The 71324-nt window shown below is 33.4% G+C and overlaps 7 protein-coding genes across 7 annotated transcripts in view; 4 read left to right on the forward strand and 3 right to left on the reverse strand.

Annotated features, from left to right (window-relative positions):
* The first annotated feature begins 3771 nt into the window (after positions 1-3771).
* On the forward strand, positions 3772-5737 carry LOC135127123 (BTB/POZ domain-containing protein 17). The gene is made up of 5 exons (XM_064053464.1): positions 3772-3913; positions 3965-4085; positions 4134-4274; positions 4326-4508; positions 4558-5737. The coding sequence occupies exons 2-5, from the start codon at positions 3996-3998 to the stop codon at positions 5626-5628; spliced, it is 1485 nt and encodes a 494-aa protein (XP_063909534.1). The 5' UTR covers positions 3772-3913; positions 3965-3995; the 3' UTR covers positions 5629-5737.
* Positions 5738-12358: 6621 nt separating this feature from the next.
* LOC135127114 (uncharacterized) lies at positions 12359-18907 on the reverse strand. Its single transcript, XM_064053445.1, has 5 exons — positions 18614-18907; positions 18379-18552; positions 18058-18326; positions 13041-13283; positions 12359-12988 (listed from the first exon to the last, which is right to left on the reverse strand). Exons 1-5 carry the CDS (start codon positions 18642-18644, stop codon positions 12608-12610), a joined length of 1098 nt encoding a protein of 365 aa, XP_063909515.1. The 5' UTR covers positions 18645-18907; the 3' UTR covers positions 12359-12607.
* A 1096-nt stretch (positions 18908-20003) lies between these two features.
* On the forward strand, positions 20004-28221 carry LOC135127113 (proteoglycan 4-like). The gene is made up of 5 exons (XM_064053444.1): positions 20004-20131; positions 20188-20253; positions 20337-21690; positions 21745-21969; positions 27821-28221. Exons 1-5 carry the CDS (start codon positions 20063-20065, stop codon positions 28156-28158), a joined length of 2052 nt encoding a protein of 683 aa, XP_063909514.1. The 5' UTR covers positions 20004-20062; the 3' UTR covers positions 28159-28221.
* On the reverse strand, positions 28191-29892 carry LOC135127115 (U11/U12 small nuclear ribonucleoprotein 48 kDa protein-like). The gene is made up of 5 exons (XM_064053446.1): positions 29767-29892; positions 29547-29709; positions 29438-29500; positions 28918-29053; positions 28191-28863 (listed from the first exon to the last, which is right to left on the reverse strand). The coding sequence occupies exons 1-5, from the start codon at positions 29890-29892 to the stop codon at positions 28281-28283; spliced, it is 1071 nt and encodes a 356-aa protein (XP_063909516.1). The 3' UTR covers positions 28191-28280.
* A 349-nt stretch (positions 29893-30241) lies between these two features.
* LOC135127116 (large ribosomal subunit protein uL2m) lies at positions 30242-31240 on the forward strand. Its single transcript, XM_064053448.1, has 2 exons — positions 30242-30704; positions 30751-31240. Exons 1-2 carry the CDS (start codon positions 30242-30244, stop codon positions 31203-31205), a joined length of 918 nt encoding a protein of 305 aa, XP_063909518.1. The 3' UTR covers positions 31206-31240.
* Positions 31241-44063: 12823 nt separating this feature from the next.
* On the forward strand, positions 44064-45259 carry LOC135127117 (uncharacterized). The gene is made up of 3 exons (XM_064053449.1): positions 44064-44523; positions 44585-44603; positions 45058-45259. The coding sequence occupies exons 1-3, from the start codon at positions 44356-44358 to the stop codon at positions 45186-45188; spliced, it is 318 nt and encodes a 105-aa protein (XP_063909519.1). The 5' UTR covers positions 44064-44355; the 3' UTR covers positions 45189-45259.
* Positions 45260-50145: 4886 nt separating this feature from the next.
* Positions 50146-71324, reverse strand: part of LOC135127124 (ETS translocation variant 1) — a 45016-nt gene continuing 23837 nt past the window's right edge. The window contains exons 4-10 of the mRNA XM_064053465.1: positions 70379-70450; positions 69492-69648; positions 69323-69444; positions 55916-56005; positions 50706-50896; positions 50541-50649; positions 50146-50483 (exon numbers count right to left, since the gene is read on the reverse strand). Of these exons, the coding sequence (XP_063909535.1) occupies positions 50239-50483; positions 50541-50649; positions 50706-50896; positions 55916-56005; positions 69323-69444; positions 69492-69648; positions 70379-70450 (986 nt within the window). The 3' untranslated portion in view covers positions 50146-50238. The remainder of the gene's footprint in view (positions 50484-50540; positions 50650-50705; positions 50897-55915; positions 56006-69322; positions 69445-69491; positions 69649-70378; positions 70451-71324) is intronic.

Raw genomic sequence — 71324 nt, forward strand, 5'->3', positions numbered from 1 at the left:
TCCTATCTAAAATGTACAAAATATGGTGAGTCTCTTCTTGTGATTTATCATTCCATTCAAATTTTTTCGATTTGCATATACAGGGTGACTCAAAAAAATTAATGAATGCGTAAATTTATTTTATTGATTTAATCAGGAACTACAAAACCGAATGCTTTGAAATCTTGCAGATGTTTTAAGGTTATAAAGAGCATAATAAATTTTTAGTCAAAATGTATTTGGTTATCTTCTACAAAAAACTGATGACGTCAGCTCAAAAGTTTGCCGAATAAATCCTATCTAAAATGCAAAAAATATGATGAGTTTGTACTTGTGATTTATCATTCCATTCATATTTTTTAGATTTTCTTAAGAGGTGGTTCAAAAAAAATTAATGAAGTCAATTTATTTTATTGATTAAATTAAAGGCAACACTTATTATTAGTATTACACCCCAACCAACCCAATTTGGTAGACACAAAATTTGTTAAAGGAAAAACTCGGTTGAAACATAAGGGTAGCACGCTTATTTACATCGACTTTAACATTACAGACCTGCATTTGTTCACTTGGTTCCGCGAATGTGAAATAGACATGTTTATAATCAACCAATTTTGAATTTCACCGTCAAGAATTAAAATAAAACCCAATGTTTTATATAATAAGCGGAAGTCGAAGCAATAAAACCGATGGTCGTTTTGTTTACAGTTTCTCTGTTTGGCTCTCACGTATGCTGTTACGCTTGTCATCTTAAATTAAGAATGTTTATACATAAACGATTTTCAGTTGCCGTATACGTGAGTAAATTGTTTCGTTATTTTATTGATTATAAAAAATCAATATTCAAAACGACCCAATTCATTTTCCCGAAAATTTGCGAATACAATAATTTTATTCTTAGTATTACACTACATCTATCCCAACTGATGTCCGTGTCCTTGCAAAAATGTTGATGACGTCATCGCAATTTTAAATCCCCACTACAAAAATGTAATGAGAAAAAAACACAATAGCCATGCAGTCGTCAAGTTTCCGACAGCGAGGGAAGTACTGTCTAAACTCTTTAGACCAATTTTTCCTCTTATTGACAATGTTAAAAATTTCTGTGGCAGTTTTTACAACTTCGTAGTATTCTCAAAATTTAAAATTCTTGGAGACACTTTTCATCCATCCAAGAAACGGCTGCTGTCATGTTTTTTCGACGTTTCATGACCCCTAGAGTATGAAAAAAAGTCTTCCGTTTCCGTTTGTCTGTCATCTGTCTGTCGCTTGTGTCGATTTTTATTAGACAGTTAATCTTCGAAACTACTGGACCGATTGTTGTTAAACTTTGTAGTTATTTTAGAAATATCGTATAGGTGATAAACTGCTAACCAAAATTTATGTACCTAATTATCCCTACCAACTATTTGATGACGTCACCTCAAAATTTTGCATTATCAATGACATTTAAATTTTATACATTAACACAAAAAAAAAATTCAAATTATGTTAATATTTTTTAACGTATAGGGGTTATCATTAAAAAAATCAAATTTCACAGTTTTTCGAAACAGCTGATTTTGTTGAACTGCACTTCAGGAGCGAGAGAAGTTCTGTCTAAATAACACCTACTACACCATTTTTTCCCTTTAAAGTTAAATATTTTAAGTGAAGTGACGTCTACAGAATAATGAATTCTTGAACTTTGACGAATATCTTAACTATTTTTATTTGATGTATGTATATGTGTGTTTATAAAAGATTTAAATTGTTGATTTAAAAAAAGTTTGGTTATGATTTACGTTTGTGACAAGTGACGAGTTAGCCATCACAACAAGGTGGCAAAATTTGTGACATATCAAAACTGACTTAGTGTACGATTTTTGTAATCGCCTTGTATATCTCTTATTTTATTTTCGACGTTGTTCAACCAATAAAGATTATTATCGTCGCCTGCGTTGATAGTTGGGTTGATAAATCCCGCCGAAAAGCCACTTTTGACAGCTAACCCAGTAGTTACTTTCGAGGCCATTTTCCTTATGAGGGCGCTAGTTATCATTGGATGACAGTTCAAATTTGAATTTGATCCAATTGTTGTATACCATCCTGTTTAAACAGTCATACAAATTTGACCTACCACTGTGTGTATGTATTTTGCAATTACGCTCCGCCCCTCGGTCTAACGACGAATGAAAATTTCATCATGATTGAGATCGGGACGGATGGGTCGTGCTTAATCTTTGTTTTTTTTTCTCTTCTCAATATAGATGTATGTATGGTTTTTTGTGAACGACGCAATAGTTAAGCATGTTTTCAGTTTCTTGTTAGGAAAAGAAAACGCATATTAAGAAAAAATATACAAAATATAAGCCCCATCCACCCACCCCCTCTCAATTGTGATGATTTTTTTATTCATATTGAGCCGAGGGCGGAGCTTAGTTGCAAAAACCTCATTTCTGTACAAGCAATTACCATGTGAAATATGTTCTTGAAAGAGGAAAATTTTCCAAAGAAATATGGATTTTGCACTTCAACTCCTCCGCTGGGTCTGCCAACGAATAAAAAAAATTATTACAACTGAGATCGGGTGGGTGGGTGGGGCTAATATTTTGCCCTTTCTTCTTAATATACGTCGTCTTCTTTTCACAACAAGAAACTTAAACATGTTCAAAATTTTTGTAGGAAATATGTACTTTTACAATTATGCTCCGCCCCTCCGTCTGAAAATGAATAAAAAAATCATCACAATTGAGATCGGGACTTTTTTTAGTTATATAGAGTTTTATTTGAACAACACGGTAGTTAAATGAATTTTCAGTTTCTTATTAGGAAAAGATTTCGTATATTAAAAAAACGTACAAAATATAAGCCCCGTCCACCCCCCCCCTCTCAATTGTGATGATTTTTTTATTCATCGTGAGCCAAGCTGCAAAAACCTCATTTCTCTACAAGAAATTACCATGTGAAATATGTTCTTGAGAGAGGAAAATTTTGCAGGAAAATATGCATTTTGCAATTAAACTCTTTTCACGACAAGAAACTTAAAACATGTTCAAAATTATATGTGCCTGAAACGAGTGGATTAAATTAGTTCGTGCACCCGGCGCCTTCACCAAATATGTTGAAAAATCGTAATTTCTGTAGAGATGTTTTTGGTATTGTTCTTTTAATTGTTTATATTTATTGTTTGTATTACTTTTACAGTTTCGATAAATATTTATAAATAACGTAAATAATTATTTGTGCAAAATAATATTCATTTTGGGACTTGGTAATGAAGTTTTTTGTACGAGGTTTAATCAAGTTAAAAAAATATTTGAGACCCGCTACAACATTTCATGGTCAATCTACGCACAAAATTTTTTCTATTAGCTATTTATTTAAAAATTTTAACAAACCATTTTTCAGCTGTTAAAAATTAAATTAACCTCTTCAATCATTTAGGACATTTTTGACATGCATGTGACGTGCACGTGACGAGTGTTTTAATGCATACCAACGTGGATCAATAAGGGTTGTTAATTTTTCGAATGTTGACATAATCCTTATAAAACAATGTCCCTTTTCAGTGTTGCCAATTCTCAAAGTAAAACTATTTTCACCACACCAAAAAAAATCTAATTTCTAATATAAATCTAATAACAAGTTAATAGCGTCCACGATTTAAATTAATCCAAAAATAACACTTAAAAAAAATCACTAATAAGTTGGCAATTCAGCGTGTTCCACTTCACAATTTCTATCAGTTCTATCTACTATCCACGAGATGCCAGCACCAGACACACGTCAAGGTTTTCTGTAAGTGACATTTGACATTTATCAATAATTTATTTTGACAAAAACCTAACCAAGATATTTTTTACACATAACATGTAAATACTACGATGCTTACATTACGTTTCGTTTTAAGAAGACACATTACCTACAAATAGACGCAGAATTGTTTAATAATGTAAATTCTACCTGGGTCCTAAATTATTAATTTAAAAAAAATCCTTTACAGTGTATAGAATGAATCATTGATAATAGCCCTGATGGAGCGACACGCCGAACTTGGAGAACCATCGATGAAAAACAGACGGAAATGCTCTCCTCAACTCAACGACAACTCCTGTCAGATTATGGTAGAAATTAATTTTTTTGTATGTGTGACTACAGAATTAACATTTTAGGTGGACAACTCAGAGAATGTGTTAAATATTTTAAGAAATCTCTATGTTGAGAGACAGATGTGTGATGTCTCTTTGTTGGTGGGGAACAGGGAACATCACGCCCATCGGCTTATACTATGTGCTTTTAGTGATGTGTTCCAGGTATTACACAATTGACATTTTTTAATATTACTGAAATGTGTCACGTTTCAGGCGATGTTAATGAAGCCTGAATGGTGTGAGTGGCATGAAAGTAAAGTAGAGCTGCAAGAACTGCTACCTGAATGTGAAAAAGTGTTCCATTTATTCTTAGAATATTTTTACACTGGAAAAATTCTAATCACTCATACTAATGTGATGCCAATATTAGCTTTAGCTGATAAATATATTGTTAAGGTAGACTGGAATGTAGGATCATGAAGGCCAACTTTATTTTATATTTTAGGGGTTATCAAGACTGTGTGTACAATACATGTGTAAACATGTTCCTCATGCTGCTTCACATAACCAGTTGTTTCTCTGGCTGCAATATTCCATTCCTTGTGGGCATGTAGAAGTAGCGGAAAAATGCCAAAACTACATTAAATGGAACCTAGAATCAATAGCCAACACTCCAGATTTTAGTAACATAGATGCAGAAATGCTGGTACGCCTTCTCCAAGAGAACGACGTCATAGTTTATAACGAAATGGTTTTATACAACTGTGTGGTCCGGTGGTTAGACTTGCAAAAAATCAGGTTGAGAAATTGTGATACCCCTTTCGGAGAACTCGAAGAACAAGTAAGATACTTAGTAAAAAATGTGATGGTTTATATTAGGTTTCCAATGATGACGCCGCGTGAGCTTGCTGATTTACTATTGTCGCCTTTAATACAGCAACACAAAGAGTTTTTCGTCGACCGGATGACAATTGGCATGACATACCACTCAGGCCAAAGAGACCAAATTGAAAAAATCAGTAGCACACAAGAGGGAAAATTATTGTTCACTCCTCGTTTGTACACATCTGACATTTACAGCGCCGTTTTAGTCATTGAGAATTTCAATAGTCTACCGAGTTACCACACAAGTACCTTTGTATTCTCGTCACATATGTCAGCTGCAGATTGCGAATCGGATAAAATAAACGATTGGGTCGTTGACCTATATCCTAAAGGGGTTTGGTTTAAAAAGTGCTACTTAATTGTGTGGCAAGGGACTCTCGAAGTCCCTGAAGAAATTATTTCAACAGTTAGGTTATCCTTGACTTGTCGCAAGCTTTTCGAAGCGAAGATCAAAGTCAAGGTTGCTGTGTTAATCTACGGGATACAAGGAGGAGTCGAACACGTCATGGAGGTTAAGGAGAAAATTCATCATTTTACGAACGAAGATAAAGTTATGAATATCGATAATTTGATCCCGTTTGCTGAACTCAATCCTAGTGCTTCAAATCATGCTCACGAGAGTCCGTATCTGATTGGGCCTAACAGGAACCAACTCAAGCTTAACGTTGTTATAACGTCTTTGCATTCTTGACAGCCAAACTTATTTTTATAGATTTGTATCTATCGACTGTTACTCAAAAAACAATAATTTTATTATTATTATAATTATTATTACAATTTGAATATAATATTTTGTTGTATACGGTGATTTATTTTGGCCCTTGAGGTGTTTGTTGATGGTGGGGAAAAATGTGACATTTGTAGTTTTTACGGAACAGAGTGACCAAAGTTCGGCGCATGCGCAAAATGTAATCCAAAGCCTGGAATTAGCCAATAACACGTGACGTCATGTTGTGGCGGGAACTCAGCGTTTGACAAGCGCCGTGAAACTCCATAAGCGACAATGTTAACATTTTCGCATTTTATTTAAAAGTGTGGATATTTATTTAGAAAATAAACACGTGAATAGCTTCTTTCATATCTTTTCTGTGTATCAGGGTGCTTTTTTTGGCGATTTGAGTTTAGAAATACATAATAAAAATAAAAATACAGAACACTGTTTTGGTCTGAATTCCTCGTCATCCAAAATACATCCGTGTGTTTTAAGCGGAAAATTGGAAATTAATATTTTCGTTTGAGGTTACTGTGACGGGTTTAAGTGAAGGTGTGTGATTTGTTTTTAAAGTATGGATAATTTAAGTGATTATGTACCATGTCTTTCCGTCGAAGACAAAAACAGATCTGTACAAAAATTAAACAATTTAAACGGCGTAGATCCTTATACAATGAGTGCAAGTGATTTTAGTTTGTGTTTAGACGATGTCCCTACCATAACAATGAATACCATTCTAAACTTTTTTATTTTTAGAGTAAGTAAAATAACCCACAATAAAACTCGTGGCTTGAAAAGTCTAGAGACATTTATTCAATTTTCTTTTTTTAAACAACAACTGTGTCTTTCAACATTACAAGTATTATGAGTGGATTTATTTTGATATCCTAAATTTTGTGATGGAACATAATCAGGATGGTCCACATCCGACAAATCTGCAGGTTTACCTAAAAGAGCACCAATGTAGTAATTTGTTAGAAACTGTAAATCTAATAGGTAGGTACTGTACCTAAAATAAAATGATCCGAACAAACATAGGAATACTTTACTTTGGCTTCGTTAAATCCACTCGTTTCAAGGCTTTTAACCAAAGCTTCCGCCTTTTTCCCCATTCTGTATATATTTACCATTATTGTTGTTAATTGCTGCGAAAGGAATATAAAATTTGTCCGCATTTCTGGTGCTTCGATTTGCGCAACCCACAACAGCACAAAATTTAGGCATTTTCTCCTAAAATACAAAATATTATACTATTAAGATGCTAGTGTATTTAAAAAACACTGATGTACATTAACAAAGAATTAATTTGCAAAACAAATAATATAAGATGCAGCGAAGTTAACCTATACATCACATTGGAAAACACACTCTAGAAACTGTAACAAACTTACCAAACTATAAAAACACAGTTGACACACTCTCAAATTTAAATGAATTCCGAAAATATTAGCATTGACTCTTATGAGAAAACCGGCTAGTTGTCAAACGCTGCCATCTTGATGACCTCGGATGACGTCAGTGTATTTGGCTAATTATATGCAGAAAAAAAAAAACACGTAAATATGCGCATATATGCAGAGAAATTTTTAATAAAACTAAGTATATATTAAATATATATTTATATTATAATTAGTGGATCAACTTATTTCCAACCACGCCTACAAAGAGAAAATAAAAACTGTCAATGATTTTGATTTAAAAAGTCTGGATATCTTGTGAAATGAGCAATTCGAAGTGAAATTCGAATTTTTTGAAAAATGGTAGGAGTTGTCGAAAAAATGAAGCCGAAAGTAACTTCTGGATATCGAAATCTACAAGAAAATGTCTTTGGTTAATTTTCAAAATTATCGAAAATTGGCCAAAATTTTCCTAGAGAAAGGTACTGAAAAATTTTGCTTTTGAAAAAGTTGGCAAAAAATTTAGGATATAGATTTCAACGTGCCTATTCTAAAAATAGAAAGTGCTTATGGTTTTCCATACAGATTTCAGAAATATATCTGTCGAAATCGAATTTTTTGAAAAAATTCAGAAATTGTCATCATTTAATCGATGGTTTGGAAAAATAGGAGTTATCGGAGCTACAAGTAACTTCTGGAGGTCGAAATCTACAAGAAAATGTCTTTGGTTAACTTTCGAGAATGGTCGAAAATAGGCCGAGTTTTTCCTTGGGTTGGTTTTGAAAATTTTGCTTTCGAAATGGTTTCCAAAAAATTACTAATACATTCTAGGATATCGACTTCGACGTGCTGATTCTAAAAATATGGCGTGTCTATGATTTCGGATAAAGGGTTTAGAAATATTTCGAATGAAATCGAATTTTTTGAAAAAAATCCAAAAATTGCCATATTTCAATCGGCGAGTCTGAAAAAATGGTAGAGGAGGCTAGGAGTTGTCGAAGAAATGAAGCCGAAAGTAACTTCTGAAAATCGAAATCTACAAGAAAATGTCTTTAATTGATGTTCAAAATGATGACCAAAATTTTCCTAGAGGAAGGTACTGAAAAATTTTACTTTTGAAAGAGTTGCCAAAAAAATTAGGATATAGATTTCAACGTGCTTATTTTAAAAATATGTAGAGCGTGCTTATGGTTTCCAGTAAAGATTTTAGAAATATTTCTGTCGTAATCAAATTTTTTGAAAATAAAATTGTCATATTTCAATCGATGATTTGGAAAAATGGTAGGAGTTACCGGAGAAATGTAGGCAAAAGTAACTTCTGGAGGCCGAAATCTGCAAGAAAATGTCTTAGTTAATTTTCGAGAATGGTCGAGAATTAGCCAAAATTTTTCCTTGCGTTGGTATTGAAAATTTTGCTTTTGAAAATGTTTCAAAAAAATGTAGGATATAAATTTCGACGTGCTTATTCTAAAAAGAGAGCTTTTATGGCTTCCCATAAAGATTTTAGAAATATAGTTTTTAATATACATAGTATTTTTTGAACAATACGATACTCCTTGTAGATTCCTTGTAGAGAAATAAATTGCAATTAAGCTCCGCCCTCTTGACTCACGACGAATAAAAAAAATAATCACAATTGAGACATGGCGGGTGGGTGGGGCTTACATCTTTCCTTTTTTTCTTAATATACATAGACGTCTTTTCACAACAAAAATTTAAAACAGAAATTGCAAACATTGTGGAAAATTTAATTTTTTAAAAAGACGTCTAAAAATTCTCAAAAAATTCAGGAATACAGATCCCGAGGTGTTAATTCTGAAAATATAGCGTGTTTATCCTAACGAAGCAATACATATTTTCCGAAAATTCGGTGTGAAATTCGGATTTTTTGAAATTTTTAAAAATTGCGATATTTCAAAAGGCGATTCTGGGAAAACCGTTGGTGTTATCGAAGCAATGAGGCCGGGAGTTACTTCTGCGGCTCAAAATATACAAGAAAATGTATTTAATTAAATTTCGAAAATCGTCGAAAATAGGTCGAAATTTGCATAAGAGGCATTATCTAGTGATCTTTTCACATCAAAAATTTAAAACAGATGACTACGTTTATTAAGAAAAAAATGCATAATCAAGTATTTGTTGTGCATTGTTATTAATAAAACAAGTTATAATTTTTCATTAATAAATAGACCAAAAAAAAACAAAAAAAAACATTAATTATATTAAGACATTTTTATTTATTCTTCCACTGACAAAGAAAAAAAATGACTTGGAATGAAATCAAATTAAACGTTCTTAAATATTTGAATATCACAAAATTAATAAAAACAAAGCAAAATCTGAAGTAAAGTAACTGGATGCAAATACACAAGTTATTACAAACGTATGGCTGCAAATTTAAAATTATGGCAGTCAACAAGAGAACAAAATTTTAATAAACAAACTATGCAGCGGTAGCGATACCAGAGCACTATAAGAGTGTGACGATCGAACTATGTCAATTTCATTCCAGAGCACAGCAAATATACCCATAATGGTCGTTGTAACGCGAGCGGAGTTTGAGGCTCCCGGTCGTGGCTGTTCCCCTACCCACGACGATAATTCTATCTATCGCAAGCACTGTCGCCCAACACCCCAAGAGTGCCTAGACGTACAGGCCGTTACAGTCGCAAACTCGCAAGCCGACAGCGTTACGTCATCTCGACCGCCCCAAAATTTTATTCTAGCCTGCATCTTTTGTGCAGATGGCGCGATAAATCTCGCCAGCTCGACTAGGAACCGCGCACTCGGCTTCTGCCACGTATTTCGGTGTTATTTAACCTCAATTCCATTTAAATGTTCAATTTAAATAATACAACAAAGAAAATTACTGAAGTTAAAATTGCGAGATAGAGAAAAATTGTATGCAAAGCTAACAAATTTACATAGAATTAATATTTGCCACACTTTATCAACGATTCAAACAAAGAATTTATATGATGTTACATTATGCCATGATCCAAGTGATCGGTTACTTAAAACAATTTGTTTTGAGGGCTTATATATCGTGCAGTTTGCCCAAAATAAAACACACAATAAATAAACACAAAATGCGTCCTGCGTTGCGAAGGAAATGCGTCTCGGTGATGATGATAACGATGATAACTGTCTAAAGAGAGAAATCTTTAATCCCCCCGTCAGTTCACGATATTATGAAATTTGCTGCACTTTTCTACGGTCTTTTTCCAACGTCAGGTTAATGCCGTAACTGAATTATTAGCAATCTTGTGTGAAAAATTAAAAAGTGTTAGAATGTAACACTTAAGTATTAGCATCCAGAAACGTTATTCGTAACTTTGTGAACAAAGGTGAATTTCATGACATCTCCTAGCCAGTGATTTATCTAAATAAATTTAATGCCTGTTAAATTGTGTTAAAACCAGTTAACGATTAAACTCATAACATGAACTGTGAATTTACAAACAATGCAGCAGATTTACAACGTCTGTCGAAAATTCGCATTTTTCGGTTAGAAAGCCGCAAGGATTAGCTGCTCGTGTTGGGGAAACTGTGGCGTCGCCATTGTTACGATTAATTGTCGTTAAACAAAGGTTTCCTCCCTTTTTATCAACAACCAAACCAAGAGTGACGCCTTTCACCTTCCTCTACTAAGCGACCATCTTTTCTACCAACCATCGCTCAAACTAAAATTCCCTAGCAGAACGGTCAGCTACCCAAAAAGCGTTAACGTGCACATGGTTGCCAAAATCATTTTTATCTTTGCAGCAACTAGCTAGGATAAGACTGATTTTGGCAAATGACCTTCTAAGAAAAGAGAGGGTGGGTGGGCGGGTTTAGTAACTGCTAAGATAAGACTGATTTTGGCAGATGAGATGCTCTCAAGGAAAAGAGAGGGCGGGTGGGCGGGGCTAGTACCTGCTAAGAAAAAACTGATTTTGGCAGACGCCATATCCTCTAAGAAAAGAGAGGGTGGGTGGGCGGGGCTAGTAGCTGTTAAGATAAGAACGACTTTGGTATAACTTTTATTTACACTTATTTTCCGGAGAGTGCTCTCGTCTGGAATGGTCCTTTTACAGTATTTTTCCAAAAATGAATTAAATATAGGATTAGTTAACTTATTTAATGGAATATTCGAGGCAAGCATGGCCTGGTATAAATCGAACTTGAATGTTTCCTCTTCATTTTTAGCTGTATTAGCAGATAAAGCTTCTAGTATTGATGTTTGAGTTTCTTTTTTCACAATTTCTTTTGTGAAGAGGCGTTCTGCAGTGTTGTGCTCGAAATCTATAAAAAAAATTAAAAACAAATATAGTGAACCAAGAGTTATAAGGTTATATGGCCATCATAAAATCATCCCATTGTGTTGAAGTTAAGTTGTTTACAATAGAAAAGGTTTTAGGGTCGTAAATAACGTGTCCACTGCAGCTCGACCGGCTCTTGTGGTTTTGTTCAGGGGCGGCTTTCACTAAATATGAAAATCCACCACTCCACTATTTCTGTACTACCTACAGCCGCTGAGGGTTCCGAAATAACCACTCGCTTTGAAAGCCGGACCTGTTAAATATGAGCAAGAAATGTTTAGAAGATGATTTATTGCCAACCGGTAAGCTTAGTGCGAACCACACAAAGGGGGTATTTATTTGCGGTCAACTACTTTTATGATGGCCATATAACCTTATAGCTCTTGGTTCACTATATTTATGTTGGATATACCTATTATTTACATTGGATAACATGCAAAACATATTTTTTTATTTGGTTCTCTTAGACTTTTGTCTAAGGACTGAAAATATATTTTAAAAAACTTAACTGTTTGCCGTAAGGTTTGCAAAAAAACACCATCTCCATCTAGAACCAACTGAGTAGGTCCGAATCCACGATGATACTTTGGAAGACATTTTTTCAATAATTCGTAATATCACTGCTCTGTCGCCAAGTTTGTAGACGAATGATGAATGAATTTGGAAATCAAAGAATGAAATACTTACAAATCCATTCTAGGTTTTCTATCTCTTCCAACCCCTCGTTAAATACATTTGCAGAACTATCTATATTTACAACATCCGGTTTAGAGGCCGTTAAGTAAAGAATTCCAGTAATAGGCCTAGGGTGTCCATAAATGAAGTCTTGGAAACACCCGTCCGCATTATTAGAAAAGGTCGGTACTTATTTACCTACATACTGCCAATAAGCAATGTTCACCAATTACCACAAAAAAATGCAGCAAAAAATAGTTAAATATGCAGAATATGCAAAAATATGCATATTACCCGAGCAGAATCCAGGACACGAGAAATAATAAACCGTCAAAATAAGCAAATGCAATTTTTATAAATTTCACAACAAGTTTTACATTTTTACCAACAATACCACAATATTTCCTAATTTCAAATATATAAATAAATTGAGCAATTTTAATTGACAAATTTTCAGTCCTGACTCATTTCAACTAGATTATAAAAATCACATACATCAAAGGAATGCAAGTCAAACTTACAGCCAAAACATAAGCAATATAACGCATATAAAATTAAGTACTTATATTCCAATTAAGTTGATAATCATGGAGCTAAAGAAAAAGGAAACACTTTCATCTTAACATAATCATCAATAATCTCCTTAACGTTGTCGATGGTGGGAGAAGGAACACTCACTGAGAATCCCAAATCCTTCAACTTCACGCCATCGAGCCTCAAGTGTTTGTGCAAGAGCAGCTCTGGGTCCATGTGTGGTGTCAGCGGCGTGTTTTGAATATTATCTTTTCTGCAAACTTCCGCCCAAGGCACTAAGTGTTTGTCATTGGCGTCGTCGGCGACAGTTTCGAGATCTACGACTGCCGAGACGACGTTGCCACAAAATTCGGTTTTGATGCTAAAAAGGTCAGAGAGGATGGTGCAAAGGGAGCCTTGGCTTGAATCGCCGTCATCAACAACGTTGTATATCTGGAATGATTAGGTACTTAATAAGGGAAATATACAACGTTTGGAAAAAAACCTGTCCCAAAGTGTCATCCCGGGTGCATGTAAACCAGATCGCTCTGCAAACATCTACAACATGTATGGTATTGATTTTCAAATCGGAATTCCAAAGCAGTTTCATTGTTTCTCCTAAATGTTTGTAGATTGAAGCTACGATGATTCGGGGTGTAAGACCCATGCGATCTCCTAAGCCGTATACCGTAGCAAGTCTTAAAACGGTGTACTTAAGGTCCGGAATATCACGTATTTGTTGTTCGACCTGTGAAAGTATACAAACATTCCTGATCAAGTATTTGATAATGTTGGTGTGCCAACTTCATTATTTAAATATAAATTTCATGGCCTACTAGAGGACTTTTTTTCAGTCATTTGGTACACAAGAAATCCACTCGGAAAAGTGTTTTTGAAAATGATTGGTATTCTTAAATCTGAAAATTGTACTCTACGCAAAAAATAATATAAATAATAGAGCTCGAGTGAATTTCGGAATATTTATTTTACGTTGAATAGGTACTGCAATTAGGTTATCGTATTTTGATAAATTTCTTAAGTAACCTTTTTTTATCTATTCAATAGTAGGAATAAATTGTGCTAAAAATATAGTGCCGCCGAAATTGGCGTCAGGCTACTGACAAAGATAAAACAACTTCAAAACAAATTTATTGACACACAGGTATAAGAAGGTCAGACTGTGTAAGACATTATTAAGCATACACACCTTTATAGTAAGAAAACTTTCCTCAAATTTAGATTTATTTTTATCAGTTGGGTAAAGATAATTTACTCCATAAAAAGAATTATAAATTAATTTGCCTTGTCAATCCTGTCAAGTTTGTGAATTTTGCAATATACAGGATGTTTCACCTCGGATTGAAGGTGAATTTTTTTAAAAATCGTAAAAATTGTTATTTCAATTGGCAATTCTGGAAAAAGAATGGGCATTTTCTAAAAAAGAAGCCGAAAATGACTTTTGGATGTCGAAATCTACGAGAAAATGTGTTTGGCCGAATAGTCGAACATTGGTCGAAAATATCAAAAAAGTATTGATAAATTGAGCTTAGAAAAGTTCCTCAAAAATTCTCAAACAATTCTGGAATGTAGATCTTGACGTTATAATTCGAAAAATACACTTCAGAGTGCCGGATTAAAAATTTAGGGAAAATTCGGATTGAAAATGAAATTTCTTAAAAAGCGAAAAAATTGTCATCTTTCAATTGGCGATTCTGGATTTCGAATAAATGAAGCTCAAAATAACTTCTCTGAATGTCGAGAGCTACAGGGAAATGTCTTTTAATAATTTTCGAAAATTGGTCGAAAATATCAAAAGTATCGAAAAATTGGATGTTTGGAAAAGTTCCCCAAAAATTCTTAAATAATTCTAGAATCTAGATATTGATGTGCTGATTCGAAAAATATAGCCTATTCACTATGTCGGAGTAAAAATTTTCGAAAAACAGGGATTAAAAATGAAATTTTTCCAAATTCGTAAGAATTGCCGCATTTCAATTAGTGATTCTGGAAAAACAGTAGGAATTTCCTAAGAAACAAATCCGAAAATCGATTTCTGGATGTCGAAATCTACGAGAAAATGTCTCCAGCTATTGTTCAAAAATGATGTGAAAATGCTCGCAAATGGTAAAATATCAACTGAAAAATCGAGCGTTTGGAAAAGTTGAAAATTTTTCAAAACATTCTGGAATGTAGCTCTTAATGTGCTGCTTGGAAATATACAATACAAACCTGGACTAAAAATTTACGAAAAATTCGGATTGAAAATGAAATTTTTTGAAAATCGTAAAAATTTCCATTATTTCAATTAGCGATTCTGGAAAAACCGTAGGAATTTTTTGAAGAAATGAAGCCGAAAATGACTTTTGGGTGTCGAAATCTACAAGAAAATATCTTTAGTGAATTTTCGAAAATGATCGAAAATGTCAAGAATCAAAAAATGTCAAGAATCAAAAAATTGAGCCTTTGGAAAAGTCCCCCAAAAATACTTGAAAAATTCTCAGTTAGCGATTTTAGAAAAACGGTAGGCATTTTTTGAAGAAATAAAGCCAAAAATGACTTCTGGATGTCGAAATCTTCAAAAAAATATCTTTGGAGAATTTTCGAAAATGGTCGAAAATGTCAAAAAAATTTAAAAAAATGAGCTTTTGGAAAAGTTGGCCAACAATTCTGAAAAATTGTGGAATGTAGATGTTGACGTGCTGATTCGAAAAATATAGCGTCTTCATGGTCCCGGATTATTAACAATTTACGAAAAATTCGGATTAAAAATGAATTTTTTTAAAATTCGTAAAAATTACCATATTTCAGTTGGGTGTGCTAGAAAAACGGTAGGAATTTCCGAAGAAACGGAGCCGAAAATTACTTCTGCATGTCGAAATTTATAAGAACATTTGTTTGGTCAATTTTCAAAAATGACCAAAAAGTGGTCGAAAATGTCAAAATGAGGGGAATATTGAAAAACTGAGTTTTGGAACAGTTGTGCAAAAAATTTTAAAAAACGTGCTGATTCGAAAAATATAGTGTGTTCATAGTTTCGGATTAAAATTTGCGAAAAATTTGGACTGAAATTGATTTTTTAGGATCGTAAAAATTGCCATATTTCAATTCGCGATTCAGGAAAGAGGAATTTTTTAAGAAAACATGCCTTCTGAATGTCGAAATCTACAGGAAAATATTTTCAACTAATTTTCGAAAATGGTCAAAAATTGGTCGAAAATCTCAAGTATGGGAGTTCTCCAAAAATTGTCAAAGAATTCTGGAATCCAGATCTTGATGTACTGATTCGAAAAATATTGTGTGTTCACAGTGCCGGATTAAAAATTTTCGAAAAATTGAGATTGAAAATGAAATTTTTTCAATTTGGTAAAAATTGCCACATTACAATTAGTGATACTGGAAAAATAGTAGGAATTTCCTACGAAACAAATCCGAAAATGACTTTTCGATATCGAAACGTCCAAGTTATTTTTCGAAAATGGTCTAAAATTGCTAGAAAATGTCAAAATATCAATTCAAAAATTGAGCATTTGGAAAGTTGTCCAGAATTTCTCAAAAAATTCTGGAATGTAGCTCCTGACGTGCTGATTCGAAAAGAATATTGCGTGTTCATAGTCGTGGATTAAAAATTTACGAAAAATTCGGATTGAAAATACAATTTTTTTAAAATCCTAAAAATTGCCACTATTTCATTTGGCGATTCCGGAAAAACGGTAGGAATTTCCTAAGAAACGAAGCCGATAACTTCTGGATGTCGAAATCTACAAGAAAATGTCTTTGGCGAATTTTCAAAAATCGTCAAAAAGTGGTCGAAAATGCGGTAGTATTGAAAAATTAAGCTTTTGGAAAAGTTGTCCAAAAATTCTGAAAAATTGTGGAATGTAGATCTTGACGTGCTGATTCAAAAAATAAAGCGTGTTCATAGTCCCCGATTAAAAATTTACGAAAAATTCGGATTGAATTTTTTAAAAATTGCCGTATTTCAATTAGCCATTCTGGAAAACGGTAGGAGTTTTTTTGAGGAAATGAAGCCGAAAGTGACTTCTTGATGTCGAAATCTACAAGAAAATATTTTTGGTGAATTTTCGAAAATGGTCGAAATTGTCAAAATGGGATGAGTATTGAAAAACTGAGCTTTGGAAAAATTGTCCAAAAATTCTTTAAAAATTCTGGGATGTAGATCTTGGCGTGCCGATCCGAAAAATATAGCGTGATCATAGTCTCGGATTAAAAATTAACGAAAAATTAGGATTGAAAGTGAAATTTTTGACAAATCGTAAACATTGCCATATTTCAATTGACGATTCTGGAAAAGGTTGGAATTTTCTAAGAAAATAAGCCGAAGATGACTACTGGATGTCAAAATCTACAAGAAAATGTCTTTCGCTAATTTTGGAAAATGGTCGAAAATTGGGCTTTTGGAAAAGTTCCCCAAAAGTTTTTCTAAAGTCCAATATAAAATATAAAAACAAATTAATAAACCACAAGTTCATATTATTTTATAAAATTTAAGCACAATTTATTTGGTTTTTTGGAGAAAAATTTTGAGAACTAATTTTTGGAAGGGAAAGCACATAAATTTTGGTTCTCGATTTACCACTATTTCGATAACTTTAAAACGTTTGCAAGATTTGAAAGTAGCCATTAAAAAAAAATATTTTGATTTTTTTTTTCATAAATTGAGAGATATAAGTTAAAAATTATAAAAATCAAAATTTTTTTTTTTCATAAATTGAGAGATAAGTTAAAAATTATAAAAACGAACTAATAAACCGCAAGTACACAAGCATATTATTTTGTAAAATTTAAACATCACTTACTTAGTAAAATTTTGAGATAACGTCTTCTAATTATTGTAAGGGACGAAATACAATTTTACATTTAATAGAAACGCTTCCGGTTTCGCCAAAATTAAACACATTTTTTCTAAATCCAATCCATTCCAATTTATATCAGTTTACATAACAAAATTTTTGCATAATATATTTCGAGCAATTATTTTTAATTGTTTTAAAAAATTCCAACCATATTTTTACAGTTAATTTGAGTTTACTGGAAAATTTTATTGTGTAACTCGTTGCAAATTTCGTGGAAGTGAAACTGAATCAATTTTATGTAATAAATTAATAATGTAAAGTACCATATGATCGAAAGAAACTCTTTTAGTAGGCCGTACAATATACTTTTTAAATAATTATGGTGGCATTGCAGCTATTTGACACTTTTTTGACAGTTATTTGAACTGTCAAACTAAACAAGGACCGCGTTGATGTTGCCAACATTTTAAAAATAAACTACACAGCCTACTAGAGGAGTTTTTGCGATCATATGGTTCTTCACTGAGTTTTAAATAGGCGGATATTGCATTAAAACCATGAATAATCATCCACAGTAAATCACAGCCACACGCGTTAAAAATAATTATCTCCCAAAGACAAACAAAGCTCTTATCACAATTCTTACATCCCGTTTACAAACACGTTATCATGTAAATTACTCCAGTGTAAAATTAAAAATGAACTAACCCGATACTTCCATTTTCCTATGAAAGACCAAGGCTCGATGGACCCATCTTCCTTATGAGGCACTTTTTCCGAAGAACTCATTTTGCCCGAAGACAACTCGATGTAATGCTTAACATTATCCAAAGCGGCCTGCTTTGCACAATTAACACTCAATTTCAAAATACCTTCTTCATATACGGGATCAGTTTGACCCAGCTTAGTTTCACCAGCACAATTAATTACATAATCCCATTGAAATTCTGAGCAACTGAAGGCGTTTTTGCATGATTCTATAATAAAAAAATTGCTAGCGATTTGCTACTAGAATTGCGTTAAAGTTACCTGGGTTTATAAGGTTAGCACTTTTGAATTCTACAATGGGGTTTTGGAAGTACTTTTGGCATTGTTCGTTTAGCCAAGCCACTTGTGGAGGAACTTTATCTACTACTCTTATTGCACTAGCGAGATCGTTGGATACTAAAAAAGAGACTAAATTTCGGCCTATAAAGCCACAACCTGTGGAAAATAGCACGTGTTTTAGGTTAGGCGGTTTGGGTTTAATTAAATCTAGATTTACCTCCAAGTACTAAGATTCTTGGTTTGTCCATGCTTCTTTGTGCTTGCACGATGTACTTTTATTAGAAAATCTTATCTTCCGATTATAATTCATCCGGTATACGTCATCGAACTGGTAAACAAGGAGGAAGCACAATATGCACATAAAAGCCGGTGCTTTGCAGTTATTTACAGTCTATTTATTTCGTTTCTTTAGGGGTGATGGGAGTCATATGGTTGGAATTTATGAATAAATTTAACCCATTATGGTTCGTTTTCGCATTCGTGTCCATTATGGTCCAAAAACATTTAATACAGCACGAGGGGTGCATTTTAATGGTTTAATTAACAGGTGGAATAATGAAACTGGAATTATTATAGGATAGGCAACACAATATACACCGATAACCGCAAAATTTGAACTTTAATTTGATTCATAGTATTCGGGTCAGAAAAATCAAAGGCGCCGACACGAGTTATCCCTATTGAATAATATCTATACTGTGAGTGACATATCTAGACGCGATCTGAAAAAAAACATGCTTTTATCCTTTGAACGTTGATATAAGTTTTATTAAATTCTGTCGGTGTTTCTTTCATTTTATTTGATTTATAAACTTTTTAAAATCTGTTAGAATGTACGCCCATGTCTAGACGATAACGCCTTTTCTAGTGATACCGCAGCCAGCGGAAATGTATGTGCGGGAATTTACGAGACAACGCTCAGCGGAAAATACAACAAAAATATTTTAAAGATTTTGTAAATTATTTTGACTGTATTCATTTGGTGTAATAAAAAATGAGTGATAACGTATCTGTTCTGAAATTATCGCTAAAATCTGTTATCATCGAGGATATTTTCTTTAAATTTATTGTTTATTTACAAGATCAGTCGGCCAACAATATTTTGCATTCCGTCTATTTCCAATAAACACTGTTTAAGATATTTACTCATCCATCTATTTGATCTAGATTTGTTTACACATTTTGTGCTTTCTTTACACCTAGGTGAAAGCAAAATTTTCCGAAATTCAATATTTTTTATCTGACGTCATCATTTTTCCGTGGGGGTGAATATACAAATTAGGGTTAGCACCGCCTCCACAATAACGTTCATTTAAAAATTCAAGGTTATTGCTTTGATTAAGATTAGGATCTGTCTATAAAAATTCCCTTTTCATAATGTACCAAATTGTAAAATGCAACGAAAGCATGACATTAGATATTGATTCAAGAGTTCTAGTACAATTTTCGCTCAGCAAAAAAAAATCAAAAAGCAGTCAATCATAATTCAATTTTCGACACACAAAAACGCCTAGTTTAAACAAACAAATTCGCACGTAATATCGCTACTATTGGAGTTATACATAAAGTTGAATCACTATTTGTTACATTTTGATAAGATAAATGACATCCGTTTGGAAGTAGGTACAGCAAAACTTGTCATTTGCTGCTTTTCCACTACGACACCATGGCGGAAAAACTCCTGCGAAATATCCAACTCTTTTCAGAAAATGATCTCTCCGAATTTCTGCAACAAGTAAGATCAAACTGATTTTATCTCGATTTACTAATGCAGGAAATCACCGATTTCAGAACGGACACAGCGACTTCAAGCAAATTTTAAGCAACGCGGAAATCAACGATGGCGAAAAATTTTTGGTGAGTCACAGCTAAACACCACTGGCTTTTCGCATAATCGGCTTGTTGACAATGTAAGCTTAAGCAAATATGCTTTATTTTAGAATCTCACCGAATTGCAAATACGCAGTTGGAACGTGCCTTTAGGCACAAGGCGAAGACTCATGGCGTTTTTGACGGACGTAAAGGCAAACCCGCAGAATTTTCTCTCGAAAGAGCAGACTGCGAAATGTACGCCTTTGAATCGACGTCAAAGTTTGCGCACTAAAAGTGATTTCAAAGAAAAACTAGAGCAGGTTATTACGGTGCCTAAGCAAATGACGGAACCCAAACCGTTCAAAAAACCTACAATAAAACCACCGTTGGAGGATCCACCTTTACCTTCACCGTCGCCAACTGAAGAATATTTACCCATGGATATGGGAAAAGGAGAAGATCTTGAAGGTCATTACGACGACGGTGGGTATTTGGTTCCTATTGAACCATCGAAACAGATTGAAGAGGATACATACGAACCTCCACCCTCTGAGAAACTTGTAACGAATTTTGCTCCAAGTAACCACAAACCAAAAACCGTAACGAGTCCATCTTCTAGTCTTTACCCACGAAAAGTAGATATATCTTTAAGAGCACCTCTGGCTTTACCCAGAAATAGTACCGATGAAAGAGGGTACATACGAGGACCTGAAGATCTCGTACCTCCTAACGACAGAAACACAGAAAACGCACCTCCTCTGTTTCCCAGAGTTGCCCCGAAAAACCAGAGAAATGTACCTTTCAAGTCTCTAGCTAGTACACCCAGTCCTACCACTGCCAAACAGTTTCCAAAAGCATCAGCAGAAAGCGAAAGCGATGAAGACGTAGCTTATGAACCTATCGATGAACAACCCGATATACCTTCCAGACTCAGTCCAGGGGAACCAAATCCGGATAACCCGACTGGGTCCATTACCCGGCTCTTCTCGAATTTTCTGAAATTAAACAAGAAAGCAAACGTACCCAGATCCGAACCTATTGAAATCCAGACGAATAGCTTGGATCGAAAAGAGTTACCAAAAAAGGATTCAGGTACGGTTCGTTCACCTTCTGTTCGGTCACAGTCGCCTAACTATACTGCGCGACCGTTGCCTCCACTACCGACATCAAAAGGGCATTTTAAACCTCCCGATAGAAAAGAACGAGACGAGGAACCACTCGAAGAATATGAAAATATTGAAAAACGCACGCAATTTAGAGCTCCAAAAGTAGAAGAAAGCGAAGAGCCGCTGGAAGAATACGAGAACATTGAAAAACACATAAGACCCAGAACCCCTGAAACAGAAGACGATGAACCCTTGGAACCTTACGAAAATATTCAAAGGCATCCATCGAACGGAAGCATCAAAAGTACAAAATCTCGTGCTGTTGCTCCAGACGATAGTTTTAAAAGAGATAAGCCTAAAGTTGAACCTAGTCCAAGTAGGATAATTGATTATTGAACGAGTTATTTTGTACTAATTGGAGTTGTTTTAGCCGTTGAGCAGGAAGCTGCCACAAGACATAAAAATACTGACGATAATAAGAAACCCAAATATCCAGAAAGTTACGAACAGTTTCATATGGGGAAGTCCAAGTTTGGTAAAAACCCACTTCCACTACCACCTACTTCTTTACCTCAAATTAAACTGGATCCGGGATTTTTAACAATGCAGAACAATGACTATGACTGCGAACCTGAGGATTATGGCGACTATTTAAGTAAGTAGCCTCAATTTGATCACAATCAAAACGACCACTATACATACAAATTAGTGAAAAATATATAAAGAGAATTTATACAAATGTCTCGTTTATCAAATACACACTAAAATTACATTTTTTGAACACATTTTGGTGGTTAAATACATCGTTATAAGGAAAAAATTGGTTTATTATACCATAAAACTTTCTACAGTAGCGGTCATTTCTACGGAACCACTCGATAAAAAGTCAAGTTGGTAGCCCTGTCATCTAGTACTTTACGCCGAACGCGGTTGGTAGCGGTAGTTGATATGGTAATCGAAACTAGCACAACACGAATGTTTCGGTTGCCCTCAGCTATGCCGCACTGTATCCCGTGCAGACTGTATGTTCTGTTCATCTATTTATTAAAATAAAATATCCACATTGACAATGGGGCCATCTAACCTGTCAAATTTTTGACACATATGTTTTCCCCCAGAAACCCGTCAAGGTCACTTACACCAAACAAATTTTGAAAATTTACACTAGGGAGTGGTTCTATAGAAAAGATCGCGACTTTACATTAATTTTTTAAGGTAGCTTGTATCAACAATTATAAAAAATAACATTGTATGTACAAATGGAACGTTTTTATAATATTTCAGGCGCTAGAGAAGTTCTGTCAACATCACCTTAGACCATTTTTTAGTTATGTTGAAACTATAAAAATTTTAAAACTTCGCTTTCCATATTCTAAATATATGGAATAAAATTCTAGAGTTTACAGGGTCAAGACGAAAGCGAAACTTGGAGTCCACGGAACAAGGACTTTCCATATATTCGATTATTTTATATTTTTGCATAAGCTACAACCACTTTCAGCGTGGAAAAAAACATAATTTATTTGTAGACAATTATGATTAATTTTGAAAAGGCCAAATATTTGTCAAAATTTAAAAGGTATAAGTACTCTGAACAACACTTGATAGAAACTTCCTTGATTCAGGTATTAGTACTTGCCAAAATAAAACTGATTTTGGCAAATGACCTACTCTATAAGAAAATAAAGGGCGGGTGGGCGGGGTCAGTACTTGCCAAGATGCGACTGATTTTGCCAAATGGCATACGCTCTAAGAAAATAAAGGGCGGGTGGGGGAGGGGCTAACACTTGCCAAAATAAGCAAATGACATGCCAAACATCCCGCTTTAAATTGACATGTAAAAAAAAAATTGAAAGCCCGCGAAAAATTCAAAATTTGGCCTTGGCTGTCATCATCCAACAAATGGAACCCTACGTTGCGTTTTTGAAAAATGGCGGGATGTGTTCAGATGCAAATAGTGGACCCCAAGGTTGGAAAAGAACCGCTAAATAACACAGAAAATATATGGAAGAGACAAAATTATTTATTCCTCCACTGACAAAAAAAAAGCTGCGATCAAGTTGTCCGGTTGAAGACACCTCTTAATGCTCAGCTACAAAAAAAAACTTTCCAAGCTTTGAATGAAATCAAATTAAACGTGCTGAATCAATGCAAATATTTTAATATCACAAATTTAATAAAAACAAAGCAAAATCCGAAGTAAAGTAACCGGATGCAAATACCCAAGTCATTACAGACGTGTGGCAGCAAATTTAAAATTATGGCAGTCAGCAAGAGAACAAAATTTTAATAAATAACTATACAGCGGCAGCGGCACTGGAGCGCTATAAGAGTGTGTCAATTTCATTCTAGAGCACAACAAAAATACCCATGGCGCGTTGATTCTATTTATCGCAAGCACTGCCGCAAAGCACTTCTCTATTACGGACATGGCGTACGTATTGGGCCAAGTCGATAGCGTTACGTCATCTCGACCGCCCCTGACTTCTATTCTAGCCTGCATCTTTTGTGCATATGGCGCGATAAATCCCGCCAGCTCGACTAGGAACTGCGCCCTCCGCTTCTGCCACGTTTTTTGGTGTTATTCAAATCAATTCCATTTTAAATGTTCAATTCTTATAACTCTGTTATTAAACTACAACTGAACAAGTGTCAAAGTTTCAAAAAGAGCAATAAACAACATTTGAATTCGCCGTACACTCTCGTGAAATATTTAAACAGCAAAGAATTTTTATGTGTGATTAAGATTGGGCATCAGATAATTTATGTGTGGAAACATTCATCAACAAAATATTTATTCTACATAAAAAAACTAGCAAAGATATATAAAAAACAAAAAATCTGGTGTGAAATAAAACTTGTGCAAATAAAAATATTACGTGAGGTTAGAAACTGCAGAGCATGAAAATTTACGTTCAATTTAAATTATACAACAAAGAAAATTACTGAAGTTAAAATTGTGAGATAGCGAAACATTGTATGAGGTAAAAATTGCAAAGCTACAGCCCCTAGAAATACATAGTACCGTCATCCATTGTTGTACGAGCGGAATAAATGCAGTTGGTAACGCAAAAATTCCTCTGGTTTGAACCCAAATTGTGTCAGCAGAGAGTTGACAGGGCGTAAACCGTTGTTGTCACGTGGTCTTGGCGTGGTCTTTTTGTTTAAAGTCAATTAATTGTTAATCAATATAACTAATAATTATTAAATACGATTTTATTGATTAAATTTTATATTTTATTCAAATTAAAAATCCATATTTTGTATATAAACTACAAACTTTAAATCCAACATAAAACCATTTTAAATTTCGCGGTCTGTCAAATAGTGTTCATAACTTTTGTTTTTGTTAAGTTTCCGCCAAGTTTGCTCCACGGTGACGATCTGTGGTGACGATACTATGTGTTTTCTATGGGCTATATGCAAAGCTATCAAATTTACATGAGATTAATATTTGCCACACTTTATCAACGATTCAAACAAAGAGTTTACATTATGTTCAATTATGCCACACTTCATCAACGATTCAAACAAAGAATTTATATGATGTTACATTATGCCATGATCCAAGTGATTGGTTACATAAAACAATTTGTTTTGAGGGTTTATATCGTGAACTGTTTATCCCAAACAAAACACATGATAAATAAATACAAAATGCATCCTGTGTTGCGATAAATAAAAGGTCTCAGTGATGTGATGAGAACGATGATAACTGTCTAAGAAGAGAAATCTTTAAGCCCCCCGTCAGTCCACGATATTATATTATAAATTCTGCTGCATTTTTCTACGGTCTTTTTCCACAGTGGGGCAACGTTAGGTTAATTTAACTATTAGTAAGTAATCTTGTGTGAAGAATTAAGAAATGTTATACTTAATGTAACACTTACAATAAGTGTTAGCATCCAGAAACGTATTCATAACTTTGTTAAACAAAAGACTGAATCCTGATAAGTGAATTTCATGAAATCTCCTAGTAAGTGATTTATCTAAATAAATCTAATGTCTGTTAAATTGTGTTAGCACTAGTTAACGATTAAACTCCTAACCTAATTTGTGAATTTACAAACAATAAAACAAATTTACCGCACGTGTTACCGTCAGTCGAAAATGAGCATTTTTCCGATTAGAAAGCCGCAAGAATTAGCTGCGCGTGTTGGGGAAAACTGTAGCATCGCCGTCGTTAGGATTAATTGTCGTTAAACAAAGGCTTCCTCCTTTTTATTAACTACCAAGCCAACGAAACTTAACCTACTCACCACGTGGTTACACTCACAACACACAACACACAGTGAAGCTCTCTCCTCTCTACCAAGCAGCCATCTTCTACCAAGCCGCCCTCTTCTACCAACCCTCTAACTAAAATTTCCAAGCAGAACTACCCACTACTTAAAAAGCGCTAACGTGCATATGGTTGCCTATGTTTAACGATTTTTTTTGATTGAATTTTTCTTTTCAAATTCAAATTATTCAAATGTGATTTCGCGCCGCTGTTAATTTGTTTCAGCGTGAAATTTTAAATCCGGTCACCACAGCGAATTTCATGAATCTCCCAGTGAATATTTATCTCAATAAATCTAATGTCTGTTAAATTGTGTTAGCACCAGTTAACGATTAAAATCCTAACCTGATTTGTGAATTTACAAACAATAAAAGAAATTTGCCGCACTTGTTAGCGTCAGTCGAAAATTAGCATTTTTCCGATTAGAAAACCGCAAGAATTAGCTCCGAGCGTTGGGGAAACTGTGGCCTCGTCGTCGTTACGATTCATTGTCGTTAAACAAAGGCTTTCTTCTTTTTATTAACTACGAAACCACCCCAACTCACCACTGGTTACACTCACAACAAACACACCAAAAATGACGCGTTTACCTCCCACCTTAGATCATATAATAAATAGATACCAATACTCAAACTGAAAGGTGTGACTAGACATGAAGCTATCTGTTGTCGTTTTCTACGTCCAAGGGAGTAGTATAATGCTATCCTTGTGTGATCACCACATCTTCATCTTTGTTATATGCATTTCATCTGTATATGTCTATTTCACTTCCATCCTTGTACCGCACCAGCGCAACAAGTCGCTTTTGACAGATGTTTCTTCTAACCTCTCTTTCGAGTTGTTGTACAAAAAACAATTTTAGAATTTAGAACAAAGATCCTGTTTTAAGTGATGTAGTCATAAAGGATAACAATTGCTGCCCAATAATTTACTATTGCTTTCGTTATCTACTGTGAATTATTTATAAAATCAAGCTGTCAACATCTTTCTTCCGAAGTTAGTTCAGACATACTTCCTAAAATTTAGGCGCGCAAAATTCAAATAGTGATCAGGCAAGGACAGCTTCATTGTAATCCCTCCATGCACGAGAGAGATGTGTGACAGGAGGATGTCGTCACAGGCTGTCCTAGGGAAAGAACACGGCATGGTGGTATCTATTTATTATATGATCTAAGCCTCCCACCACCAAGCAGCCATGTTCTCGCTACCAAACCGCCCTCTTCTAACAACCCTCTAACTAAAATTTCAAGCACACACACTACCCAAAAGCGCTAACGTGCACATGGTTGCCTATATTTAACGATTTTTTTATTGAATTTTATAAATTCAAATTATTATTCAAATGTGATTTCGTGCCCCTGTAAATTTTGTTTAGCGCGAAATTTTAATTCAAATTCGGTCACCACAAGGTCCTTTCTCTCAAAAAGAATAACAACATTTAAGAATAGTTTAAGTTTAAATGCCATTAATAAACTATTATTAAATCTCGAATGAGAAGTCATGAAGTGTAGATAATATCTCCATGGGATTATAATGGGTATTCAATTGAAAAATCACTTAGAGAAGGCGTTGGAATTTCATTTGACACAAACGTCATGTCTACTCTTATAACATTCATTTGGCTGTTATATGGTATATGTTATAAGAACAGACATGTCGTTTGTGTCAAATGATATTCCAATGAAAATCTTGGAAGTAAATGCCATTTCACTGGAACAAAGTGTAAAACACCCGTTAATAAGTATTGTAACTTTATTTTTTAAGTTTTATCATTTTTGACATTTCGGGCATGCTAAACACAACCGTGCACTGGATGCAACGTGATACTGATAATTTTCTAGCTGCGACTGTATCAATTAACAAAATAGTTAATTACTGGGTGATTATTATTATTAATGATTGAAGCAAATTTTTGTATTAGTAGTTCTGAATTATTGGCAGCAATGCTAGTTATGTCAGTATTGTCAGTTCACAGTTGTCATTTTTTGTCATTTTAACATAAGTGCGGCTAACAAACGTGTCGAGAAGATGGACGCTACTGACGTGATGTCATAAAAATCTATTTGACAATCATAAAATTTTAAATGTTACCAACCTGACAAAAAAAATCATAGACATTAATATTCACTCGGTTGCTGGGTATCTAAGATACGGTGGTATAAGGGTTCAACAGAATTTAAAACACTAGATAGTGGTTCAAAGTTTAACGACTCTCTTTTTTTAGTAAACCTGAACGACGAACCTTTTTACCGAAACACCGACCGCAAAGGCGCCAGACTGCTGCTTTACGACCTCGATGATGGCGCTTTTGTATTCCGGCCCAGTAAGAAATTCTTCTTAACCATATCGCTAAAGTACCACGGTAGGTACTTCAACCTGGGCATTGACAGGACACCCAACAACATGATGCGGCTTAATACAACTGGAGTCCACACGTCGCCAGAATTTCGCACCCTCACAGAATTCGTTGATCACTTCACGAAAGAACACTTGACATTTGAATACCAAGGCCACGTAGTTGAAACCTACTTAGCCACAACCCTACCATCCAACAGATTTTAGTATGATATGTACTTTGTATTTAAAAATAGCTCTACTCGTAAATAAACTTTTATTTAATAAAAACTTGTTAAAAACAACTCAATCAAACAACACAAATTTTTGAGAAACGAAAATAGTCATCTTTAGCGCTTCCTTACGTCATCGTGGTCATTGTTATACTTCTTATTATTTCTGTCTCTAGATGAGTGACGTCTGTCTCTTTCTCTATCTTTAGAATGTGCTCTTTCTCTCACGTGGTTATTTCTGTGTCTTTTTTCTTCACTTACACGTCTATGAGGGGACACTTTGTGGTGTCTGTCTTCATATTTGTTTCTTTGTTCGTAGTTTCTAGATTTTTGATAACGTTCTCTACTGGGTTCACGCCTGTCTCTATAGCGATCGTGTCTCCTACTGGTACTTCTTGAACTGCTTGACTGGTTACTATTCCTACTAATAGAAGAGTGGGGGCGGTCGTGGTCTTCTTTTTTCTCTTCGTCAACACCGTTATTGCACTCTTCAGTCTTTTTGCTTTGATCTTGGGCCAATAACCACTCTTTGTACTCTTCCATTTGTCCATTTATCACTTCCCTAATTACTTCAGTGTGGTTCTTACGATTTATATGAACTGATTTATATTTGGTTCTTCGTCTTTTAGCGTCTCGTTGTTGGGCTAGTATTTCTTCATAACTCAAGGGTTTTTCTTCTTCTTGCTTCTTGTTATGAAGTCTAAATAATTTAGAAAGTAGTAAGTTAAGAAAATTGTGTTTGAACGCAACTTACGTCGTAAATTCTGGAGGAACTGGTGGACCTGCTGTGTTTTCAACACAATAATTATAAAAAATTAATCGTTCATCTGGAGAGTATGTTGATACCCATCGATCGGCAGTGCGTGGATCAGGATCTAATCCATTCCAGGCTACATGATAAATATAAGTTTAAAATTATCTTAAGCACGTATGCGGAGCTACGGCATGCATAAAATTAAACAATTTTGGATAAGTGATTTGGTCATTATTTACGTCGTATTTTGGCATGCAAATTTGAAAAACTGAACTTTTTGAGATGTGTATCGAAAGTGGCTTTATGGTTAACATTGATTTTTTCCTATGCATTCTAAGCACATAAAGTTGATAAAAAAGGATATTGAAAAAGGATATATTAATGACATGGATTTTTTTATGTTTAGTTGTGTAATGACTTCATCAAAATTGTAATCTTTTTCTGAAAAAAAAAATTCAAAATTTATGTCCTAGTCCTCACTTGTTTAAGCAAATACAAAGCGTACAAGTTTTATACAAACCTAGTCTTAAAGCACCCTTCTCTGATAATTCCTTAGTGATAAGTTCGATTTTCTTATTGTGGTCTAAAATGAAATGTTTAGAATGTGGCGCAACAGAGCAAAGAGTTACCTATGTATATTGACTGTGTAGAATTATCAACAGATTCTGACAAAAATTGACTTTTTTCATCATATCCTTCTATTTTTATCACACATTTTTCAATATGTTCGTTCCAAGATTGTGGTGAGATCCGGTGATGAGGATTAACGGGGCACTGTACACAAGGATCCCCCTAGCAACAATATTACTTAGCACACGTAAAGTAACACAACAAAATCTATAAATATACTTTTTTAACATTTTCGCTGGACCAACCCAAGTAACTCAGTACGGATTGAATTCTATCTCTTGATGACGAGATAAGTTGATCCAAATTATCTAACTGTTTCTTACGTATCTCTATATTAAAGTCCATATTTTCTCCTCTTCATTGGAACCCTGAGTATTGTTGGAGCACACAACAAAAAAATACATCAACTAAATGAGTTAAATTAAATAATTTTCTAGAGAGAAGTTATCGCCGAACAACAACCTTGATTCACATTCGCAGCAACCTTGATGAAAATAATAAAACAGAAAAAACAAATCCATAATTACGAAACATCGTCAACTAAAACTGCCGTGACTCGAGACTTTTTGAAGAATTTTGCATTATATGAAACAAATAACTGAAAAGAAATGCCAACAAAATGCCCGTGCTTGAGGGCTAACTTCAGACGACTCCCCTAACCTAACCTTAACCGTCAAAAACCTAACCCCAAAAAATGACTTCACTGGCAAGAGCACTGCAAAAACTATGCATAACGCAGCCACAAATCGCCCCCAGGTTCATAGTTAGCGTCAGAACTAGAATCGTAACTCCGCCGAAGCCAGAAATCGGTCGTGGAAAAAGTTTCCGAAGAATCGTCCATTTCCCCGAAAATTATACAGTGAAGCCGCTGGAAGTAACGAATTTAGGGGGGCGAGACCCGAAAACTGGTCGCCTTGCGGTGAAAGGCATCGGCGGCGGCATTAAACACAAATACCACTGGATTGACTGGCACCGAGTGGGTCCTAGTGAAGGCCCCCCACAGGAAGAACGCGTCATTCAAATAATTAAAGACGGCTGTAGAACGGCTCACGTGGCTTTGGTGGCTTACGGCGACAAATTAAAGTATATTTTAGCCACCGAGAATATGAAACCCGGAGATATTATTAGAACGTCGTCTCACATCCCTAGGATTCCAGGTAACAAATAATCTTAGTAAACATGACAATCATTGATTGTTTTTAGTTCGTCCAAATGAAGGAGACGCTTATCCCTTAGGAGCTCTGCCAATAGGTACGCAAATTAATTGTGTTGAACACACTCCTGGTTTGGGGGGGTTTCTTGTTCATGCAGCCGGCACATTTGCGACAATTTTGCGCAAAGTTGATAACAGAGTGATTATTTTAACTCCTAGTAAAAAGGAATTTAGTTTGTTGGAAAACTGTATGTGCACTGTGGGTAGGTTAAGCAATGTGGCACATGGAGATACCCCCATTGGTTCTGCCCAAAAAAATAGAGAATTGGGGAATAGGCCGAGGTCTGGGTTGTGGCAACGGAAAACTGGGCGATTTGGGCGGAAAATCAGGAAGCCGCCACCAGTCAAAGTTTTTGGGGGTGAAAAACCCAAAGAGAGAGAAGTGGTACAGCTTAATTTTAGCGGGCATTTTGGAAAACATCTTAGGACGCAGTTTCAATACTGATTTTGTTACCACTATAAATACATGATTAAGTTTTATTGTTGTTTTTTTTTGTCAATAAAAATAGTGTGATAAGTATTAACAACAAAAAAAAAATTGTCACCATTTCTTGTTGTTATAGTCTTGCAAATAGCATATTATTGATTAAACAGAACCGCCCTCATTTCCATTATGGTGCAGTTTGCGACGTTTAATTGATTTTGTGCACAATAGGAAGATTAGTTGTTTGCTATTGTTTCTGAACGCGTCCTATTTTCGCTATTTCGCTCCTAAATATCGACTTTTCAGATATATACGCGTTTTTTAAATTAAAAACAACCAAATTGATTTGTGTGGGCGTCTAAAAATCTTTTCCTGTTGTCCTCGTACGCTTTTTCTGGTACAAAAAAGCACGAACGTCAGAAATGAAAAACATTAAAGCTAAACATTTTTTGCTTTCAATTCACCATTCGTGTCACGCTCTTTCATTTATATTCATTCCAACGGTTGAAATTAAAATAACTCGAATGCTTTCAAGCTTTCACGAGAATATATATTAAATTTGCTACAGCATTCGTTAACCAGATTTGAGTCTGAAAATTCATATCCCGCTGTACAGGATTATAAATTTATACAATAATTGGAAATAGGAGTGCGATAAGTGTATTATGGGTTGCATAATCTTAATTATGTTTTTCTTTTAATTAAAAATAAAACCCAAAATGGAAATTTGGAGAGATCATAACATCTAATTATAAATATAAAAATTCGTAAGAAAAATCCACTTACATACCCTTATAAATTGACTACCCTCTACATTTAATTAATTAAGAATATCTAGTACATCGTCCACCAGTACGATAGGGCACTACACGGTCACTACCGACCCTGGAGTAGCCAGTCAATAAAATAAAAACCATGTAATTATCTAATTTGATATCAAGGACGCATTATCTACGTCATGTAATTGAACATTCATATAATTTGTTGGATTAACAACAACCGCTCAGCCGTAACCGAATCAACGAATTTCCCCTTCAATTTAAACTAAATAAGTTTAGACTACAGCAAATTCGCTAAATATCGATTTTTACAAGTGAGGACGTTTTCCAAGCCAGTGATTTCAGTTCACGATTCTACGTTTAGCATCAATTTCCTTGCGTGATTGAACTGAAGCTTTCCCAATTTGGTTGGGCGCCTTGCCTTATAAAAAGTGTGTTTACGTCGATAGCGTGAATTTAATGAAGCAGATTTTATCGTTATTTTTAAACTTAATGTTATCTTTTGTGTTGTTAACAACCTATGGAAATGTTTGCATTTATGACTGAATTTATTGGTGGCTTACTTTTTTTACAATTCTTTCGAGATTTGGGTATAAATTTAGAAGGAAGTTACGGTGTTTATTAGGTAAAATTTTCCAGGAATTCCATCACGTTGGGTACTATATTTAAGTGATTGGGTTGGCAACGGTAGTATAAACAAAAGAGAAAAATGAACATGAAATATTTTGTTATGGAATAACTCAGAAATTTTAATTTGATATCAACCATATTTCATTTTTGTATTTGGTTACATTAATTTATTTAAAGATTTTTAATTTGTTTCTACAGGGTATTGATTTTCTCTACTAGACTGAAGACTTGTGTTACATAATAAACTCGCACTATATCTTTCTCTAGAAGTGTACTTACTTTTTCTAATTTTTTATTTCACTCGTATTGCACATTTATGATTATTGTGGCTCATATTATTATGTCCTATAATATGAATCAGACAAATCAGTGGTAGAAGTTTAATCGGTACAGTAATGACCCGATTACTTACTGAATTTTTATAGTGAAATGTTAGTGTATTATTTCAGAAATTAATTTCTTGTTATAGCGCATTTTTATCTGAAGTGTAGGTATTGATTGTATATTCTGTTATTACCGATTGTATAAACTAATTATTGTTGTTTATAAATGCCGCGTATCATGCATTGCGCAAATACTAGATAATAATCAATAATTGGTCACGAACGCTTTTCTAAATGCGGAATTCCCAACCAAATTTCGACATGACAAAGTGAGCTTTTGGTAAGATTCAAAAGGATGGTATCTGTACCTATTGACTTAGGAATTGCTAACAAAATTTAAAAAAATCACGACGTCTAGGGTAAGAAATAAAGGCGGATTCGTAAGCCACAAGTATACTTAATTTTTAAGAGTTTATAAGTTGTTATTTTTGAAATTTAAACTTCGCTATCGGACACAACTAACTAACTATTTCATTTAACCGAAAACTGTCAGACAGAAACAGCTTTGTTTGTAGACTGAAATGGAGTTGAGACAATGATGAATCTCTGCGTATTCATTATAGAGATAAGCTTGTAGAATAAACACCGAGGCATCAACGTGTACTAAAGTTAGTACAAAGCAAACAACATTGTATATAATAATTCATTCACAAAAAATAGTAATATTTAAACCGTTATTTGCTTTAATATATAATAACCTACAATTGTTTGGAAGTAAAAAAAAACTTCCAATGACCTCAACACCAAATAAATGTGTAAAATTGTTAATTTAAAAGGATTTGGGAACATTTTTCAGTTCAACGGACAACTTTTCCGACATCATGTAAGAACTCTAACCACATTTTTCTCCCTTTAATTAAAAGAAATTGAATTAAAAACAATAAAAGAAAAAAAATCTCTTTTGAAAATTTGTTTGCACACTTATTAAAAGTGTTTGTTAATTGTTATCTGCCATTATAAATTAAAACTATTAACCTTATGTGTCAGCAACTTGTGTCCACTTTAGACTCGATTATTTCGGGTACAGTAGTAATTATCAAAGTTAGTTAAAGTAGCCTGTTCATGTAAACACAATCGAACTGTAGGTTTATTTCAAGGTTTTCACGGTCCTGGTTACATGTAGATAACAAGACCTTCGGGTGATTGTTACCGACTCAACAAGCCTACAAAAGAATCCAAAACTGATTGAACAGTAATAAATCAAAAGCGGTGACATTCGCAAAACTTTGAATATTTAGGTACTTATAGAAAAATTTAGAAAAATGTACTAATAGTACTATACAGAGAAAAATAACTGACGAATTTAGGTTTTAGTAATTATATACGTACTTTCTTTGCCCTTCACCTTGGTAAAATTTTGTTTGTAATTTCACGAATGGGCAATCGTTTAAACAAAAATGAATCGCATTCGACGCCACCGTTTCACCTTCAACGAGTGTATCTAGTGTAAGATCAGTTAATTAACGTTTTCTACTTTGAAATATTTTAAAAGTGCAATCTTTATGAACTCCATTTGATTTAATCCGTCACTTGAATCATGCATAATTTAACATCATATAAATTTTTTGTTGTTTGAAATTCCTGACAGTGGTTGCTGTTAATTCTGGTACTCGTTCAGTTATCGTTCTAAGTTTGGGAAATATAGGATTTGAATGTTTCTCAATACAAAACCCTCTTTTTGTACAATATACTGAGTGATCAAGAGAAAAATCGGGCGGGTCGGCGGGGCCACTTTGAAATTTTATAAATAGATTCTATCACATGACAAAATTAAATTAAATTTTCATCTAATCAAATAAGCCACTGAAATTGAAAATCGAAGGTGGCTGAGGTTAGTTTTAGGTTGTTGTTTAGATTCCACTGTCGTTCAATATAAAATGCATTTTTCGTTCAATAAAACGAGTGACCAAAGAGAAAACCGGGTGGGTGGGCGGGGCACTTTGAGTTTTTTAAGCCTAATTCGCCACTTGACATAGTAAAACTCAGTCTTTACCTAATCAAAGAAAAAAAAAAAAGAAATTCAAAAGCGGTGGTGGATAGAATTAGTTTTACGTTTTTGTCTAGATTTCATTGTTTTTGTCACTATAAAATTCCCATTTTGTCCCAATAAAATGACTGATCAGGAGGAAAACTGGGCAGGTGGGCGGGGCCTTTGAAATTTTTTAAGGGTACATTCGACCACTTGACAAAATTAAAATCAGTTTTCATCTAATCAAGAAACCAATGAAATTCAAAAGCGGACGTGGGTGAGGTTAGTTTTACTTTTTGTCTAAATTCCAATGATTATCAGTGTAAAATCCCGTTTATTCAAATAAAATGACTGATCAGAAAGAAACCCGGGTGGGCGGGCGGGGCCATTTTGAATTTTTGTAATCGAGTCCGTTGGCCGACTCTCTACTTTTATGTTTTCTCGACCTTTTATGACCCCTGAGCACGAAGAAATAGGTCTCCCTTCTCCGTCTGTCCGTCTATCTGTCTGCCGTCACTGTCTACCGATTTTGTATAATTAATATATCTTAAATTTTATAAAATATTATACTTCCACTCTCTCTCTCTCTCTCTCTCTCTCTCTCTCTCTCTGTGTGTGTTTTTTTAATGGTAGAATGCGTTCAAATGCAAAATATTGAATCTCAAAATCGGAAAAGAGGCCTTAAATTAAAGTGCGAAATATGGAGGGCAAATCGTTTATTTCTTCTTTCACAAATTTAAACACATAAAGCACAACAGACCACCCTGGGTGAAAAGAAACTACGCAGCGATGACGGGCAAAGGGTGCAGCCAGCTAGGCGACTTGATTCGTGGCTCCGAAAATGTGGTATTGTAGATAAACACTAACATGAACAATGATGAAATGAAATGAAACGAAAAAACTCCACATTTGGGAGCAGACCCGTCACTCTGCTTGCGCCACACGATTACGATTACAAGGAAGGAAATAAGCAAACTCTAATTATGCCACAGTTTATCAAGAATTTCAAATAACAGAGTATTTATATGATGCATATATGTGTATGAAATAAACACAATAGGCACATATTAAGTACAGTTAAAAAGAAAACAAATAAAAAGAATTCCAATTTAGACTGTAAGAAAATAGTACATTAATAATACAACAAATAATACAAAATAAACAAAATAGAAGTCCCATTTCGAGTCAACGATAATATGAACTTAATTCTTGACAAATTTCGACGTTTTTTCTGTCAAAATAATGTTGAAAATTAGTCTAACTGCCAGAAATGATCTATTTTAAATCTCGAGTGAGAAACTATGAAATGTAAATAAGATATAGTCTTCGAAATACTACAAGGTTAAATGGCTGTTGTAAAATTAGGGTATTGTGAAGACGACAATGTAGCGTTAATAAGGCAAACCCACAGTTGTAAATCTTGGCGACCGTTTAAGCCAATTACCCAGCAGTAGATATTGGAGGTAGTCAGACAAATCCTTGATTTATGATATGACGCTAAAAACAGCAAAAAAAAATGTCTAGTTTATAGCGTATTTATGGTTTACGTAAAAATATGTTGTAAGTAATAAATGTAATTTTGGACATTTCTTGTGCATTTTGTTTGTACTTAAATGTAAATTGCATATTTAGCAACAATTATGCATACTTTGAGGAAATTTTATGCATATAAATTGCACATTTGCATTTTAATTATATGGTAACCAGTAGGCGGTTAACCGAATTATATTTACATTTTTAAATTAGAAAAAAAGCATATCAAATTGACAATAAAAATGATAAGTTTTGTAATAAACTAATGAACGATTTCGTATACAACGCCAACTTACTAGAAGCACGCGTTAATCTATATACAAGGTGGCTCAAATAAAACGAAACAGACGGGACCGTAGGCACTGGACTTGATTAGTATGTGAAAAATGCTCTAACAGGTCGATTTTTGATTCAAGGGGTTGCTAGTTTCGTATGTTTGTATGGAAGTGAATGGAGGTCATTTTCAACATTTATTACGTTGACATTTTAACGAGTAAGTAAAGAGGTGATATTTTATTGATTTTTCATTGTACAATTTCTCGGGAACCAATCCACCGATTTTAAAAATTTAAACACTGTTAGAAAGATAATTAATAGGGCTTCCCCACAAGATGCCTTTTGACCCATAGTGCCATTTAAGATTTTAAAAGAACGAAAATAGTAACGCTATTCGTCCCCCTTGAAAAAAAATGGACCTCTTTGACCATTTTTCACAGAATCAAGTACAGCAATCCCATCTGTTTCGTTTTAGTTGGGCCATCCTGTATATAAAAGGCAATATCCCAACTGACCTACCATCGTCCAGCCCAAACCGCTCATGACAGAATTTTGAAATTTGGAGAGAATGTTCATTTTATAGTGGAGGCATCGATTAAGAAGGGATTTCTCTAAATTCATCCCCTAAGAGGGCGAAAAGGGGTGGTAAATTTGTAAAGGACTAATATTTCTACTAATGCTTTTCACACAAATAATGAAACATGTATATCAGAAACTATATTTTTATGGTAATGTTTACTTAAAACCTGGTATCAATGTTGTTCAACACAAATCATGAAACACGTATTTATGGATTTTCCGAGATTCATCCCCTAAGGGGGTAAAAAGGGGTGTGGCTAAGTTTGTGTGGGAAAAATATTTTTATGGTGATGGTACTTAAAACTTGGTATTAATACTCTTCAATACAAATAATGAAACACGTATTTAAGCATTTTCCGAGATTCAACTCCTAAGAGGGTGAAATGTGGAGGCTAATTTTGTTTGGGAAAAATACACCGTTCCTGTCTTAGTTGTAAGCAACGTACTTCCAGATGACACACATCTCTAATAATAAAAAAAATTCCTATGACTTCTTGTATATTCGAATTAGAATAGTCTTCTCATCAAAAAAAAAGAGACATATTTTCTTGAATGTTGAGATCTCGAGGTTGCGAAAGTTAAAAAGTAACACTTCTAGATTTTCTAAACAAGATCACTCTGAAAAGATGTGCCACAGATACGTCTAGTTTTTTATTTTATTTTTCAAAAAATCGTCAAAATTTTATAAATCTTGCAAACGGTTTTGTTGTTACGAACTGCGAATGCCATAATATATTTAGATAAACATTATTGACAATAAAAACCGAACCTGATTTAAAATATCATATTAATTTTCTCAAAAATCGTCACAATTTTCCGTTGAAAAACAAGTACTAAAAAAATTTCTACACCGTCTTCCTAGTAGGCAACTTGTTCCCAGGTCATACACAAACCTAAAGCTCAGCTTCCATGAAGATATTTCATTATAATAAAAATAAAAGTTCTCCACCCACCTACCAATTTTTTTAGTGCGTCGTATATAAGAAAAAAAAAACCCTTTCATACAAATTTTAATAAAACCAAAAGTTCTTTATTTACAAAAAAAAACTTGCACATTGTAAAATTTTTGAGCTCATTAGACATCTAAATATATATTTTTTTTTAATAAAAATAAAAACAAGTCTTCTCATCCAAAAAATTAAGGTAGGTACATATTTTCTTGAATGTTGAGATGCTGAGGTTGTCGAAGCTAAAAAATAACATATCTGGATTTTCTAAACAAGATTAGTGTTAAAACATGTGTCACTTCTGTCTGACTTTTGAGTTAAGTTTTCAAAAATTCGTCAAAATTTTATAAATCTTGAAAATTTGTTTGTTGTTACGGAACGCAAATACCCTAATATATTTAGATAAACATTGTTGTTACTTAAAACTGAACGACGTGATTTAAAATTTCGTACTGATTATCTCAAGAATCGTCAAAATTTTCAGTTGGAAATTAAATAGTAAAAAAAATTTCTACGCCGTCTGTCTTCGTCGTAATCCACTTGGTTTTAGGTCATACGCATATCTAAAGCCCAACTTCCACAAAGATATTTCATTATAATAAAAATAAAAGTGCCCCACCCACCCACCCATTTTTAGTGCGTCGAATATAACAAAAAGAAAACCCTTTTTATAAAAATTCCTAAACAAAAGGTTTTTATTTACAAAAACAAACTTGTACGTTGTAACATTTTTGAACTCGTTAGACATCTAAATATTTTTTTAATAAAAATAAAAACAAGTCTTCTCTCGAAAAAATTAAGGTACATATTTTCTTGAATGATGAGATTCTGAGGTTGTCGAAGCGAAAAAATAGCACTTCTGGATTTTATAAACAAGATCAGTGTTAAAACATGTGCCACTTTTATCTAACTTTTGACTTGTTTCAGGTCATACGCATATCTAAAAAGATATTTCATTATAATAAAAATAAAAGTGCCCCACCCACCCACACATTTTTAGCGCGTCGAATATAACAAAAAGAAAACCCTTTTTATAAAAATTCCTAAACAAATGGTTTTTATTTACAAAAAAATTGTACATTGTAAAATTTTTGAGCTCGTTAGACATCTAAATATTTTTTTAATAAAAATAAAAACAAGTTTTCTCATCCAAAAAATTAAGGTAGGTACATATTCTATTGAATGTTGAGATCCTGAGGTTGTCAAAATAACACTTCTGGATTTTCTAAACCAACTCAGTGTTAAAACATGTGTCACTTTTGTCTTAATTTTTCAAAAATTCGTCAAAATTTTATAAATCTTGAAAACTTGTTTGTTGTTACGGAACGCAAATACCCTAATATATTTAAATAAACATTGTTGCTACTTAAAACTGAACGAACTGATTTAAAATTTCGTATTGATTATCTTAAGAATCGTCAAAATTTTCAGTTGGAAATTAAGTAGTACAAAAAATTTCTACGTCGTCTGTCTTCGTCGTAGGCAATTTGTTTTCAGGTCATACGCATATCTAAAGGCCAACTTCCACAAAGATATTTCATTATAATAAAAATAAAAGTGCCCCACTCACCCACCCATTTTTAGCGCGTCGAATATAACAAAAAGAAAACCCTTTTTATAAAAATTCCTAAACAAAAGGTTTTTATTTACAAAAAAAAACTTCTGCTTTGTAAAATTTTTGAGCTCATTAGACATTAAAAATTTTTTTTAATAAAAATAAAAACAAGTCTTCTCACCCAAAAAATTAAGGTAGGTACATATTTTCTTGAATGTTGGGAGCATAAGGTTGTCGAAGCTAAAAAATAACACGTCTGGATTTTCTAAACAAGATCAGTGTTACAACATGTGCCACTTTTGCCTAACTTTTTACTTAATTTTTCAAAAACTCGTCAAAATTTTATAAATCTTGAAAACTGTTTGTTGTTACGAAACGCAAATACCATAATATATTTAGATAAACATTGTTGCTACTAAAAAATGAACGACCTGATTTAAAACTTCGATAAAAACAAAAGTTCTTTATTTACAAAAAAAAAAACTTGCACATTGTAACATTTTTGCGCTCATTAGACATCTAAATATATAGGAGTATTTTTTAAATAAAAATAAAAACAAGTCCTCTCATCCAAAAAATTAACGTAGGTACATATTTTCTTGAATGTTGAGAGCCTGAGGTTGACGAAGCTAAAAAATAACACTTCTGGATTTTCTAAACAAGATCAGTGTTAAAACATGTGTCACTTTTATCTAACTTTTGACTTGTTTCAGGTCATACGCATATCTAAAAAGATATTTCATTATAATAAAAATAAAAGTGCCCCACCCACCCACACATTTTTAGTGCGTCGAATATAACAAAAAGAAAACCATTTTTATAAAAATTCCTAAACAAAAGGTTTTTATTTACAAAAAAAAAAGTAATTTGTAAAATTTTTGAGCTTGTTAGACATCGAAATATTTTTTTAATACAATAAAAACAAGTTTTCTCATCGAAAAAATTAAGGTACATATTTTCTTGAATGTTGAGATCCTGAAGTTGTCGAAGCTAAAAAATAACACTTCTGGATTTTCTAAATAAGATCAGTGTTAAAACATGTGTAACTTTTGTCTAATTTTTGACTTGCTTTTTCAAAAGTTCGTCAAAATTTTATAAATCTTGAAAACTGTTTGTTGTTACGGAACGCAAATGCCATAATATATTTAGATAAACATTGTTGCTACTTAAAACTGAACGACCTGATTTAAAATTTCGTATTGATTATCTCAAGAATCGTCAAAATTTTCAGTTGGAAATTAAGTAGTAAAAAAAAATTATACGCCGTCTGTTTTCGTCGTACGCAACTTCTTTCCAGGTCATACACATCTCTAAAACTCAGCTTCCACAAAGATATTTCATTATAATAAAAATAAAAGTGGCCCCACACCCGCCCATTTTTAGCGCGTCGAATATAACAAAAACAAAACCCTTTTTATAAAAATTCCTAAACAAAAGTTTTTTATTTATAAAAAAAAAAACTTGTAATTTGTAAAATTTTTGCGCTCGTTAGACATCTAAATATTTTTTAATACAATAAAAACAAGTTTTCTCATCGAAAAAAATTGAGATTAATATTTTCTTGAATGTTGAGATCCTGAGGTTGTCGAAGCTAAAAGTAACACTTCTGGATTTTCTAAACAAGATCAGTGTTAAAACTTTTGACTTAATTTTTCAAAAATTCGTCAAAATTTTATAAATCTTGAAAACTGTTTGTTGTTACAAACCACAAATGCCATAATATATTTAGATAAACATTATTGACACTAAAAACTGAACCTGATTTAAAATATCGTATTAATTTTCTTAAAAATCGTCAAAATTTTCCGCTGAAAAACAAGTACTAAAAAAAAAAATGTCTACACCGTCTGTCCTCGTCGTGGGCAACTTGTTCTCAGGTCATACACATATCTAAACCTCAGCTTCCACAAAAATATTTCATTATAATAAAAATAAAAGTTCCCTATCCACCCACCCACTTTTAGTGCGTCGAATATAACAAAAAGAAAACCCTTTTTATAAAAATTCCTAAACAAAAGTTTTTTATTTACAAAAAAAAAACTTGTACATTGTAAAATTTTTGAGCTCGTTAGACATCTAAATATTTTTTTTATGAAAATAATAAGTCTTCTCATCGAAAAAATTAAGGTACATATTTTCTTGAATGTTGAAAGCCTGAGGTTGTCGAAGCTAGAAAATAACACTTCTGAATTTTCTAAACAAGATCAATGTTAAAACATGTGTCACTTTTATCTAACTTTTGACTTGTTTCAGGTCATACGCATATCTAAAAAGATATTTCATTATAATAAAAATAAAAGTGCCCCACCCACCCACACATTTTTAGCGCGTCGAATATAACAAAAAGAAAACCATTTTTATAAAAATTCCTAAACAAAAGGTTTTTATTTACAAAAACAAACTTGTACGTTGTAACATTTTTGAACTCGTTAGACATCTAAATAATTTTTTAATAAAAATAAAAACAAGTCTTCTCATCGAAAAAATTAAGGTACATATTTTGTTGAATGCTAAAATCCTGAGGTTGTCGAAGTTAAAAAATAACACTTCTGGATTCAAGATTAGTGTCAAAATATGTGCCACTTTTGTCTAACTTGTGACTTAATTTTTCAAAAATTCGTCAAAATTTTATAAATCTTGAAAACTGTTTGTTGTTGTTACGGAACGCAAATACCATAATATATTTAGATAAACATTCTTGCTATTTAAAACTAAACGACCTGATTTAAAATTTCTTACTGATTATCTCAAGAATCGTCAAAATTTTCAGTTGGAAATCTAGTAGTAAAAAAAAATGTCTACGCCGTCTGTCTTCATCATAGGCAACTGGTTTCCTGGTCATACGCATTTCTAAAGCCCCACTTCCACAAAGATATTTCATTATAATAAAAATAAAATTTCCCCACCCACCCACCCATTTTTTTAGTGCGTCGTATAAAAGAAAAAATCCCCTTTCATACATATTTTAATAAAAACAAAAGTTCTTTATTTACAAAAAAAGAACTTGCACATTGTAACATTTTTGAGCTCATTAGACATCTAAATATATAGGAGTATTTTTTTAATAAAAATAAAAACAAGTCTTCTCATCCAAAAAATTAAGGTAGGTACATATTCTATTGAATGTTGAGATCCTGAGGTTGTCAAAATAACACTTCTGGATTTTCTAAACCAACTCAGTGTTAAAACATGTGTCACTTTTGTCTTAATTTTTCAAAAATTCGTCAAAATTTTATAAATTTTGAAAACTGTTTGTTGTTACGAAACACAAATACCATAATATATTTAGATAAACATTGTTGTTACTTAAAACTGAACGACCTGATTTAAAATTTCGTACTGATTAACTCAAGAATCGTCAAAATTTTCAGTTGGAAATCAAGTAGTAAAAAAAATGTCTATGCCGTCTGTGTTCGTCGTACGCCACTTGTCATACACATCTCTAAAGCCCAACTTCCACAAAGAAATCTCATTATAATAAAAATAAATATTGTAAATTGAAATGTTTACGTGAAACTTGGTATTACTACTCTTCAACACAAATAAAGAAACACGTATTTAAGCATTTTCCGAGATTCAGACCCTATGGGCTGAAAAATACAATGTTAGGTATACAATCTTATGCAATTAAAAAAATCACTATCCGAGAAACTAAACTGTGAATCGGGATCTAAAGCTCCACATGGTTTTCCATTCAAAAATAAAGTAAAAGCCTTTAAAAAGACTGATTTACAGAAAATATCGAATAAACGATTACGAAGGCTTAAGCGAGAGTGAAGTTCCAGTTGACCTAAGCGGAAAGGATAGGTAAAATTTGTTGAACTGTGTGAAACCAGTCGTACCCAATTCAACATCCCTCGGCCAAATTACAACTCCATCTGTTCGGTAAACGGAGTACAATACCACCCAAAGTGTGTACAGTTGATCAAAATTTAAAGATTAAAACATAGGTATGGATCAATTTTTGTCAAGCCGGTAAAAAACTGCTAAACAAGTTGAACAACCGCATAATTTCCTGAAAATTGTCGTTTCAATTTACATCAATAAAAGTATAATTAAACAATCTGCATAATTCGCTGGTAGAACGGAAATTGCTCAACACACCCTAGCCAGCACGCACTCGAAGCCGGCAAAACATCCCGTTTTCCACGCCACGGAGCTCGCTTTCGTCTCGTTGCCAATTTACGCCAAGTGCTCCTTTTCGTGTAGTCACCTGTTTTAAACGCCGGAAAACTCCGGTGATTACACAAGCAATCTGCGTATTGTTACTTCTACAGCCGCTCCGGGCAAAATGTGATCGTGGTGATTGAGGACACGGAGTGGGGATCGAGCCAGTCAACTGCGAAGTGCGAAGGGTATCGGTAGTGTTTTCGCCTACACAGAATCGTGCAAGATTATTTCATAACATGCTATGTTGACAAGCATCCGTCAATCTCCTCAAAAGTGACACCTGCCACCAATTCTCGAAAAAACCGCCGTCGCCTTTTAGCGTGATTTTCTTACTCTTTACCTCATACACAATGGCCGATTTGAATTTAGATTTAAACCAACCGCTGCAACTGCAGATAGCACAGTTCAAAAGCGACCCCGAAAAAATGCAAGATGTGAATGATTTTTTGACCGACCTTTTAGACAAAGCGCAAAAAGAGGCCGAACTGAGGAGCTGCGGCAAAGGCAAAGGCAAACTGGTATGTTAATGCAGTGCCAATGCGAGATTGTTTATTATAACAATTATATGTGTTTTTTTAGGACGCTTTAGGAATACAAAGTGAGTATTGACGGATGCGCTGCTTGAATTTGGCGCCCAGGTTTAAAAATCAATAAACCTGCTAGCGGCAGATTCAAAATTTTATTTACAACCCACGGAGTGGGTCGTTTCCGTGAGACAACGACGCTTTTATCGCACGAGTAGCTAATGCACCGCATTACCCACGAGTGTCGTAAGCAACGTCTTTCTCATGAGATATTCACATCTAAATTTCAGGCGCCAGAAAAACGTGTTTTTACAAGTAGTATAGGCATTGTTTCGGTTATATTTCAGCCACAATAACTTTGGTCCTTAGAAGAAAAGAATATAAGTTGTTAGAAAAAAGAGATGAAGTATGAATATATTTTTTATTTTAAAGTGTATTTTTACGAGAGGAGCGTGAGCTAATGCATTATTACCGCACACGTGTAATAAATGTTGTAAACTTACTAAGAAAAATATGTGTTTTTTTCAGATGGGACTAAGCGCATTGGGGCATGGTCTAACAGGGCGCGCTCGCATGCCCGTACCTTCGCAACACGGATTTTCACAACAATTTGCAATTGTACAAATTCTGTTCGTAGCGTTGTTGTCAATCGCAACTAAATGTTGGTGTTATGTTGTGTGTTGTTGTCAGTGTTGAAGAACTGTGTTGAATATATGTAGGATTAAATCTATTCTTCCGTTAAGTTTCCATTGTAACAAATATTCTTAGTAAGTGTAAGTAGCGACCAAAAAAGACTAAAGAAGAGCTCCTTCACGTTGATCATGTGATATTTTACATTCCAAAATTGAAACAATCAAACTTTCTTTTGGAAATACTCTATATTTACTTCATAGGTATACAAATTTATAAAAATGTATGGACTTTGTAATGATTGACAATCAAATGTGAAAGACCACACAAAAATGATAAATAATTTGTGTTACAATTGGTGTTTGATTATAATATTGATTGCGAATAAACGTTAGAGCAATATCAACAAACTGATTACATGTTTGGTTTGTAGTTAGAAATAAATTAAATATGGAGTACCAATCAATAACCTTCAAAAATAATTTGTTTTCTCTGTACAAAATAAACTAAACTGAATAAAAATTATAATAAAACAAACCTAGAAGCATCAATAACGCAAAGAGTAGTTTTCAACTTATAAGACACCACTTTGGTGGAATATGGCGGGAAAATTTGATACTTTTGACCAGTTTCAACACACATATTTGTATTTGCTACAACTACAAAACTATCATAATTATCAATTTCTGGGTGACTGAAACTAAAAACTAGTTTCTTAGTATCTGACTCTTCAATACATCTGCACTCCAAAATTTTACACCCATATTCTTTCCACTTATCTACTACCAAAAAGTCAATTTGTACCCCATCACTTACTTTTAATTTAGAGACTTCTTCTCCTTTTAACTTACTCAAGAACACTTCATGTTGCCAAATAGCCACACTGCTACTCTGTGAGTTAGTGGCTTTATGTAACTGACTCGCCAACCCCCCTTTCTTGTAGCGTTTTTTCCTCGGTGGAGGTTGATGATACAAAAGCAACCTCGCATCTGAGCCGCTACTCGTAAACGAGTCTGAAATAACCTCCGAACTGTGTTGACTAGGAAAAGGGTCTATTTCACAAGGCTGTGACAACTCTGACTTTGCTGGTGAAATTTCAATGTGCGTCGACTGAGTGGAATTATCCTCAATCACCACACCTGCCTGCGAATCCAGAGACTCCTCAGTTACAATTTTCAATTGCACTTCTTCTTTTTTGCGCTTCCGCCACCGAATTTTTCTGATTATTTTGCTGCGATTTAAAACCGGCGATTCCTCTTTGCTCGATGAAGCGTCTGTTTGTGTGAGGACTGGCGACTGTTCCTCTAGTTTTATTTCGCTGATTATTGGAGACTCTAAAAAGGAATCCTGTGACGCTAATGGGTCCGCACTTAAAGCTTTCTTTGGTGGAGTCACGTTCAAGTTTAACCAATTGCTGGGTTTGGATTTTTGTACGGGTTCGGTGCTTGACCGACGCTTTTTAATAGGGGGCTGCGGGTTTTCGTCGTCTGAATCGGAGTTGCTCCAGGAGATGTCCGTGTCTGTTTTACTTTCTTGGGAGTCGTTGTAGATTTTTGATAACCAACGTCTCGTTGAGGACATTTTTACGACCATTTTTTGGTGTGGTTGAAAAACCGGGTTGTAAATAAACAATCTAACCTTTGTGACTTTCTAACCTAAAAAAGCGGAAATTTTTAAAATGTTTTTGGTTATGTTTGCTACCAACTGGTGTTACCAACTGATACTAAACGTCACAGGAAGTATTGTTAGTTGCATAACCAAAACGGTTTTTTTTTAATTTTAAGAGTCTTCTGAAAAGTACTTACAATTACAAGACGTTTAAGAAATTACTACAAAAGTATAAAAGCGCTTAATTCCTTTTAAGTGTTTTTTAAAAATTAGGACTGTCAATGTCAAAATTAGTAATACACATTTTAGCATTGTTAGTTACATAACCAAACGTTTTATTAGTTTTATCTGCAATGTACCGGGTGACCATTAATAAATGAAGCAAATTTTTGGATTAGCAGTTCTGAATTATTGGCAGCAATGTAACATATCGGTTTACAGTTGGCAATTCTGACACGAGCGCGCCTAAAATTCATGACCAAAATTTGAATTGGTCTTCAGGTATGTCATCACAAAGTTTTAAACATGTTGCCAATCTGACAACAAAAAATAGTTAATATTAATAGTCACTCGGTATTAAAAGACCTACACCATTCTAGACACTACTATTTTTTACCAATATGTTATATATTATTATATTTTCATGTTTTTGACCAGTTTTTGCCTTCTCATTGTCAACATGTTTATAATTAAAGTGAGATTTATAAACTTGTCCCCGTTGCAGTTGCTGTTACCGCTGACGTTGCTTTTAGAGCTGAAAATTATCATTTATAAATTCCGTTTTACCATTTTAGACATGTTTTAAGTTTCTTGTTGTCGAAATAAGTCTACAGATATTAAGAAAAAGAGGATAAATGTACCCCCGCCCACCCACCCTATCTCAATTGTGATGATTTCTTCAATCGTCGAAAGTCAAAGAAGCGGAATTGCATAATCCTTATTTTCTTAAAAAAAAATTACCATTTTAAATGTGTTTTAAGTTTCTAAGAATAAAAAATCATCACAATTGAGATGGGGTGGGTGGGCGGGGTTTATATTTTGCCTTTATTTCTTAATACACATACTTAGTATACTTTCAACAGCACGATAGTCAAAAACATGTTTTTAATTTCTTGTTAAGAAACAAGTATTTTGCAGTTAAGTTACGCCCTCTTGGTTCACGACAAATAAAAAAAATCATTACATTTGAGTTAAGGTGGGTGGGCGGGTTTACATTTTACCTTTTTCTTTTAATATGTATAGACTTCTTTTCACAACATGAAATTTAAAACTTGTTTAAAATGTTATGAAAAGATAGGTATGTATAGTAAGAAAAAAAAACAAACTATAAGCTTCGCCCACCCACCCTATCTCGAATCTGATGTTTTTTTTTTATTTATCGTAAGTCGAGAGGCGGAGCGTAATTGCAAAATCGATATTTCCGTATACAAATTTACCATTTTAAACATTTTTTAAGTTTCTTGCTGTGAAAAGATGACTACACATAGTATTAAGAAAAAAAGGCAAAATGTAAGCCTCGCCCACTTGACCTATGTCAATTGCAATGATTTTTTTCTTCGTCGTGAGCCAAGGGGGCGGAGCTTAACTGCTAGAAATTAAAAACATGTTTTTGAGTACCTATCGTGTTATTCAAGGAATACTATATTAATAAAAAATTAAAGTCAAAGATTAAGCCCCACCCATACCTCCCCTGATCTAAATAGTAATGAAGTTTGCATTCATTGACCGATCTAGGGGCGGAGCCTAATGGCAAAATACATATTTCTTTACAAAAATTTACCATTTTAAATGTGTTTTAAGCTTCTAAGAATAAAGAAAATCATCACAATTGAGATTGGGTAGGTGGGCGGGGTTTATATTTTGCCTTTTTTCTTAATACACATAGTATTCTTTGAACAACACGATACTGAAAAACATGTTTAAATTTCTTGTAAAGAAGCAAATATTTTGCAGTTAAGTTACACCCTCTTGGTTCACGACGAATAAAAAAAAATCATCACAATTGAGATAGGGCGGGTTGGGGGGGGATGCTTACATTTTGCCTTTTTGTTTTAATATGTGTAGACTTCTTTTCACAACATGAAACTTAAAACTTCTTTAAAATGGAAAATTTGTATAAGGAAATATCGATTTTGCAATTAGGCTCCCCCCCATAATTGCAAAAATGTACCATTTTAACCATCTTCGAACTTTCTTGTTGTGAAAAGATGGCTATGTATATTAAAAAAAAGCTAAAATATAAGCCCCGCCCACCCACCGTATCTCTATTCTGATGATTTTTTTTTATGCGTCGTAAGTCGAAGCGGAGCTTAATTGTAAAATCCTTATTTTGCTACGAGAAATTACCGTGTGAAATATGTTCTTAAGTAATCGAAAAAAGAAAACTAAATATATTACGTACTTTAAAAAAGAAGATCAAAAGAGAAGTCCCACCCATCCGTCTCAGTCTCACTCGTGATGAATTTTTTATTCGTTGTCAGACTGAGGGGCGGAGCGTAATTGCAAAATCGATAGTTTCTTATACAAATTTACCATTTTAAACATGTTTTAAGTTTCTTGTTGTGAAAAGATGACTACACATATTAAGAAAAAAAGGCGAAATGTAAGCCTGGCCCACTGGACCCTTCTCAATTGTGACGATTTTTTTATTCATCGTGAGCCAAGGGGGCGGAGCTTAATTGTGAAATCCTTATTTCTCTACAAGAAATAAAGAGCACGTTTTTGAGTATCGCGTTGTTCGAAGAATACTATGTATATTAAGAAAAAAACAAGCAAAAAATTAAGCCCCACCTATATCCATTACAAGCTCAATTGTGATGAATTTTTCATTCGTTGTTAGGTCGAGGGGCGGAGCCTAATTCCAAAATCGATACTTTTCTACAAAAATTTACCATTTTCAACATGTTTTTACCTTTCTTGTTGGGAAAAGAAGACTACAGATATTAAGAAAAAAGGGCAAAATGTAAACCCTTATAGTTATAATACCTAATCTGTTTTTGACGCGAACAACAATAAATCTTCTTAATTTAAACGTCGAGAACCATCTTTAACAATGCATAAGTACTGACAGAAAGCTGCAGTATAAATACAATACCGCAATTTGATTGGTTGAAAACCAAACGTCAACGGCAACGTAACGGGGAAAGTTAAAGTTGGTCATCTCGAATGTCACCCCAACGGCGTGCCAACTTTCAACAGCAACGCGTATTTATCTTACGATAACGTCAACGTCAGCGACAAGTTTATAAATCGACCTTAATGGGATTTTCATCCCCTTGCTGAGCAAAAATCACAAAACAAAGTAATTTAGTGATTTTATTGATACAACATTAATGTATTCATAATCATTTACACAAATTTAACATAATATCATTTATCTTGACTTTCACAACTGACTAATGTTAGAAGAAAGGAGTATCTCATAAATAAACATTGCACCATTTTTAGATTTTCGTTTCTTAAACTACCAGCTTAAGGATAACGCGTGTGTTTAGAATCCTGCAAATAAGGATGCAAGTGTTGGTAAGGATGGGCAATTCCACAGTTATAGAAATTGAGCATGTCCGTATAAGCCAGATGATGTGTGTCACTTTTGGTACTAAGATTTTCGGGCCTGTTTGCGATTTGTGTTCGCACTGAATTTTCATGATGGTTGCCGTAAGCCATATTGAATAACGCGTCTGGATCGCAGACAAATTTGTAAACGTATCGTTCACCTAAAATTTACCACGACTCATTTAACACAAAAGACAGAGAAATATTTTAGTACGTACCTGCTACTTTTTGCATGATTCCTTTTTCGTAGTAGTATCTTAAAGACCGGCTAAGTTTATCGTAATTCATTGCAGGACGGTTTTTTTGGGCGCCCCATCTTCGGGCCACCTGAAATATTACATTTGTAATAGTGTCAAAATAGGTACACTTTTTTTTTTAATAACCTCTTCGGGTTCTATTAGTTTAAACTCCATTCCTCGACCTGTCCAAGCTATACATCCAGCGCTTGCATCAGGTGCGTCTAAAAGAGCCACCAGGAATTGCCACAGTTGCAGAGAGCCTCTTCTGCCGTTGGGGTTTTGAAAACTTGAACGATTATCGGGCGTTTCGCGGGATTTTTCGTCCAAAGTTTTTTCTGTAAAATTGAATATTTTATATTTTATTAATTTAGAGATGCTCGAAATTTTGTGTAAAACATTCATACTGCCACCACTGAACCGATTGCGAGTTGGTTAATTTTGGAGCTTCGACACCCATCACAGTTTGAGGGGTGGTTTTTTAAAGCTAAATTTTGTATACAATTATCCCGCAATATGTATTGTCACCACAGAATTTAAAATGCATCGGTTAAATTTTAAGCGCGGTCGACCAAAACAATTTTTGCGGTAATTTCCAAGGGCTACTGGTAGACAATGCAGATTCATCGGTTCATTTTTCAGCTTGGTGGGTGCTTTAAACTACAACTTTTTGTACTATGTCTAGGAATTAGTGCAATGTCACACTTGGCATTGTTTTTAGATTTTACTTAAGAACTGTTTGTGAAAACTTGAATTTTCAATTAATTTAAGCCTTGGTTAATTTTTAGTTTCATAATGCATAACCCATACTGCGCTCAGCGCCAGGGTTAAAGATGGGTGGGTTTTATTATTTTCTTCATAAAATGATGAAAATTTGCACTACAAGGGACTATTTAAATCTAGAGTTTAAGAATACAGGGTGTCGTACGTTTTTTTGCTGCTAAGTGTAGGTATCTCTGATTTAGTGAGAAATTTTAGTCTTCATTTTGCTACTATTTTTTGGTATTAGGTTTAGTTTCAACTTTATTTTCTTTGTGTAATATTCTAATATGCAGTCTGAATTCTATTTACTCAAAACTAAAAAAAGCAACAAAAATCAGCTTCATTAAAAAATATGTAAGAGAACTTAAAACATAGTCAGGGGTGGATGCAACCTGGCAAAAAAATCTGACAGAAATTTTACTTCATTGAGATTATTAAAGTATATAAAATTTGGATTCGGAGACCTACAACTAGTGGTCCTACCCGCCCTCGCTCGTGATATCTTTTTTTTTGAAGTAATTTGAACCTTCTGTGCTTTGTTTTTAAAGTAGTTTGGAAGGATATCGGGGACCCATGATGCTTTTGTTTTTGAAATATTTTAAAAGAACTCGAAGATCCCTTCTCTCGTTTTTAAAGTACCTAATTTGAAAGAATCTCGAGAACCCCTTGTATTTTGTTTTTGAAGTAGTTTGAAAAAATCTTGGGGACACCCTGTGGGTCTAATTTATGAAGTGATTTGAAAGATTCTCGGGGGCCCCTGGTGTTTTGTTATCGATATATTTTGAAAAAATTTCGGGGAAGCCTTATCTTGTTTTTGAAGTAATTTGAAAGAATCTCGGGAACCTCTTGTGCTTTGTTTTTGAAATAGTTTGAAAGAATCTCGGGGTCCATGGTCTTATTTTTGAAGTAATTTGAAAGAATCTCGGGAACCCCTTGTATTTTGTTTTTGAAATAGTTTGAAAGAATCTCGGGGTCCATTGTCTTATTTTTGAAATAATTTAAAACAATCTCGGGAACCTCTTGTGTTTTATTTTTGAAGTACTTTGATCCCCAGTGGATCTTGTGTTTGAAGTAATTTGAAAGAATCTCGGGAACCCCTTGTATTTTGTTTTTGAAGTAGTTTGAAAAAAATTTGGGGACACCCTGTAGGTCTAGTTGTTGAAGTAATTTGAATAAATCTCGGGGGGCCCTGGTGTTTTGTTATCGAAATATTTTGAAGACATTTCGGGGAGGCCTTGTCTTGTTTTTGAAGTAATTTGAAAGAATCTCGGAAGCGTCTTCTGTTTTGTTTTTGAAGTCGTTTGAAAGAATTTCGGGAACCTTTGTGGATCGTGCTTTTTGAAGTAAGTTAAAAGAATCTCGGGAACCTCTTGTGCTTTGTTTTTGAAACAGTTTGAAAGAATCTCAAGGATTCTTATCTTATTTTTGAAGTAATTTAAAAGAATCTCGGAGACCCCTTCTATTTTGTTTTTGAAGTATAGTTTGAAAGAATCTCGGGGTCCATGGTCTTATTTTTGAAGTAATTTAAAAGAATCTCGGGAACCTCTTGTGTTTTATTTTTGAAGTACTTTGATCCCTAGTGGATCTTTTGTTTGAAGTAATTTGAAAGAATCTCGGGAACCCCTTGCATTTTCTTTTTGAAATAGTTTGAAAAAATCTTGGGGACACCCTGTGTGTGTCGGGAATTTGTTGTTGAAGTAATTTAAAAGAATCTCGGGCCCTCCTGGTGTTTTGTTATCGAAATATTTTGAAAAAATTTCGGGGACGTCTTGTCTTGTTTTTAAAGTAATTTGAAAGAATCTCGGGGACCCCTTGTATTTTGTTATTGAAATAGTTTGAAAGAATCTTGGGAACATCTTGTGGGTCTTGTTGTTGAAGTAATTTCAAAGAATCTCGGGGGCCCCTGGTGTTTAAAGTAATTTGAAAGAATTTCGAAAGCGTCTTGTGTTTTGTTTGTTTTTAAAGTAGTTTGAAACAATTTCGGGGAACCTCTGTAGATCTTGCGTTTTGAAGTAATTTGGAGGAATCTCGGGAACCTCTTGTGTTTTGTTTTTGAAGTAATTTGAAAGAACCTTGGGCGCCATTGTCTTGGTTTCGGAGTAATTTAAAAGAATCTCGGGAGCCTCTTGTGTTTTGTCTTTGAAGTAATTGAAAGAATCTCGGGGACCCCTTGTATTTTGTTATTGAAATAGTTTGAAAGAATCTTGGGGACACCTTGTGGGTTTTATTGTTGAAGTAATTTCAAAGAATCTCGGGGGCCCTTGGTGTTTTGTTATCGAAATATTTTGAAAAAATCTCGGGTAAGTCTTGTTTTGTTTTTAAAGTCATTTGAAAGAATCTCGAAAGCGTCTTGTGTTTTGTTTGTTTTTGAAGTAGTTTGAAAGAATTTCGGAGAACCTCTGTGGATCTTGCGTTTTGAAGTAATTTGGAAGAATTTCGGGAACCTCTTGTGTTTTGTTTTTGAAGTAGTTTGAAAGAATCTCGGGCTCCATTGTTTTGGTTTCGACGTAATTTAAAAGAGTCTCTGGAGCCTCTTGTGTTTTGTCTTTGAAGTAATTTCAAAGAATCTCGGGGACCACTTGTATTTTGTTATTGAAATAGTTTGAAAGAATCTTGGGGACACCTTGTGGGTCTTGTTGTTGAAGTAATTTCAAAGAATCTCGGGGGCCCTTAGTGTTTTGTTATCGAAATATTTTGAAAAAATCTCGGGGAGGCCATGTTTTGTTTTTAAAGTAATTTGAAAGAATCTCGAAAGCGTTTTGTGTTTTGTTTGTTTTTGAAGTAGTTTGAAAGAATTTCGGGGAATCCCTGTGGATCTAGCGTTTTGAAGTAATTTGGAAGAATCTCGAGAACCTCTTGTGTTTTGTTTTTGAGGTAGTTTGAAAGAATCTTGGGCTCCATTGTCTTGGTTTCGAAGTAATTTAAAACACTCTCGGGAGCCTCTTGTGTTTTGCCTTGAAGTAATTTGAAAGAATTTCGGGGACCCCTTGTATTTTCTTTTTGAAATAGTTTGAAAGAATCTTGGGACACCCTTTGCGTCTTGTCGGTGAAGTAATTTCAAAGAATCTCGGGGAAGCCATGTTTTGTTTTTAAAGTAATTTGAAAGAATATCGAAAGCGCCTTGTGTTTTGTTTGTTTTTGAAGTATTTAGAAAGAATTTCGGGGATCCCTGTGAATCTTGCTTTTTGAAGTAATTTGAAGAAATCTCGTGAACCTCTTGTGTTTTGTTTTTGAAGTAGTTTGATTCTCAGTGGATTTTCTCTTTGAAAAAATTTGAAATAATCTCGGGGACCCCTTGTGTTTTGTTTTTGAAGTAATTTAAAAGAATCTCGGAGATCCCTTGTATTTCGTGTTTAAAGTAGTTTGAAAGAGTCTCAGAGATCCCTTGACTTGACTGACCTAAGCTGACCTGACTTGATCTGAGCTGATTTGACCTGATTTAATTTGACCTAAGCTGACTTGATTTCACCTGACCTGACTCACCTGACCTGAGCTGAGCTGACTTACAGACCTTATTTAGGATTACAATTTAAAATTATTTTAAAATATACAGTGCATTTCGTTTCTGAAGTAGAAGAAATAGGTATAATATCAGATACAAGGATTTTTGTGTTCAACATTTTTTAAATTATTTGCATTTTTACGGAAAAAAGACCATATTTAAAAATTCATAGCGGCGCCATTTTTAAAGTTGAAACTTTCTAGTCATCATAATATATTAAAAATCGAACAAGTTTTCAACTTGTTTATACAGAATGCCTAAATTTGAAAATTAGCAGTTTTGTTTAAATGCGACATTCTGTACTTTATATTTTCGAGCTTGTCTCTAAATAAGCTTTCTTTTGACATATTTTTGGGGGTTATCTTAGTAGATTTATGTTATGTGGTTGGGTTAAATCCTTAACAAACTTGGTATCGAAAGAAGCTTATTTAGAGACAAGGTCTAGAATGTTATAAAATATAGTCTCCCATTTGACTAACGTAAGAAAATCGACAATACACAATTTTAATCACCCTGTATAAATAGTTTAAATGTTGTTTGATTTTTGCGGAGTGAAGCTGTAAATTTTAAATATGACCAATTTTTCCTAGAAAATAAAATCGTGAAACGTATTTATACAGACAAACATTATGATATGAGGTACTCTAGTCAACTAATATTATAACTAATATTTAATCCATGGCACGTCGAAAATCTGCAACTTAACCTCACATTTTAGTATACGATGGATTAATAAAACACATATGATTTTCGCTACGTTTCCTTCTATCATAAACGTCAATTTGATACCTTTTTCACTTGAGCATCCGGTTTTTTTTTAGTTCAAACAAACTGGTGTTGCATTTGAACCTAAATAATTTGATATTTTAACAAAACACCACTAGCAAAAATTGATTTAAAAATTGACTTTGAAACGCATTTTCTTTTACAGTTCTACTTTCACAATTTAATCAAAGATATGACCAATATTTCCATGGCCAACTCTAATCGGAGAACTTTTTGATCACCATTTACATTATTTTTGCTATTAGAAATTATATTCTTATTTTTCGATAAACATTACCAAACATAAGTATAATATTTAACAACAAACCTGTGTTAGCTAGTCCCACTGGCTGCTTCCAATGAATTTTATTTGGACTTGAGGCTGTCTTACATTTGTCGTAAGGCGTCCTAAAATTTGCTGAAACAAAGAAAACATAATTTGTAAGCAATATTTAATCAACTTTAGCTAAAAATCATACAGTGTGATTATAAACGATTTATACGGTAGTGGACAGTGAATTTCGTTCACCCAATTTCTTTGACAGAAAAAAACTCTAAATTAGCCCTTAGATCTTTCTAACCTTTTTTTGTCATTTTGACATAAAGGGGCAAACATTTTTTTATACGATAACTAACACTAGTCCGCGGTAAGCCCAAAAGTGTAGCGACATCCCGTCTTGGAAAAGGGAGATTAGTTTACCTTCATTAAAATAACTAATCGATGGCAGGTTCAAAGCTAAATTAAATTTGACAATACTTACGTCAGTCATAATGACAATAAAGCACCGACTACAGTGAATTTTTGTGAATTGTGTGAACGTAATTCACTGTCCGCGACTGTACCTGATTTGACTGATATGACTAAAGTAGTATTTTGCTGTATAGTAATAGGCAATTTGATGTGAAAAGCGTTTACAGTCACAATACTTAACGAAAGTAGCGGTTTTTTTAAAATTTTATTTAATGAAAAAGCAATACATTTTTATTGACCAGCATCTGTTGTGGACACTCTGTTTCACTCTAAAATTGTTATAAAGCCTCAAAAATATTTAAAAATTTAAACACTTAATCTTTCAACTGGTTTTAAACAATTTTTGTAAATCCTTTCGTCATTTTGATTTTTTTATATAATTTTGACTCACTTAATAGTTCTACTCTTGTTTAGACTTTCTGTGGTGAGAGTCGATAGTAATGTAGTGACCTGTTTTTCAGTTTTACAGTATACATTGAACTATAACTATTAATATTTGTAACAATAAATCCGAAAACTGGTGTTAATTTTTATCGGTGCTGTTAAATTTTTCATTTTAAAATATTGACGAGTTCTTGAGTTTTGCATTTATTTTCGTTAACAACGGTGAAAACATAGTCCTCATAATTTGATCATTTCTTCAGAAAATATTCACACTTGTAACTTGTAATATGTAATATATTGTTATATAATTTTGATTTTTTTCAACAATCTGGATGTCTAGGTTAAAAAGTAAAGACGGATTCATAAACCACAAGTGCAGGAGTATGTTGTTTTATAAAATTTAAAAACTTGGCAAAATTTTCAAATGACGTTATCAGATTGTTGTGATAGTCACACAGTATCGTTTCGTATCCAAACGCGATTGTTCTTCAAAACTAGTTAAAATTACAACTCGCTCTAGTTAAAACTTTGCGTTAATTTGTAAACAAGATTTAATAAACTTTAATATTCCGATCAGCGTCGAAGCAGTGTGACAATTTCCTTCGACATATTCTTCTATCGATACCAAAGACGTGACGACAATTTTAAAACGGCTTTATAGAAAATCAAAATTCATTCTTTCGCGATTAAAATCTGCATAGAACGCCTCCTGCGGATAAATATATTATATAAAGCCGCATGCAAATAAATCTGCTGCTTTTGGAACGGCAGGGAGCAGGATTTGATTATGACTGCGAGCTAAATAAAAAGATGGGGATGTCATTTCGTCGTTTCGCGTCACAAACTACAAGTGTCCACCTTCCTCTAACACAGAAATATAATTCCAAACAACGGCCATCGCACTTTACTTATTACAAATTTACATGTAATCTTCGCATAATCACTAATAACTAATTTAAATTAATGCTGGTCCATAATCTTGTCGGGATAAATCTTTCGCATTAATGAGCATTAATAGCCAGCAGACGACTCTGCAAAATGCACCCTTCATCATTATTGCAGACCGGTGTAATCACCTGACACACCATTAATAATATCGCTGGGTTATCGAAGACGATTTTTCTGGGATTCATTTCAAACACTATTGTTAGTTTGATGTGTTTGTACAATGTTCGATACCTCAAAAGTGGAATTCATTTGCGGTATACATAAATTCTGCCCACCGAATCCGAATCCATTATGTGTTTGTATGCACAGTGGACTAGGGGGTGCATGTAACAGCTTTATTAATATTGATTAGTTTCAATTAAAATCTTCAGCTCGTGCGATATGCCGGGAGGTTTCGTGGCCGCCGCTAAAAGGTATCAGCCAAACAAGTCGATTAATATTAACCCTTCCATTGTTGAATTTAAAGCTTTGTTGACGCTGAGTGTTTATCTTCTGGAAGTACGTATGTGTAATGTATATGTTAAAACAGTGAGTAAAAGTGAGGAATTCGCTTCAAGAGAAAGGACAGGTGCCAAAATTTTGGGTGTACGTGTTTTTGAAATCGATCGATAACGGTTTCGTTGATGGTTTTTCGAGTTAAAGGCAAATTATTGAAAATAAACTTCTTTGAAGATAATTAACGTAGCGCTTTAACTGTTTACGAAGGTTTGAGAAAAAGATGCCGTTAATATCTTATTTGTTTTTCAGATTACGGAGTTTTTTTTCATCGAATGATAATTTTCTGACGACAGTCTGATGTATATTTTTGAATTTAATGTCACTCGCAACACTTCCAGTAATATACATGTTTAAAATTCACGTCCCAATAAATAGGAAAAGTCATTCAGTTAATTTTTTAACAATTTTAATTTTTGATGAATTTTGTGCGAAATCTTAGTTTGCTGGATCGTTTATCCCATCTTTGGAACGCAAAATTCGTCATGATATAAATTTAACCGTAGTTTGAAATATCGCTGATAAAGATTTTCCAATTCTCATAATTCTGAAAAATTGACATTCAAAGATTTATTCAGAATGTCCCATGCTATACAGTATGGACACAGCTAAATATTTCCAGAACAGTTTTTCAACACTCATTGAAATTTGGTATGCAGGTAAAATATTTAAACTCCATCCTCTGAAATATTATTCAAATTTCCACCAACATTTGAAGGGTGTTGGGAGAAAACAATGAATGTCACATTTTTATAATTTTTTTAGTTATTAGTAATTTTACACAAGTTCAATGAGTATTTTTTTAAATGTTGTAAACTGGGGACAAAACATTGGTAGTCCTTAATAATACCGAGAGATCCAAAAAGAAATTAGTCAAAATTGACCATGCACGAAAAGCCGTTTGTTTAATTTTTACTTCCCGAGCGTAAGCAAAGGAAGTATTGTAATCGAGTCCGTCGGCCGACTCTCTACTTTTACGTTTTCTCGATCTTTCATGACCCCTAGAAGACGAAGAAATAGGTCTCCCATTTCCGTCTGTCCGTCCGTCTGTCCGTCCGTCTGTCCGTCTGTCCGTCTGTTGTCCCGGATTTTTATTAGACAGATAATCTCCGAAAGTACTCTACCGATTGTTGTGAAATTTTGTACTTATATTAAGAATATCATGTAGATGGTAAAACGCTAACCAAAATTTGTCTAATCATCCCCACCACTAATGCGATGACGTCACTTCAAAATTGTACATAGTAAATGGGTTTTCAATTGTATAAAATAACATAGTCCTACACATGTAGTTTACAACTCTGAATCGACTTTTCACCCGAAACGTCCAGATTTTTGGAAAAAAAATCAAAATTATAAAACAATATTTTGAAATTTAATTTTTAATCTGCTAACCCGAATGCTTTGAAATGTTGCAGATGTTTTAAGGCTATAAAGAGCATCATAAATCTTTAGTCAAAAAATATTTGCTTATCCCCTCCAAAAACTTGATGACGTCAGCTCAAAAGTTTGTGGAATAAATCATATCTAAAATGTACAAAATATGATGAGTCTGTACTTGTGATCTATCACTCCATTCATATTTTTTGGATTTGCATATACAGGGTGACTCAAAAAAATTAATGAATGCGTAAATATATTTTATTGATTTAATCAGGAACTACAAAACGGAATGCTCTGACATCTTGCACATGTTTTAAGGTTATAAAGAACATAATAAATATTTAGTCAAAATATATTTGCTTATCCCCTCCAAAAACTTTATGACGTCAGCTCGAAAGTTTGCCGAATAAATCATATCTAAAATGTACAAAATATGATGAGCCTGTACTTGTCATTTATCACTCCATTCATATTTTTTGGATTTGCATATACAGAGTGACTCAAAAAAATTAATGAATGCGTAAATATATTTTATTGATTTAATCAGGAACTACAAAACGGAATGCTCTGACATCTTGCACATGTTTTAAGGTTATAAAGAGCATAATAAATGTTTAGTCAAAATATATTTGCTTATCCCCTCCAAAAACTTGATGACGTCAGCTCGAAAATTTGCCGAATAAATCATATCTAAAATGTACAAAATATGATCAGTCTGTACTTGTGATCTATCACTTCATTCATATTTTTTGGATTTGTATATACAGGGTGATTCAAGAAAATAAATGAAAGCGTAAATTTATTTTACTGATTTACTCAGGAACTACAAAACCGAATGCTTCGAAATCTTGAAGATATTTTAAAATTATCATAAGCATGGTAAATTTTTGATCAAAACGTATTTGGTCGTCCCCCCTAAAAAATTTATGACGTCACCACAAAATTTTGCTGAATTGATCCTATCTAAAATGTATAAAATATGGTGAGTCTCTTCTTGTGATTTATCATTCCATTCAAATTTTTTCGATTTGCATATACAGGGTGACTTAAAAAAATTAATGAAGGCGTGAATTTATTTTATCGATTTAATCAGGAATTACAAAACCGAATGCTTTGAAATCTTGGGAATATTTTAAAGTTATTATAAGCATGGTAAACTTTTGTTCAAAATGTATTTGTTCATCCCTCCTAAAAAAATTGATGACGTCACCCTTAAATTTTGCTAAATAAATCCTATCTAAAATGCAAAAAATATGATGAGTTTGTACTTGTGATTTATCATCCCATTCATATTTTTTAGATTTTCTTAAGAGGTGGTTCAAAAAAATTAATGAAGTCAATTTATTTTATTGATTAAATTAAAGGCAACACTTATTATTAGTATTACACCCCAACCAACCCAATTTGGTAGACACAAAATTTGTTGAAGGAAAAACTCGGTTGAAACATAAGGGTAGCACGCTTATTTACATCGACTTTAACATTACAGACCTGCATTTGTTTTATGCGCTCACTTGGTTCCGCGAATGTGAAATAGACATGTTTATAATCAACCAGTTGTGAATTTCACCGTCAAGAATTAAAATAAAACCAAATGTTTTATATAATAAGCGGAAGTCGAAGCAATAAAACCGATGGTCGTTTTGTTTACAGTTTCTCTGTTTGACTCTCACGTATGCTGTTACGCTTGTCATCTTAAATTAAGAATGTTTATACATAAACGATTTTCAGTTGCCGTATACGTGAGTAAATTGTTTCGTTATTTTATTGATTATAAAAAATCAATATTCAAAACGACCCAATTCATTTTCCCGAAAATTTGGGAATACAATAATTTTATTCTTAGTATTACACTACATCTATCCCAACTGATATACGTGTCCTTGCAAAAATGTTGATGACGTCATCGCAATTTTTTTTTAAATTCCCACTACAAAAATGTAATGAGAAAAAAAACACAATAGGCATGCAGTCGTCAAGTTTCCGACAGCGAGGGAAGTACTGTCTAAACTCTTTAGACCAATTTTTTATTAAACGTCGCACTGACAAAAGTAATTTGCAATGTAACATTATAAAAATTCAAAGTGGACTCGCCCACCCACCTGATTTTCCTCTTGATTACTCATTTTGTTGGACAAAAGTGGGTTTTAGGTTGATTAACAACGGAATTTAGACGAAAAGGTAGAATTAACCCCACTCACCTCCGCTTTTGGATGTCATTGGTTTTTGTGATTAAATGAAGACTGAATTTTACTATGTCAAATGGCGAACTAGATTTACAAAAATTCAAAGTGGCCCCGCCCATCCACCCGGTTTTCTTTTTGGTCACTCATTTTATTGGACAAAAGAGGAATTTCATAGTGACAAACAACGAAACCTTGACAAAAAACGTAAAACTAATCCCACCCACCACTGCTATTGAATTTCATTAGTTTTTTTGATTAGATGAAGACTGAAGTTTACTACGTCAAGTGGTGAATTAGGCTTAAAATATTCAAAGTGGCCCCACCCACCCACCCGGTTTTCTTTTTGGTCACTCATTTTATTGGACGAAAAGAGCATTTTATATCGAACAACAGTGGAATCTAAACAAAAACCCAAAACTAACCTCAGCTAACTAACTGAGATTTATAGTTAGCTAATACTTGACGACGTTTTCCTTTAGATAAATATATGGACAGAACAGAGATCCGGACATTCACAGTTTTCTTCCAACAGTGTCGGACCTCGTTCAAATTTCATTTTCTATCTCTCGATTTTTATTCATTCATTGCTTTTTCCTGACACCCTTCATTTGTTTTAGATCAACTTGATTTTTTTAATGGCCGCGTGGGTCAAATTTAATATTCTTAAAAAAACATTTTTTTCTGCATAATAAAATCCTTATCCTTAAACGGAACGCACTGCGTATTATTTGAAAAAAAAAAAAATGATAAATTATAGTTCGAAGCGAGTTTTATTAGTCTGCGTCGAAAAATTTTGTTGTATTAATTAGTCCACGTTAAATGAGTGTTTTTTTTCCAGCGGACTTTTGGGACACCCTATATGTATGTATTACTAATACTTTGTCTTAGTGGATGGCGGTGATGTATTGCACTAAAATTGCTTAAAATATCATATACCGAGTGACTATTAATGTTTGTGTTTTTTTTGTTAGGTTGGCAATATATTTAAACTTTTATGATGGCATATCTGATGCAAAAATTGAAATTTTGGGTCCCACAATTTCGAAAATGTGAAAGTTATTTGGCATAGGAAATGTTGTCTTTATCTATCATTAGTTTTTTACCACCTGTGCGTGCGTTGATTGAAAATTTTGATAAAAGTTGATGGAAATTTGAATGATATGTATTTCAGAGTATAAAGTCCAAATACTTTTACTTGTGTAATAAATTTTAGTGAATTCTGATAATTTTACTCTATTTAGCTGTATCCATACTTTTTAGAAACCCTTTATTATAAAAAAAAGTCCTCTAGTAGGCCATGAAATTTATTTTTAAAATAATAATATTGGCAACACCAACGCGTTTCGTGTTCAGTTTGATCAAATAACTGTCAAACAAAGTATCAAATAGCTGCAACGCCAATATCATTATTTTAAAAATATATTTCACGGCTCACTTGAGGATTTTTTTCGATCATATGGTACAGTTCTAAAACTAATAAAAATTTTGCCAAGGCCATTGTTTTTAATTTTTCTTTGATCTGGAGTATGACTTTACTTTACACACATATAGTTTTTCAAATACAACAAATTTTTAAAACGCATCGAAGTTTGATTGCATTGATATTTTCTGAACCAAAATAAAACTAATTATTATTAGAGTTTGCGTTGCCTGTTAAGTTTTGAGTAGAACAGATTAGGTCAGGTCAGGCCAGATCAGGTACAAATTAGTGTCAACATAACTTTTATCCAACTAATCACTTTTTAATTTTGTTCAATTTTTGACACTGATGGTTGACGTAACATCAGTTGACAGAAGGTTGTGATATCACTGATATCAGTTATCACTTCCGTTATACCAATATAAAAGCAAGAGAAGTATACACTTTTATTTAAAGAGTACTGTCAACAGACTCAGTCATTTGTGTTCCCGTAGTTCTATGAAGTGTTATTAAAGAAATGATAAGGCAACATGTACAATGGCAAAATAATTAAAGAAGACTTTTTCTAAGTAATAATTATATTATAACTATAGAAATAAAAAAAAATACAGTTCTGCCAGAGAAAGTTAATTTATCGATCTTGGGTTTGTGTATTGTAGAAAAGGATGTTTTTAACTGAATTAAGCGAAGTATGAGTGGATTATGAAACAGTTTTTTTTTATGAAACTATAAAATTGTTTGGTTACGTCAGTAACATTTTACTTGGGATAAATATTGTTACGAAATAAACCCATACGCCTCCCTAATGCGACGCCTATGGTTCTCGAGGGTTTTCTAGTATGTACGGAGATGATCAATGACAATCGGTGACGGCGGCTGGGCGCGTTCGCTAAGAAAAGCCTGGAAACGGAAGTCGCCATGGGTACTCTAGAAAAATCTCGATCGCGCAATATCTAGAAGGGAAGTATGAGTTTAAATAAAGGCCACCTTTGGAAACCAGGATTCAGTCAATAATGAGTGGAGTCCAGTAATGACGAAAGTCGAGTTTAGTCATCCAACGTAACAATAAATATCAATTTGTATAGACAAAATGTAATACTAGGTAATTACAACAATACTATTTCCAGAGTTTGAAGAAAATGAAAGAAGTTGATTTGAATTTAATCAATAAAATGTATTGCTTCATTGAGTTATTTGTGGTAACAAAAAACGACGCCGTGAAACCGAATTTATAAAACGAATCAAAATCATGTTTTAAGCCTTTAGGGAATTAGAGAAGGCCTTCCTGTGTTTGGTTGGTGGTTTAATAATGTTGGTTGTAAGATGTCTTCAAAAAGGTCATTTCTTATTTTGTGGGTGCAGTGAAAAATTAAAAATACGTAGAATTTTGTATGTAATTTCATAAAAGGGCAATTGTTTAAATAAGCATGAATTGCATTCGATGCCACAGTCTTCCTCCAACGAATGTAATTAGAGTAGTATCAGTTTATTAATCATTTTCTATTTTGAAATGTGTAAAACGTTGACTATTCAATCAATGCGAGTAATTTTAATTTTATTGTTTGTAAATTCACAATTCATTTCAAGATTTTTAATTGTCTGTGGCTCTATACAGCGTGGTGAAAAATCACATATTTAGATTAGGCTTAACTTATTCTTCGTAATAATCTATCTAAAAGTTCTGGATGTTTTTATTTAAGTTCTATAATTTCACATTCATGATTTAAAAACTAATCTTAAATGTGGATCATTTTTGAGAGAAAGACATTGAAATTTATCATCTGTTAAATTATTATCAGTGTGGCCTCGAACTAAGAGGTGTATTTTATTTTTACGTTGTCTTGTATTAATATATATGTTATTTTCTCGCAAACTGAAATTGAACATTTATTCTCGAATTATTATGCTGATTTTGACCGCATTTAATGTGTTTATTTCATAAGTGCTTTGTTTTATGTGATGTGGGGATTTGTTGAGTCCCCGATGTGATTTAGTGAACTCATTTTGAATTAATTATTAATTTGAATAACGCATAATTAAATATCATGTAAAGTCGTTAATGTTTGAGATTGTTGATAAAGTGTGGCATAATTAAATTTTGCTTGTTTGTAATTTTTAACTTTAACCGAAATAAATGCACATACTCAAATTGAAAGCTTTTCTCTCATTGTCGTTGTTCACGTGAATGTTTATCTGCAATAACGGATTTTCGCCGCCAGTAAATCAGGTAGTCTAGCTGGCTGTCTCCTCTGCTATGACGGAAGTAAGCCTCAGAAAAGCGAGTGTTTGAACGCACATCGCGTATTGTAGTTGTGATTATAAAATAGGGTAAATAGAATAGATCAAAAGCAAGCTGATTTCTAAAAAAAAGCAAATAGTGGTCCTATATGTGTGAAATGTGGCAGGCAGGGTAGAGCGTATAATATACGGCAGGTTTTTTACGCATTGTGATATGCTTGATTTTATTTGTTATAATTATAATTACAAAATGCCAAGTAATATTTTTTGCATTCAAAAATTAGGCAAGTTATCAAACAGGAACATATGTAAATTGTGATCTGCAGCCGTGTTCGGTGCCTGTTCTGAGTTGATGGTTTCTTAGAATAATGCGTTTATATCAAACATCGAGTTGTTGTGAGTGACATTTTATTTAGAGTTGCTTACAGAGACTCACCAAAAAAATTAGTGAATGAGAAAATTTATTTATCGTATAACAGTATTGAAAAAAATCACTTGAAACATGTAAGCAGCATGCTTATTCGCTTTACTTTATTACACAAACCTTGCAAAATCAAAAGTCGAATAAGTTATACTGTACTTCAGGGGCGAGGGAAGTTTTGTCGAAATCACCTTCAACCAATTTTTTTATCTACTTGTACATATTTTAAGAGTATTTACTTCCGTTTCTAAAATTTATATAAAAACAAATATTGTCAGTAAAATAACCCAGGAATAAAAACGAAAATCATTAGATTTTACCACATATGTTTTCACTATACTCAAAATTTTTTTGAACAGAAAAAAAATGGTGTCAGGTTACTTTAGCAGAACCTCCCACGCCTCTCAAGTATGTACAATACAATCAGCTTTTTCGAAAAATCATAAAATTTAATTCAAGAATAAAATCAATATTTCATTCTGTTTTTTCTCCATAATAATCACCGATTCTTCGATTTAACGATTTTGGAATTTGTGGCTTTTCCAACTTTTCGACTTCTCATTTACTCGATCTTTCAACTTTGAAATTTCGAAGTTTTTCGTTTTCCCAATTTTTCCATTTTTCGAATTTTCCGTTGTGAGGTTTTTTAACTTTTCCATTCAACAATTCATAATTTTTCGATTCCACCGATCCCTTGGTTTTTCAATTTTCATTTTTCTTTTAATATTTTCATTTTTTGTTTCTCAATTTTTAATTTTGCTATTTGTCGATCATTCAACTTTGCAACTTTTAGGTATTTTCAATTTTACTTCCCGAGCGTAAGCAAACTGTCCGTCTGTCTGAACGTCTGTTCGTCTATCTGTCTGTCTGCCGTCTGTCCGGATTTTTATTAGACAGATAATTTCCGAAACTACTGAACCGATTGTTGTCAAATTTTATATGTGCATTATGAATATCATGTAGACGGTAAAACGCAAACCAAACTTTGACTAATCATCCCCACCAAACTCAATATTGAATTTGTTCGAAATATGTACAATTTTGCTAAACATGCACAGTTGTATGTACTTTTTTTTCTGTTACAATTGACAATCGATGTTTTTCCAAATTTTCCGTTGTTATCACAAAAACGAAAATCGCAAAATCAAATTTTATAATATCATAAAGAAGCAGAAAAACGTTTTTGTCAATTAAAATAGTTCAAGATAATGGGTGGAGCTTAATCTTCGACTTTATTTTTTACTTAATATGCATAGTATTCTTTGAACAACACGATACACAAAAACATGTTGTACATGATAATTTCTTGTAGAGAAATAAGAATTTTAAGCTCCACCTTCTTGGCTCACGATGAATAAAGAAAGTCATCACAATTGAGATAGGGTGGGTGGGCGGGCCTTATATTTTGCACCATCACTTAAGAACATGTTTCACATGGTAATTCTTGTAAAAAATCCGGTTTTTGCAATTAAGCTCAGCCCCCCCCCCCCCCTTGACTAACGACGAACAAAGAAAAAGCGTCACAATTGAGATAGGGTGGGTGGGTGGGGCGTATGTTTCGCATTTTTTCTTCTTATTATATATTGTTTTTACTCCATAACAAGAAACTAAAAACATGTTTAAAATGGTAAATTTTATCCCATACACTTCTCTACAAATTTACCCTTTTAAACATGTTTTCAGTTTCTTGTCGTGAAAAGACAAGTAGTACATACATTAAGAAAAAAAAAAGCAAAATACAAATCCCACCCACCCGCCCTTATCTCAATTCTTATGAATTTTTCCTTGGTTGTCAGATTGAGGGGCGGAGCTTAATTGTAAATTCGATGTTTCCAGACAAAAATGTAGCATTTTAAATGTTTTAAATATATTGTCGTGAAAAGATTGTTACGTATATTCAGAAAAAAGACAAAATTTAAGCTCCGCCTATCCACCACCATCTCAATTGTAATGATGTTATTCGTTGTGAATATTGAAATTCTAAAAAATTGTTATATTTCATACTGTAAATTGTGGAGACGCGAGGGAAGTTCTGTCGAAACAACTTTCAACCATTTTTTTTACAACTTTCCTATTTTGCAATCTTCTTGTGGGATTTTACAGTTTCCCGATATTTAATTTTTCCATTTTTCAGGTTTTCGATTTCTCAATTTTTCATCACAGTTCCAGATCACATTTTAAATTTTATTCAAATTTTTAATTTTGACGAGATGTTTGGATTATCACAATATTAATTACATAATTAGGTACATCTTGACAAAAGAAAAAGAAATGATTTCTCGACGAGATGGACTACAAAATTTTGAATGACGTCTTCAAGTTTGTGCAAGGGATAAACAGATAAATTTATGTTCACGATAACTTTAAAACATGTTCAAAATTTGAGGGTTATTGGGTTCGTAGTTTCTAAGATAAAAGTACCATAAGTAATTTTTTTACGAAATTCTGAGTCCACAAATATTAATAAATCATAGATATAGAAGGATTTATTTTGCAAATTTTAGATAGATTTTATTTTGTCAAATTTTAAGAGGACATTATCATATTTTTGGTGGAGATGTACCGACAAATTTTACTAACACCTTTGAAAAATATTTAAAATATCACAACAATTTGCACAGTCCTTTCGAAAATGACTTGTCTATTAAAGTCATCAGTAGACGACGGGCAGATAGATGATAGAAAAACAGACGACAGACACACAATGTACATACGACAGACATAAACGGGAGAGCTACTTCTTTGTATTCTACAAGCTATCTCACGCCCAGGAAATAAAAAAATAGAGCTATTAGAAATAAAAGCAGTTTTTAATATATTTCATGAAAACTTTTTAGACTTGTCAGAATCTCTAGATTAAGTCCTGTGAAATCAGTTGTAAAGCTTAATCACATTAATTTTAAATAAAAAAAATACAACAGTATAGATTATATTTAAAAATAAAGGGATCATATTTAAAACAATATTCCATAGAAATTGCGTTTCAACAAACAAACTTAACCGTTTCTACAATTTCGAAGCAATTGAGTTTTTTAGTTTTTTATATACTTCACTGTATGTAAAATTTAATAAGATGAAAAAATAAAATACAGAATGTCTGGTTCTTATTTGGTATTCATTGAATAAAATGGTGGGTATATTTGAAAATTTGGATTTGGACTCAAGCAAACCAAATTTGCAAATCTTCGTTCCACTTTACTGAAATTTGTAAAATACAGAAGACATTTGATTAGAATTCACTATTTCATAACCGGAACTATAAAAACCCATCCATTAGGGGTAGTTTTCGTTAATTTTTTCATATGTGCCTACTGTCCTCAAAGCTATAATAATTTTACGTGACACAAACGTTGATAATGTAGTTTTAGAAGCTTTAAAAATATGCTCTTGAGATCTTCAGAAAAATCCCTTCTATTTTACATTTACAAATTTTTGTAGAACGCAATTTAAAACCAAACTACATTCGAAATCGAGAAAAATGTGCAAAAATCTGAAAACAAAAAACATACCTTCGAAATCCCTATCAGCTGGTTCTTGTTTGATCGGCAAGTTCGGTGGATGGTGAACTCCCTGTAGATTAGCAGGAACATGAGTTACTTCATTATTTCTGTGAACCATCGGCGATGACGACCTACGATCAATAGAACGCTACTTGTCCCGTATTTACGCAATATTTACCTGTTATAAATTGGATTTGCGTAAAAACATCCGCTATGTTGATATGTGGGGGTGTAAACCCCTTCAAAACTTTCGCTCCCTGAGTATGAAACGGGATACGCAGGAGGTTTGTTTATGTTCTGCAGCAAGTCCGACATTGTATTTTCGGGTTTTATTGCTACAAATTAACGAACAAATCAGTCGTTTTACAATTTTAGTCACCCGTTTTGCACACTAGTTTTTCTACGACTCGAGCTTCAAATAAATTTTGAATCAAAAAGTCTGTTTATCAAAAATCTATTTTTGTGTATCTAAATATAGCTGCAATAATAATAAGATTGTCGCAATCGTTGCGCTTCTGTGTAGAAAGAGATGACAGGTTAAAGAGGGTGAACCCCGCCGAGCTTTAAGTTGAGAATATACAAAACTAAATGGATGTTTGGCTGCTGAAAGAACTCATGACAGGTTGATCTCTAAGCTCAGCATGTACTCCGATTACTACAGCCTGGGTAACCGCGCTACTACGTTCGATAACATACGCCCACGTAGATATTGTTTGACTTTTTTGTGATAAATATGAAAGAAGTTTGAGAGTATTTTTAAACGGCTTAGTCGTAGGGACTACCGAACATGTAAGTAAATCCGATAATTTTTAAATCTTGTGCAAACAGACTTACATATTGACTGATATCGGGGGTGCGCTCCAATAAGCTTGATTAAAAATTATAACCCGAGGCTCAAATAGCACCCCTCTTTTTAACATTATGTATTTTTCAAGACTACACTGGTGAGGCCTGATTGCGCTTAAAGTGCATTTAGGAACTGGAAATCTGGCTATCGATAATAATAAATTTTGCCTGAAGCACAGAGCTTAATTTGTAAAAGTGCTACTCGGAGGAAATTCTTACTGTTCGTGTTCTGCTGCTGAAAGTCCGAATCCGAAACATACTGTTCACTGTCGTCGGTTTCGCAGCTGTTTCCTGAAACGAAGAAAAATACGTATATTATACGTCTATTTCACTCCTATTTTGTACATTTTTAAGTAATTATATAATTAAAATTGACTTGATTTTGACGCGTTTGTTACATCGGATGACAGTTTAACAATGAAGCAATCGATCTCCAAAATGTGGGAAAATATACAGGGTGTAATTCATTACAGTAATGTCAAAACTATGACCCATACAGGAAACAGAGCTTACAGAATAAAATCTATTTAGAGACATCATGAAACTGTCTTTTTTGTCAAAATTTCACTAACGGAAAATATTCAAAAAATATTTTTCGATAGCAGTTGAAAAATTGTAAAAATGACTTTTGAAATGACAGAAGGACGAAACATGAACACAATTTTTGAAATGAAATAAATAAAATTAAATATACAAAAAAGAGAGATTATAGTTAGTAGAACTAAAAATGTCCACAGAAGTTTTGTAACGGTTGGTGGCATTCAGTGACTTCATATGGTAAAAATATTTGACATTACGTCTTGTTTTTTTTTTGTTAGATTTTAAATAAAATTTGATAAATATTCTGTAATTATTAAATCAGTGTTGGAGTGTTGGTGTAATACAAAAAATTTAAAGTAATCCCTTCCTTCCAGCTTTTCAGATGTTTTGTTTCTGTTCTTATTAAGATAATAAAATTTAAGGGCGACGTCATCAATTTTGGAAAGGCGAGGACACATATTTAAGTTGGCTCTTTTGCAAAAATTGATCAATGTCAAAGCCGTTCTTGATTTGTTCAATAAAATGTATAATGGAGATATAAACGTATTAAAAGAGAGAATATTTCTCGGTTTTGCAGTTTTAATGTTAAATTGTAAAAAAAATCATAAAATTTTGATTTTTTTGC

Source organism: Zophobas morio, unplaced genomic scaffold, assembly GCF_036711695.1.
Source record: "Zophobas morio isolate AGI-343-1 ecotype UQ-CSIRO unplaced genomic scaffold, CSIRO_AGI_Zmor_V1 ptg000011l, whole genome shotgun sequence".
Lineage (NCBI taxonomy): Eukaryota > Metazoa > Arthropoda > Insecta > Coleoptera > Tenebrionidae > Zophobas > Zophobas morio.

What these genes read in the sequence shown, in the direction of transcription:
- LOC135127114 (XM_064053445.1), bottom strand. Translation starts at nt 18,644, where the DNA reads ATGGACAAACCAAGAATCTTAGTACTTGGAG. An exon ending in TAGGAAAATGGAAGTATCGG is followed by an intron (nt 13,284 to 18,057) that starts GTTAGTTCATTT and finishes ATACTTTCACAG; the next exon opens with GTCGAACAACAAATACGTGA. An exon ending in GGGATGACACTTTGGGACAG is followed by an intron (nt 12,989 to 13,040) that starts GTTTTTTTCCAA and finishes TAATCATTCCAG; the next exon opens with ATATACAACGTTGTTGATGA.
- LOC135127123 (XM_064053464.1), top strand. Translation starts at nt 3,996, where the DNA reads ATGGAGCGACACGCCGAACTTGGAGAACCATCGATGAAAAACAGACGG. An exon ending in ACAACTCCTGTCAGATTATG is followed by an intron (nt 4,086 to 4,133) that starts GTAGAAATTAAT and finishes TTAACATTTTAG; the next exon opens with GTGGACAACTCAGAGAATGT. An exon ending in CTGATAAATATATTGTTAAG is followed by an intron (nt 4,509 to 4,557) that starts GTAGACTGGAAT and finishes TTTATATTTTAG; the next exon opens with GGGTTATCAAGACTGTGTGT.
- LOC135127117 (XM_064053449.1), top strand. Translation starts at nt 44,356, where the DNA reads ATGGCCGATTTGAATTTAGATTTAAACCAACCGCTGCAACTGCAGATA.
- LOC135127115 (XM_064053446.1), bottom strand. Translation starts at nt 29,892, where the DNA reads ATGGACTTTAATATAGAGATACGTAAGAAACAGTTAGATAATTTGGAT. An exon ending in CCAGCGAAAATGTTAAAAAA is followed by an intron (nt 29,710 to 29,766) that starts GTATATTTATAG and finishes TATTGTTGCTAG; the next exon opens with GGGGATCCTTGTGTACAGTG. An exon ending in TACACAGTCAATATACATAG is followed by an intron (nt 29,501 to 29,546) that starts GTAACTCTTTGC and finishes ATTTCATTTTAG; the next exon opens with ACCACAATAAGAAAATCGAA.
- LOC135127116 (XM_064053448.1), top strand. Translation starts at nt 30,242, where the DNA reads ATGACTTCACTGGCAAGAGCACTGCAAAAACTATGCATAACGCAGCCA. An exon ending in TCACATCCCTAGGATTCCAG is followed by an intron (nt 30,705 to 30,750) that starts GTAACAAATAAT and finishes GATTGTTTTTAG; the next exon opens with TTCGTCCAAATGAAGGAGAC.
- LOC135127113 (XM_064053444.1), top strand. Translation starts at nt 20,063, where the DNA reads ATGGCGGAAAAACTCCTGCGAAATATCCAACTCTTTTCAGAAAATGAT. An exon ending in TAAAGTTGAACCTAGTCCAA is followed by an intron (nt 21,691 to 21,744) that starts GTAGGATAATTG and finishes GAGTTGTTTTAG; the next exon opens with CCGTTGAGCAGGAAGCTGCC. An exon ending in GGATTATGGCGACTATTTAA is followed by an intron (nt 21,970 to 27,820) that starts GTAAGTAGCCTC and finishes CTCTTTTTTTAG; the next exon opens with TAAACCTGAACGACGAACCT.